Consider the following 72,089-nt stretch of genomic DNA (forward strand, 5'->3'; position numbering starts at 1 on the left):
CACATGAGAATCCTTCTTTTGAGTTTTTGGCCAGGACTATCTGAGAGACTTTTCAAATATACAGACTGTTTCTATTTCTGTGGTTGCCCTATAGAAGTGTGAGGTAAGTTCTCTCTGTAGAAACACTATGAAACAGGGCCCAGAGACCCCTGAGATAGAACTGATGAGAAAGTCCCCTCCCTGAGAACTAGCTTTTAGGGTACCAGAAGGCATCATGTAAACATCCAAAGGAAGGAGACAACCAACAGTCCTACTGAGCTATGATGTATGTGACCACCACTAACTGCCAGCATGGTGTGATAACTCCAAGGGTGTGATAATGGCATGTATAACTTGTTGGTAACATATAGCTCTCTAATGGCTATTGAAGTGTGAGCAGGGCCCTTTGTTCCATCCTGCCCGGCTAACTTAGCCCCCAAAATAAGCACACAAAAATTGTATTAATTAAATTACCACCTGGCCCATTATCTCTAGCCTCTTATTGGCTAACTCTCACATCTTGATTTAACCCATATCCATTAATGCTTAGCGCCACTTGACTGTGGCTTACTGGCATGAGTCTAACCAGTGTCCATCTCGGGCAGGAGAATCATGGTGTCTACCACACTTCCCTTCTTTCCAGCATTCTGTTCTGTCTCCTCCACTCACCTAAGGGCTGTCCTATCAAAAGGTCAAGACAGTCTCTTTATTCAACCAATGAAAGCACAAACAGAAGAACCTCCTGCACCAAATTGCATTTAAGTTCTTTTGAGCAAGAGGTAAATCACGCCTGAGAATGGAAAACTAGGGAGTTATCAGGGTTAGTGAAATCACAGGTCTTGGCGAAGACCTCACATCTACTACTTTAGTAAACTACCGTAATCTCTAACTACATTATATATTTTTTGTCCTTATACTCACAGATAAGTATAGTCTTTACCACTCATCTAGGAAACATCTCTTAGCAACAGACAAAGTCCTCTACAGAAAAGCACAAACAATAAAAATGCACAGTTGTGGGTCCCATTCCCAATGGAGACACCTAGAAAACACCTCCTGTACCTATGACTCAGGGAACACCGTAGAGGAAGGAGTAGAAAGACTATAAGAGCCAGAGCACTAAGGGAGTTTGCTGTGGGAGTCTCTCCTAGTAAGGCCATAAGGTAGATCAGTAAAGCCTTACCAACATGACTGCTTAAACATGAGCTGAACAGGAACAACAATAACAAATGTGCCAAAGTGGATGGGGGAATGCAAAAGAGGCCTGAATCTTACCCAATGAACTACACAAAACTAAGGGTTGCTGAGACTGGGAGAAATAGTCTTCCCTATGGAAGGGCAAGACAATTGGTTATTCAATACCAAGGGGCTAGTTCTGAAAATGTACCTACAAGTAATATTATAAAGGTTGAGAAAGATGTGTGTATATGTGTATGTATATGTGTGTGTAAAAGAATTAATGAAAAAAGAGGCCATGTATTTGAAAGCAAACAAGGAGGGTTATGTGGGAGAGTTTGGAGAAAGAAATAAGATGGGAGAAATGTAATAATATTAATAATCTCAAAAATAAAAGGAATAATGTTTTCAAAGATGTAGGTTTGCTAAATCCATTAAAAATGTTGAGGTAGTACTTTGAAAGAGGAGTTGGGCCCCAGAGACTTCTCACTGCTTCTGTAGGGCACTGACATGGAGTGCTTTTCTAAAGCCTTGAAGGTCCTGGCCTTTACTGTTCCATTCTTCAAGGGTTTCAATTTGTAGCCTGTGACATTACCCTACCCGAGGCAAGACTGTTCCGTCCTCAAAAGCGGCGACATCTGACACCGACTCATCCTATTATGAATGGCAATGCTTCTGGTCGTCCATTTTCAGAAGAGATTTTATCTGTGCTGGAGAGGAATTGACAAGCAAATGTTCTCCATAAGCAGCTTATCTGGAAGCTCTTCAGCCATCCCGAGTAGGACCCATGCACCCCCATTTCACTTTTAGATTATGAGACTAGCTAATAAGTCTTATAAGTCGCTCACACTGGCCAGAGCTGGGAGCAATTTGACAGTTTAGTTAGGAGAGTCTTTTCATCCAAGTCTCATCACAAGCTGTTTGCTTTGACCATGACTGTAGCAGTGCTGAGAGAGGCACACCTGTGTTTAGCTTTCCGTCCAGGTCATTAGAAGTTTCTCCATATTTGATACAAGGCCCTCTTGCAATTTTGACCTGTCTTGTTGCTTTCCATAAAGCAGATCCTTCAAATCTTCTGCCGCTTTATTCTTGTTCTTAGAAGCTGTAGTTGTGGCAGAATGAAAGATGACTAAGCAGTGAGCTGTGGCCATCACTGACTTTCTACTTTCAGAGTCATAAATCACTGAGTTTTGTTTCCAGGTCAGTCACTCAATGTGGCATCTAATTGGCAACATTAGAAGTAGATTTTGTATATATCAGTGCCACAATGAACAAGGTAGTATGAGATTAATTCAGTTCCAAGTGAGAGCGATCCATGTAAGAGACCCAGAAAACACAAAATATGTAAGACTTTTTTTTTACAGTAAAGTTTTCATAAGTAGAGAAAATTCACTAAAGGTATAAAGTATAATATTATAAACACATTAAAAACGTGGCCATACATATTTAATTCTAGCATTCTTAAGCCTTTGCAGAAGAATCACAAGTTTGAGACTAGCCTGGGCTGCATAGCAAAATGTTTTTTCAAAAAGCAAAACCAGCCAACCAACCAGCCAAACAACTAATCAACCAACCAACCAACCAACCAACCAACCAACCAACCAACCAACCAACCAACCAACCAGTCAATAATGGGATAGAAAAAATCAAATCAACAACTACACCAAACAACCCCTAATTCATAGGTACTTATTACCAAATATTCTGACTTTATGTAATAGTGTGTCTATCATAACTTTGTTCTGAAGTACAGCAGGTTTATTTACAACTGGGTCACCCAAACATGAGTGTTATGGTATTAAAAAGCCTACAATATCACTAGTGATTTGAATTTTTCATCTTTGTAGTCTGATGGACCGCTCTCACTTGCTCACTCTGAATGCAAACATATTTATGTTTCACATGACTGTAAAAGACAGAATTTAGAGATAAGCAACTGACTAATGCCTAACAGATGGCGAGAGGATCTTGCTGTTTGTGGGTGTATGTTCAGGGTGGGTGGCAGTTTCATAAAACAAAATGGAGATTTTATTTGAGCTCTGACTATACAGAGAAGACGGCACTGTGGTGTCTAGTTGGTCTGGGTCACTAGATGATCACAGGTTCTTGCAAAGCTACTCACGTGAGTCTTGCTGATTTGTCTTCTTCAGGTAGCCCATGTAGATGGGCGGTGAGCAGTAGCTGGGTGACTCTTTCGCCATTGTCTTATTATCACCAAAACTCCACAAAGGACTCTCTCATAGCAAAAGAACTTTAAGGACATGTGCGTATGTATTAATGGACTTCTATAGTATTGATGAGATTTAGGAAAAAGCCTGTGAGACTGTGATGTCCAGGTAAAACCTTAACCTAGAAAAGTCATTTGGAGAGGGCAGAACAGTATTCAAGTGGCAGGCCTGTTCAAGATCTAGAAGCAGCTGGGTCTTCTTGGGGACTCAGCTAGAACCCCATTTTTCTTGGACTGTTTCCAGAAGCATTTGTCAAGGTATCTAGGAATCATACTCATTTGTACCTCAAGTGACAGGTCCACCAACTTTGGTCCCATCTATATCCCCTGAAATGGTTCTGTAATTTGGTACAAGGGTCTCTTAGCTACTGTCTTAAAGCAGCCCTGTTGACCCAGAGACTCAGAGGGAGCCACCTGTCCATGTCCTTGTCAACCCTTGCATCACAGCAGATGCTGAGATAGCACTGTATTTCAACTCCAGCCCTTCTCAGCTGCAGTCTGGGAGCAGCTGTGTCCCCCATAGACCTGGAGGGAGACACAGCCCTTCATGTCTCCTAATGTAGGCCTGTAGACCCTGGTTTCAGTTTTGGATGCCAAAACAATATTTCTGTAATGCTAGCCTTCTCAAATGAGTTTGGAAGTATTTCTTTATGTTCATTATTTTTATTGGAATAGCTAAAAAAGGATTGGTGTTAAATCTTTAAATATTTTGTTGACTGCATCAAGGAAGCTAACAGATCCCGGGCTTGTTTTCATAGAGAGGCTTCTTTTACTGATTCAACATTCTTATTCATGATTGTTCTTTTCAGATTGCCTGTGTCCTCATGACTCACTCTTGGCAGGCTGCATGTTTCTTGGACTTTCTCCATTTTTCTAGATTATTCGATTTTGCGGATATAATTGGCCACAGCAGCCCTTTGTCATCCTTTGTGTTTGTGCTATCAGTCGTAATGCCTTCACTTTCTTTTATAATTTTATTGAATTCTGTTCTTTTCCTATAATTTAGATAAAATTTGTTTATATTTCTTAAGAAACTTGGTTTTATGGAATTTATTTATTTTTAGTCCTTATGTCAGAATAATTATATTAGAATGAAAGCAGAGTAGTGCATTCAACTGTAGACCAAACTTTAGTGCAACTTATATTGGGAACAAAGAAGTTAAAAATCAAAACTTAACTTCCCATTTGGCTTATATGGAATTAGAATCAAGTAAAAAAAAGCATATCTCTGCTCCCCAGCAATAATTTATTGTTTGAAAATGTTATCTTTTCCTTGCTTTTTAAAAACTTATGCAATTTGGAAAATTCAAAAAGCCAAGTGATTACTACATTCAGTTCAGGTATCTGTCCCCTCCCACATTTTTTTTTTTTTTGGTATATTCCCTAGTTGTCTGAAACCTACTCTGCAATTTCTAATACATAATCCATCATGATGTCTGGAGATATCGACTCTGTAGGCTACATGTCTATTTATGACGCACAAGCGCAACTTTGGATTTTTTTGACTTACAGCTGTGAACCGTCCCTACCCCTCTGCAGTGATTTCACTCGAATCTTTTCCTATGCAAGTGACTTTTAAAGCTTTTACACTAAGAATATCATAAAACCATACCATAAAAATATTTTTCTTTATATGTGTGACTTATTTCATGTGACATTATATCCTCCAGGATGTTCTATATTGTTGTAGATGCTGTTTGTGTTGCACGTACACACACACACACACACACACACACACACACACACAATCCAGAATAATGAGCTATATATATGTGAATGTGTGTGTGTGGTGTGTGGTGTGTGTGTGTGTGTGTGTGTGTATCACAGTTTCTTTTTCCACTTATGAAGCCATGGTTTCCACACGTTTCTCCTTGTAAATAATGCTTCGGTAGTTATGGAAACAGAGATGTCTTCAAGTGCTCATTTTATGATTATTTCCCAGTAGGTCTTTACCAAGGACTGCAGTGCCACATGGTAGCTCAAGCTTTAATTTGTTGATGAATCACCACACTGTTGCTTATAGTGACTCCGCCAATTTACATTTCTGATGGTAGCATACAAAAATTACACTTTTGTATATGGTAACCAACAGCTGTGGTGTTGTGTCTCTTTAGTGGCAACTGTTCCGACAGATGTGAGCTGATGCCTCGCTGTCTTTATGATCCTCAAAATATATGCATTCGTGTACCCTGTTTGTAAGTGTCTATTGACTGACCAAGATACTGTGCTACTGAATCGTTTTAGTTCCATATGTGTTTGGGCTGTTAACCCTTTATTACATATGGCTTGCAACACTTCCTCCAATGCACAGGTTTTTGTCTCGTTTTATTATTTATTCTGCTGTGTGGAAGACTTCCTTTCCTCTGCTCTTCCCTTCACTCTTCTTCCCCCTCCTCATTTCCCTCTCCCTCCTTTTCTCTTTCTGTCTTTGAGATTTTGGTGTGGTTTACAGCACTGACAGTTGATGTTGCTAAACTTTCTGTTATATTTTCTTCTAGGCATTTTACAGAGTTATGGCTTAACTTGAGGTATGTAATCTATTTTGAGCTGACTTTTACAACTGGCCGACGTAGAAGTTTGAAGGAGAAGTGTCCTGATAGGATCCAGCACTTGTGCAATGGGTTGACGGTGCTGTTATGGAAGGTCCGGGAGAGTAGTTCTCAACTGTCCTAATGCTGTGATCGATCCTTTACTACAGATCGTCAAGTTCTGCTGACCTCCAACCATAAAATTATTTTTGTTGCTACTTCATAACTGTCATTTTACTTCTGTTATGGATTGTAATGTAAATATCTGCTTTCTGGTGGTTGTGGGTCATTTGACACCCAAAGGGGTTGCATCCCACAGGTTGGGAACCGCTAGTCTAGGATGTAAGGCATTACTACAGGAAGTATTTCTCTAAAAAAGTCCATGGAGCAAGGGATTCAGTAACACGTTCTTCCACGAGATCATCTGCCTTGCAGTAAATAACTTCCTCTGAACACTATAATGGTTCCTCAGGGACAGGAAGGTCAAAGGACTGGACAGCAGGCACCTATGAACTGGCACCAGGATCCTTTAATTCAAAGCAGTGATTTTGAAGTAAACTTTTCTGCATCTCATCTGATATTCTGCTCTTGACAGCATTAGCTGAGCTGAAATAGTGACTGACCCCCAGAAGCTGACAAGGGAACAAGCCAGAGAGGGAAAACTAATTTATTCTGACTGCTTGTCAAGCATGGCCCTAACTAGCTTCATCTTCTTGCCCTAAAAGGTGTAAGATTCTAACCTTTGCTTCCATAGCATCTGTGTTAAATAACAAAATGGGAAAGCACTGCTATCCATGAAGGGTGTGCATTAGAGGCACCACTAATAGCTGAGTGTGCTTAAAAAAACAGTGATCTTCTGCGATGGGGGCCAGGGATCAAATACGTTGACCTTCATTTCTCTCCCATTAGAAAAAAAAATCTTTTTTTAATTTAAGATTATTTACTAGGGAAGTGACTGAATTCTCCAAACTTTTCTGTGTGGTACAGAGTTCTTAATGAGCCTCTATTGAGGCAGATATAGCAGAAATAATGTACTGGTCCACAAGTTCTTTTTAATTTTTTTCACACAGGCATAGTGATGAATATTTGATGTGGGCATAGGACTGGAGACTTAGGAAGTTCTCTGTCACTGTTAGGGGAATTCTTGAGTCAGTATCTTTTTTTAAAATTTCCATTTTCTTGTTTTTAATTCTTTCTGAAGTTCACTATTACTGTATTCCAAAGGCTGACTCACTCAGTCATCCAAGTGACTGACTTTGTGACCTTGGGTTGGAGGGCACAGGATGCAATAGAAGTTTAAATGACCCTGTCTCCCTAAGAAAAACAAACAACTTAAATAAACAAACACGTGTAGACTGGGTCTACTGCTCTAGATCAGGTGGTGCAGGAGGACATTGCTATCGTTATCTATAGACACATTCCCTGCTTCTTATTGCTTCTCTACCTTCATGGGCATCTCTCCTTCTTGCTGTCTCTCAAATCAAGCTCTCTCTAATCTGGGAGCATTTTCTCCTGCTATCCTTTCTCCTTGGAATACTTGCTTCTTACTCTTGGATTCCACCAATGGGCTCCCCTTTACTACTGAGACTCAGCTCAAGCATCCCCCCCTGCTCAAGTCTTTCTTCATTTCCAGCTACTGCTGAGCTCCAGTCCAATGTTGCCCCTTCTTGCCTCAGTCACTTAATTCACACCATTCTCACGAGCTTCCTCAGTGGAACTTATTACTATCAGAAATCCTCTAAGATAAAGGTTTGAATTTTATCAGTTTTCTGTAGGTAACCCTAGATGTACAGGTATAGAATTCAGGGAAAGCAGCAGAAGCCAGTGCAGAGGAGCCACTATGGAGAGGTTGGTGTCCATTGCCACTAGGAACTCTGAGGGATGGCATGCAGGACTTTGCTTTAAAACTGCCCCACTTGGAAGGTAAGGACATTGGACTGCTTACATGTTCACTCACCAATGCTATCATCCTTGAGAGCTATTGTTGGAGCTGCCGAATGTTCTGTACTTAGCTTCTTCTACATGAGGGCAGGATACAACAGAGAACATAACACATAGAAAGTCAAAGACACTGGATGAAGAAGCTGTTGAATTGGCATTGATGGCAATGGGGTGTGCTGAGAGCACGTGAGCTTAGCAGAGACAGTCTACAGCTTCTTTGTGTCATTTATATGCATTGTGGTTTATTGAATGCTCACCTCCCCTAAAGTCTTATCTCCATAACAGAGGGGGGTGCTGGCTGGCTGTTTCATGGTGTTAGCATGGTGGTGCCTATGTCAGGGCCCACAGATGTGAGTACTGTTCCATTTGACTAAAGGTCAGAGAGTGTGAGCTTACTCTTGCTCTCTCAGTTGTTGACAACAGGTGTGGCTACACACAAGAGATCCTGACCCAGGGTGTGGTTAATTAGTATTTTGAGTACAGAGGTGGATCCGCTCCACCTTGACCAAAGTCAGAGAATTCAAGTCCATTCCTGCTCCTTCAAAGGAGATTGACATGAGGTTCCAGGGAACCTGGCTGCCTGTAGGATACTTGGCCTATCCATCAGGTCTTGCTAATGAAGTCTGGTGTCTCCCCTCTCCCCTTTAGGAGTGAGGTATATAAGCGTGTGGAAAGTAAACGTGGGCCATTTCAGTATTCACTCAATTTCTCTCTCTGTGCTATGTTTCTGTCTTTTAATTCTCTCATATCTCTGTTCCTTTTGCTGATTTAATCCCAATCCTCACGCTCCTACCCCGAAAAGTGCGAATCCCATCATGACTGGACCCTAACATGCCTAGACAGAATGTCTACTCAATAATTAGGGGTTGAGTGAATGAAGAGACCAGGATTATTACATTTATTCTAAGGTAGGTAACTCTGTGTAACAGATCCAGAAAAAAGGAGAGGGGCTGAAGAGGTCTGGATATGGTGGTGACATTGAGGATGTTTGGGTGGAGAGGGAAGGATTCAGAAGACAGTGAGGGCTCAATACATGCAAGGTGTGTTGGGGGAGATTATACAGTTTTAGTCTAGACTAAGATTCAGCCTTGGTAGTCACACCACCCTTGCAAAGGTGGCTTGCTCGAATCTTTTAGCTTCTCTGCTGTCCTGTTCCTTATGTTTTACCTGCTTTACAGAGATGTTAAGGGAGTCAAAGGCGATAATATACCAGAAAGCACTTTTGAGAAGAACTCTTATGGAGAAAGCTCCTATTTAACTGTTGAGAATATGTTCTGTTCAAGTTAAAACTGTTCAGAAGCGCTTAGTCTCTTTAAAAAGTGATTGCTACTGGCAGTAGCCATTTTGATGGGCAGTTATTGCCTCCCAGCTGAAGTGAGTAGAATAATCAATTTTCATGGTGTGTCCATGACCTATGGCTGAAAAGAGAGGCTCAGGGGTGAGCGGGTGACTCTTATCTCATATAAAGCTGGCAGCCCAGGGACCTGGGAACCCATGAGAGATGAGCTTGGGTAACAACAGGAATCCGTACCTCTGCCTAATCTGGAAATCCATTTTAATAAAGATAATAAGCAGGGGAAGCAGGGAAAGTGGATCTGTAGAGGAAAAATAGCTTCCTGGTGAAGGCATGCCAGGCAGAGGTTTTGTTGGCAAGAGTATTTTGCTGCTCCAGTTTCTTGTTTGAAGGGCTTTGATTTTAAGGGCCTGGAAAGTTACAGGCCGGGGCTGGAGCCCTGGCTCATGGTTCATCCTCTATAGCTCAACCTGTGTCTAAAGCCCCTTCAGTCAACCATGTTTGTGCTCCCTCTGCTGCCCTTGGCAACAGTGTAGAAGCCTAAGGCTGACTCCCTTTTGCAAATAACCACTCTCTTGGCTATCTTGGCCCAGAGGTTTGTTCACTCACATGTTGGCTGCATTGGGAGGACAGACCAGCTTGGACTGTGCACACCCTGAGGATGGCAGTTTCCCTGGTTGGGAAGAAAGTTCCTACGGGATTGGGATGTGTCTAGAAGTAGGGAGCAGGCCTGGAATGCAAAACCTTGGGGATCTCTTGGGGGAGAGGCACAATCAGAAAAAAGCCAGGATAGAGAAAGATTTTTTTTTTTTTTACAGTATAAATTTTAAAAAACTGCAAGATAGGGTAGAAGAGATGGCTCAGTGCTTAGGAGTTATTACTGTTTGTTGTGGGTGATTTTGAATGAGAATGTCCCCCAAAGGCTCATATACTTAAACAAATTGTCTCCAGTTGGTGGTGTGATGGTCAGGGAGGTTTGGGATGTGTGCCTTGTTGAAGTCAGTAGTAATTTCCCGGAGAAAGGCTCGGAAAGGGTAAAGTCCCATTTCCAGGTGCTCTCTGTGCTCCGTTCCTGCAGTTCAAGATGTGAGCTCTCGGTCTGAGTCTCCAGCTACTGTGTCTGTGACCATCCTTGCTGCCATGCCTTCAGCTTTCCTGTCTCATGGACTTCTAACCCTCTGGAGCTATAAGCCCAAGAAAACTCTCTCTTCTATACATTGCTGTTTTTTTTCAGTTCCTAGCACCCGACATGGGATATTCACAACCTCTCTGTAACTCTAGTTCAGTGGCATCCAATATCCTCTTCTGGTCCTCCCAGGCAAATGGCACACACATGACAGATATCCACATGGATATATGCATATGAATAATAACAAAAATAAATCTAAGAAGAGCAAGTTAATGAAGTTAAATGCAAAAGGCCCTATTCAACCCAGTGAGGGACAGTAATGGCATCTCTAGAAAACTGTATAAGGAATAAAAGGCCAGCAAAGGCAAGCTGTGATGTATCTGGCTTCAGAGAAAAACATACTACAGGGGATCTACCGGGAATGTGTGTGATCTGGTCAGCCCTCCAGGCTCATGACCCTCATCTACCTTTCTTATGCATCTCTTGCAGATTTGTTCTCCAACCACATTTGTCTCCATGATGTCTTTCAAAGATCTGGTCACACATGTATTGGATGTTCTCCTGAATGGAACACTCTCTATAACAGGTTCGTGGATGCTTGCATAGATGGCCATCTTCTCTGCCATCTGAATGGCTTAAGATCTGAGTCTAGCACTCCTATCCTTCCATTATTTCACCCTGCTTCCACAGTCTACTCCCAATACCTGGTTGTCTTCTATATAACCAATACTGTGCTCACTGGATTTTCTTGTCTGTTTGCTGCTCTTGGGAATGTAAACAGGCACCAGGTGTTTGTAGTGTCTTCTAAATGACTGTAGCCTCTTCAGTTAAGGTACGTAGTAAGCAATGATAAGAATTCTTAAAAACAACCATCAGAGTTTCCTACATACTATCTTGGATTTATAATTCCATGCTTCCAGATACAGAGAGTAGCACCTAGGTGTTTAAGGAAAGGCTTTTCTTTTTCACCCTTTTTTTTCTGGTTTCATGGCTCTATTTGTTGAGCTGGCAGCCTTCACTGCCTCTGAGAGCACAGTCATTTCCAATGTAAGTAGCCAAAGAATTTTAGTGAAGGTGTCTCGAGAATCAATAATCTAAGCCACCTGAGGACAGAAACTAGGAACGTGGAGCGTTGACTCTGCAATTCCATCTTTATCCTTAGAATCATTTTCTTTTTTCATTTTTGCTTTCTATGCTCTTTCTTTTCCTCTTTTCTTTCAAACTTTAGAGCAAGGTGCTATGTCAGGACGTCAAGGGCACAGAGGAATTTTTAGTTGACAGTTGGTTGAGGGGATTTCTATAGTGGGACATGTCAACATTATGTAGACAGCTTGCCATAGAAGGCAGGCCAAAAGATTCTGTGACCAAAGATCTTTAAAGGTGACCAGTTGCAGGGCTTCCCGAGCAGCCCTGGAGCCCGTGGTGAGATTTCTGCACACTAGAGCATCGTAGAAGTGGTGATGGCTTAGAATTCTAAATGATTTAGGTCTCACACAATCTTTGATTATTCCTGAGATATTTTTATCTCGAAAGCCTCCATTTTCTACATGTTTTATATCAATTTTTCCATTCTATATAGTTATACCAAAGCATAAACTGTACCATTGTAATAATTATAGCAAGTTCCCTGTCAAGAACAGGACCAAACATTAGTCCTGAATTATCTTATTTACTCCCAGTAACTTTATTTTTACAGTTGAAACAAACCAATGTGCCATAGATGGCATCATTATTTAACAGATATTTATTGTCCATGCATTCTTCCTATAGCTCCAATATGTGTCATAAATAAATAGATGAGGGAAAGACATATAAATCAAGATACGTTAGTATAAATGTGCAATTAGCAAGCAGGACAAAATCCCAACAGTGGGGGTCTTGGTGACTGCTGCTTGCAAGTTAATGCCACTTGGTGATGTCCCTTATGTTCCTTGTCAAGTTGAAATAATGGTGTTCAACCTCCTCACTGTAGAATAGTTAAAAGAAAGGATTAATGTTTAATGGGTTTAGAGGATTTAGGGTTTATAGAGCTAAAGATATGTTGACTTGCTGTGCTTTCTCTGTCGATGTAGTGGAATTTCCTTGTGATATTTTGCCAATGACATTAAATTCAGTTTGAGAGTAGACCAGATTTTCCATTGTTATATCTTATTCCCACTGAACTGTTGTTGTGATCAAGTGCTTTTCTGTCATTCCAACTGTATTCTGTGTTCCCTATAAAAGTTCTAAGACATCCCACACTTGTTTCTGTTCACAGTTCCTCCAAACGCCTTATAGTCCAATTAATGCTTTTGCTTCCCTAGATTTTTAGTCAATCATGGTATCCTAGGCCATTGTAGATGGTTTCCGTTATCTCCAGGGATGAGAACAATTTAAAAATCTTTCTAATAAATGCACTACAATTTGTTTAATTTTATAACAAATTATAACCTGGCATCCGTGCGTGTGGTTTATCCATAGAAAGTTGACAAGGTATTGAGTTAGCTTATTTTGTTTTTGCTGTTTTAATCACTGAATAACTTTGACTGGCCCACAAAGTGCCCACTGCACTTACACACCAATGTAAATCTTCAGGTCAGGCAACACAGCCAGTCAAAATCTGGTATCTTAGAGAACCTGACAATACTGCCTGCATTCAATGAGATGAATTGTCTTGTGTTTGTTATTGTATATCTGTAATAGGTATAGAGTAGCTCACTAATCACATGATATTACTCATTGATGAAATCAAACATTCCTTATTTTATTTCATTTAGTTCTGTCGTCAGTTCTGGTTTGACCCACTTAGACAGCGTGGAAGTAACCAGAGTTCTTATGCCCACAAGTTTCACCTAAAACTGTTGATATGCTCACGAAGGAACATGAGATAAATTGACAAGATTAAGTATCGCCCAATGGGCTTTATCCTGGAAAAACCAAGAGTTTTCCGAGTCACTCTTTAGTCTCTCAAGAGCACATCTAGAAATGCACTATTGGGCACATTACTGTTTTAGTCACAATTAGATGCCCAATTTGTCATGCATATTTAGAATACAAAACACTCAGAATATCTGAATGACTCACTTATGTGACTGCTATATAGCATGATGTTGAACATGTGACAGATCTTTAGTTACTAAAAATAGATTCAGAAAGAATCATGGGAAAAGAACCCATTATAATTTATATGCCTTTCTAAGGCATTAGTATGGGTGGGGCTGTTAGTGTGGGTGACTTGGGTTATGTGGGAGATTTGACTTATGATTTTCTTTCTCTCCTCTGCATTTGCTCGTCAATTGTCTTCTTCTGACAGAGCTGGCTAATCTGGAATTCTGGGTGACTCAGCCACCATAGGAAAATCTTTCCAAGGTGCTTTGTAAGTAAAACTCTGAACTACCTTCCAGAGTGTACTTGAAATTTACGTCTAACTTGCTATGGAGAGATACTCTAATTCTGGACACTGCCTAGTGCCTGAAATTTGTGAGTTCTAAAAATACACACACCTCTATCAACAACATTTGCCATGGGAACTTTCAATTCTTGCTTAGAGGTTGGAGAGATTTGGCTGGATTGGCAAAAGCAAATTTATTTAAATACCATTTTTACATTAGTTCAGAATAGTAACATTTTATCTTTTCTACTTTATAATGATTTATAGGCATTGAGCAGGACAGGGGAAGTCAGGGGAAAAAAGCAATTAATGAATAAAGGGTCCAAGGACCAACAGTGAAGGGGGAAAAATCTTTGGAAAGCTAAAGAAGAGAGAATAATTGATGGTTCCATTTGGCTTAATGTTATTTCTGGATCTCTTTTATAATGTGTTATTTACTGCAATGCTTTATGGCTGACAGAAAATAAACAGCATTTGCAATATAATGTCTTTAGCTCTGCCGTGCACTTGCTCATCCCCCTTGCCTGTCAAGTTAGAACTTCAGCCAACATCTGTCAAAGTCTCCTGTGATGGCGTCTGTTTTTTAATAAGCCTGGCACTATAATTACCTTATTGCAAAGTTAAAGCCAAATGACACTTATGATGAAGGTTTCATGGCTAAACAGTAAAGCCAGTGAAGCATGTGCAAACCAACTGTCAGACAAGAAGGAACTGTTCCAGGATTTGTTTCTTTACTGGTGACGGGGTCACTTCATTTATGTTGGGGACCATGTCACAGTTAAAGCAAGAAGCAGAGGAGGACTGGGAAAGAGAGCCTCACTGATACAGGTTTGAGAAGGTTAATGGTCAAGAACATCTCTTCACTAACACCTATTTTATGTGCTCTCACAAATATTTTCTAACCTTAAATTTCTAAGAATTAAAAATTTGTCTACTAATTTTATAAGTGAGGAAACTGAGGCAGTGAGGATTTTTAAGGTACGTGCTCAAGACCACCCAAGTGGCAAGTGGCGAAACTAGACCGTGAACCTAGTCTAGACTATTCCAAGTCTGGTGAGGGTCTCTCCTAAGCCATAGCTGCTGTATATTTGTGAAGGATTTCCCTAAACATGGCTGAGGCTGTGGTTGGCATGGAAACCAACGTACAGTTTCCCCTGGCCCCACAATGAGTAGAACCACAGGATACATTAGTATATGTGGTTATCCTTTGGACTTCATGGCCAAGATCCTTCTCTGTTTTACATTGCCTGAAGTTCTCTGTTTTCGTGACAAGCATAATAAATCATGGATTGCAATATCACTCACCATCACAGCACACATCACAGCAGGCCAAGGAAACTCTGAAAATAAATGGATGCTGCCTCTCGTCTTTGCACGTGTGGATGATGTGACGGTGACAGAATGGCATTGTGTCTAAAAGGCTGAGTGTGTTTTTCACTTACTGTGCGATACAAAGTGAGTTATTGAATTGCTTGCCCTCTCTGGAGCCACGGAATACTAAATTTTGGGTATTTTTCTCTCCTACTATTTCAAGGCAAATGGATAGTAAGAGGACCAGATTCTTTTTCCCGACTTCACAAACAGCTCACACTGTATTAGTTTCAAGAAGTACCCGGCTGGTGTGTCTCAGAAGAGCCATGTCCCATCGCTGAAGTAATAATCAGACTTCGTAGCATGGGCTTCAAATTAATTTACCAAGTGCATAGGGTATTTTTTATTCTTAAGACAACTGTCAAGAGAGAGTTCTAAACTAATGAAACGATGGAAACTAAAAAATAGCTGTTAAGCATTAGACTCACAGTCGCAGGGGGTGTTGAAGTTGGTGTAGAAGATAATGGTATCTCTGATTGCAGGAGCTATCAGCTGGTGGCACGATGCTTCGCTGGCAATGATAGAGACTGCTGCAAGGGAGCTAGTGGCATGTGGGTCACATCTCATCATCATCAAGCCTCATGCTGTGTACTAAGGGAACCTAGGAATCGGCTAACGGGTAGGTGTTGGAAAGAAAGCTGGTCCTTCTTCATTAGGCTCACCATCCCCATCTGTCTTTCTCCTTGTTGCCTTCAAGGTTGGTGGAGGGAGAGACCGTGGTACTGGAATGATCCATGAGGATGGTATAGGACTGATTTTTACTTCATCATAGTAAGTTATGGAGGTGTCTAAGCCTTGATTTTCTGCAGTTGGTATTAGAAGGTGAAGTTTTTAGTATCTCTGTCATCATTTTGACCTTGTGAAGCAACAGATTAGATTCTCCATGATCTGTTTGTTATATCTACATATCCTACTCAGAAATGCTGAGGCTTCCTTGTATCCACTTTCTTTTTTTATTGATTTTATTGAGCTATACATTTTTCTCTCTTCTGCTTCAACCCTCCCCCATGGTCCCCATATTCCCAATTTACTCAGGAGATCTTGTCTTTTTCTACTTCCCATGTAGATCAGATCCATGTATGTCTCTCTTAGAGTCCTTATTGTTGTCTAGGTTCTCTGAGATTGTGATTTGTAGGCTGGTTTTCTTTGCTATGTGTTTAAAAACCACTTATGAGTGAGTACATATGATGATTGTCTTTCTGGGTCTGGGTTACCTCACTCAATATAATGTTTTCTAGCTCAATCTATTTGCCTGCAAATTTCAAGATGTCATTTTTTCTGCTGTGTTGTACTCCATTGTGTAACTGTACCACATTTTCCTTATCCATTCTTTGGTCGAAGGCATTTAGGTTGTTTCCAGGTTCTGGCTATGACAAACAATGCTACTATGAACATAGCTGAGCACATGTCCTTGTGGCATGATTGAGCATCATTTGGATATATACCCAAAAGAGGTATTACTGGGTCTTGAGGAAGGTTATTTTCTAATTTTCTGAGAAATCATCACACTGACATCCAGAGGGGCTGTACCGGCTTGCATTTCTACCAGCAATGCAGAAGTGTTCCCTTTCCCCCACAACCTCTCCAGTGTAAGTTGTCATCAGTGTTTTTGATCTTGGCCACTCCTACAGGTGTAAGATGGAATCTCAGAGTTGTTTTAATTTGCATTTCTCTGATGACTAAGGATGTTGAACATTTCCTTAAGTGTCTTTCAGACATTTTAGATTCCTCTGTTGAGAATTCTTTGTTTAGGGCTGTACTTCATTTTTTTATTGGATTATTTGTTCTTTTGATGACCAATTTCTTGAGTTCTTTGTATATTTTGGAGATTAGACCTCTGTCTGATGTGGGGTTAGTGAAGCTCTTTTCCCATTCTGTAGGCTGTCTTTTTATCTTGTTGACAGTGTCCTTTGCTTTACATAAGCTTTTCAGTTTCAGGAGGTCCCATTTATTGTTTCTCTCAGTGTCTGTGCTGCTGGGGTGTAACAGGAGGAGTGGGCTGCTTGTCGTCCCAGCCACTCGGCTAGCTTACACCCGAAACAATCACACAGAAACTACATTCATTTAAACACTGCCTGACCCAATATCTCTAACTTCTTATTGGCTGATTCTTACATCTTAATTTAACCCATTTCTATTAGTCTGTGTATTGCTACATGACTGTTGCTTACTGGCAAGATTGTAACCAGTGTCTGTCCCAGGCAGGAGATCCATGGCGTCTGCCACTCTGCCCTTCTCCCCAGCATTCAGTTCTGTCTACTCTGCCTACCTAAGTTCTGTCCTACCAACTAGGCCAAGGCAGTTTCTTTATTCATTAGCCAATGAGAGCAACACACAAACAGAAGGAACTCCTACACCACTGGGGTTATGTTTAGGAAGTGGTCTCCTGTACCAATGCGTTCAAGTGTACGTTCCACTTTCTCTTCTATAAGGTTCAATGTGCATGACTTTATGTTGAGGTCTTTGATCCATTTGGACTTGAGTTTTATGCATGGTGATAGATATGGATCTATTTTCATTCTTCTGCATGTTGATAGCCAGTTATGCCAGCACCATTTGTTAAATATGCTTTCTTTTGTTCCATTTGATATTTTTTGCTTCTTTGTCAAAAATCAGGTGTCCATAGGTATGCGGATTAATATCTATGTCTTTGATTTGGTTCCATTGATCCTCCTGTCTGTTCTTATGCCAATACCAGGCTGTTTTTAGTACTGTAGCTCTGTAGAAGAGTTTGAAGTCAGGGATGTGATGCCTTCAGAAGTTCTTTTATTGTACAGGATTGTTTTGGCTGTTCTGGGTTTTTTCTTTTCCATATGAAGTTGAGTACTGTTCTTTCAAGGTCTGTGAAGAAGTTTTCTGGGATTTTGATGGACATTGCATTGAATCTGTAGATTGCTTTTGTTAAGATTACCATTTTTACTCTTAATTCTACCTACGCAAGAGCATGGGAGATCTTTCTACTTTTTGGTGTCTTCAATTTCTTTCTTCAAAAATTTAAAGTTCTTGTCATACAAGTCTTCCACTTGTTTGGTTAGAGTTACTCTGAGATATTTTATGCTATTTGTGGCTATTGTGAAGGGTGTTGATTCTCTGATTTCTTCCCCAGCCCTTTTATCATCTGTGGACAGGAGGGCTACTGATTTTTTTTGAGTTAATCTTGTATTCTGCTACATTACTGAAAGTGTTTATGAGTTGTAGAAGTTCCTTGGTAGAATTTTTGTGATTGCTTATGTGAACTATCATATTATCAGCAAACAGTGAGAGTTTGACTTCTTCTTTTCTGATTTGTAATCTCTTGATCTTTTATTGTCTTATTGCTCTAGCTAGGACCTCAAGAACTATATTTAATAGATACGGAGAGAGTGGACAACCTTGTCTTGTTCCTGATTTCAATGGGATTGCTGTGAGTTTCTCTCCATTTAGTTTGATGTTGGCTGTTGGCTTGCCGTATATTGCCTTTATTATGTTTTGGGAGTTTCTTGTATCCCTGCTCTCTCCAAGACCTTTATCATGAAGGGATGATAAATAATATTGTATTTTCTTGAAAGCTTTTTCAGCATCTAATGAGATGATCATATGGTTTTTATTTTTCAGTTTTTTTATATGGTGAATTACATTGACAGATTTTTGTATGTTGAACCATCCCTGCATCTCTGGGATGAAGCCGACTTGATCATGGTAGATGATGGTTCTAATGTGTTCTTGGATACAGTTTGCCAGTATTTTATTTTTGCATCAATGTTCACGAGTGAGATTGGTCTGTACTTTTGTTTCTTGGTAATGTCTTTATGTGGTTTGGGCATCAGGGTAATTGTAGCCTCATTAAAAGAGTTTGGCAATGTTCCTTCTGTTTCTATTGTGGTATCAACTGTCTTTAGATCTGGGCATTTCTCATGTTCCCATTTACCTCTAGTGACATATGACTCTTTTATAGTTGTAGCCATGCTCATATCCAGAACAAATATACAATTGATGTGTGCAAGGTCAATTTAGTTTAGAAGGAGACACTGGGTGTGTGCTCTGCCCAGTGCCAGTACAGTGGAATCATTTGCTCTATGTCGAGTATTACCTAGATCCTAAAAGAACATAATAATGTTCCTTATGTAATTTCAAACGTTTATCCTGACTGTAATGAGAAGCCAGTGATAGTGGCATTTATGCAGAAGTAGTGTGGGCAATAATCCATTTAAGTATTCTAGAGACAGGATTAAAAAAAACTGAATTTGGATCATTTTAGCAAAGCTTCTTGGAGCAGTGAAGGTCAGTGCCATAGGCTGCAGAATGGCACAAGTGGCTGGATCTTCTTAGTCATGGTGAGGGAATGCATGAGCAAAATGGTGGCCTCCTACTGAAGCTCAGTTTTCAAACTGTAATCATGCTGAGTCTGTAAATGCTACTGATTAGATCACGGGGAACACTTATTACCTCCAGACCAAGGCAAACTTCAAATACATGGATACCATTTTTAGTGCTGTGTTGTTAAATGGTCAGTGTACACAATGATGGGTTTATTGTGATATTTTTATCTATGTGTATCAAATACTTTGTTCCTCTTCACTCCCCATTTATCTATGTTATTTTCTTCCCTCTCCTGTTCTTCTTCCTCATCTCAAAGAGCTTCTTCTCTACTTTTGTATGCTTATTATACAACTAGATTTGAAGGGTTTGCATATATAATTGCAAAATATATAAATATATACTTAAAATAATATACATATTATATATTAATATTTCTGATTCATGTTAACATATGTGTGTATACATATATTAAATCTAGACCCAACATATAAGAGAACACATGTGACCTTTGTCTTTTTGAACCTATCTTATTTTTCTTACCATGATGTTCTTCAGTTCCATCCATGTCCCTGCAAATGACATAATTTTTATTCTTTATGTCCTAAGAAAACTTCTTGTGGATATACATACACGCCATGTTTTCTCTATGCATTCTACTGTTTATGGGCATTTAGGCTAATTCCATAAGCTGAACGTTGTGACTAACATCACGGTAAACATGAGTGTGTACAGGCATAGATTCTTTTGGGTGTATAAACAGAGGTAGTATTACTGCATCATATGTTATTGTTTTTTAGTTTCTTGATGAAACTCCATACTGATTTTCACTGAGCCTCCTCTAATTTGCATATCACCAGTAGTGTATAAGTGTATGTATAAATGCCCTAGCATCCTTGGCAGTATTTGTTTTTGTTTTGACATCTGTTTTTCAAAATATGCCCTTGGATATAACCATATTAGAATCATGTGGGACACTTGAAAGTACCCATTTCTGGATCCTCTCCTTGTCTCTTTTGGATATGAATCCCTAAGAGTACGGCCTAGGAATATGCATTTTAAATGCTCTTCCTATGGGATTCTTATACTCATTGAAATGTGAGAATTGGCAGTATAAAACAAGCTAGAAGTTTATACATACCTGTGATACAAATCCCCTACAGAAATGTTTTCATTTAAAGATGGTTGTTTTGGGGAAATAGATTTTCTTGCACTTATGAATTGTCAATAAAAGATAGCAAGTAGCTATTTCAGTCAGAGCCACATGGAATGAGGTTCATGGTTTAGACCATAGCTTTGCACATACAGCTATTAAACTGGACATATTCACTTCTAAAGAACCTGGATCACGCTAATAATGTTACAAGAGTAACACATAAATTTGACCACTGCTTATTAGCTCTGGGTAGAGGTTGTGTCTTATTGAAGAGTCAGGACCACTATATTGCAGAGTTCACAGGAACAAGGGTGAGTGACTCAGTTAATAAAGAGTTATCGAACTAGTCTGCGATTGTATTTTGGCTTATTTTTCTCACTAGAGTGAACACTGAGCATTTTGTTCCCGGCGTCTCCCTCATGACCATAGTTTCCACTGTAAAGTCAGCACTTGCTACATAACTCGTAAACGAACAGGTGAATCATTGGTTCGGAACCGCGAACGTCTGAAGATCTTGAGGTGTATTTACGCTGACGACGCCAGTGTGACAGATCACTCTTACTCGTACCCAAGATCTCTGTGCTTATTTAAAGAGTACCCTTTCCTGGGCATTTGTAAAAATGGTGATACATTCTTATGTAAAGATCTTCTCTCTCTTCTCTATGGTGCTTAGTCTTTTTGATTTTCCTGCTTCAAGTTTGAGGATCATCTTACAATGTCAAAATGCAGTGCGAATAGCTAACCCTTCACTGACTTGCTCCATCGGTGGCATTTTCATTGATCTCTAGTGTTAACCCTGACTGTCTGACTCCAGTTGAGGACTTTTGAAATATAATGCAAATAAACATACCTTTGAGGGTGGATTTTTCTTTTTTCACCCCAGAGAATGGAAACTTTCTGGCCTCTCTGACATTCTAGGGTATTTCTTCTACATCAAGCTGTAAAATTTTGTCTGTGTTATGTTTTTAATGGGAAACTATTTGTATATTGCTTTGGTAATGGGATTCACTAATGTTAGGCCTATAGGCATAGTGTTTACAGTTATGTTAACGTAAGCCAAGACTTGAATTGTACAAATTAAAACATATATTTTATATCAAACATACACATGCATTTTTATTATATACATGGAGATGTTTCCCTAGTATGAAATAGTCTGCGAAACACCCTTAAAATGATGGGTTATCTCATTTGCTTCTGTGGAACAAAGGTATCTATCCATATAATTAAATTGATTTCACGATGTTTCCATTTACTAGAACTCTTAGGTCCCCCTCACCTTCAGTAAACACGGCGTGATCTTTTACTTCCTTCCTGAATGCAAACTTCTCTTTTGAACCACCTCATTAACATTTTATATTGAAAACACAGGCGCTATTATCTGACTTCACCACTTGCCTCTTCTTAGTCTAAGTCTCTAAAGGGACTTGAAAAAAAAAAAAAACCAAAAACCAAACAAACAAAAAAAATTGGAAGAGGAACTTCTAAGAAAGGATAACTTTAATGAAAACTTTAATGGATGAGAAAGGGATAACCATTAAGCATGTCAGATTCAGAAGAAAATTTAAAAAAAATAGTGAATTTCTACATCCCCTTTTCCTCTTTGACTAGCAGAATCTTCCTTTGCTCCCTTTAATAATAACAGTGTCGCATCAGCTTATGATTCCCAGTTGTTTGAGCTACAGGACAGGAAACTTGTGTTTAAATATAATTATTTTAGGTTAAGGCATAGATGCTCTCTAAGGCTGTTTAATATAAAGTGGTAAAATATCTTGTCAGAGTGAAAATAGAGCCAGATTAAATCCACTTTCTCGTTGGCAAAAGGGTTAGCTTCAGAGACCAGCACAGGTAGCTTTTTATCAAAATAATGTGTGAAAAAGTAAATGGCTTCTCAATACCCTTAATCTATTTCATAATAAATGAAAAAGAAGCTTTTTGTAGATTTCTGTTGGAATTTTTTTTCCCTTGCTTATTGTTTCTTCCTTTGACTGTAACTCAGCTAATCCAAATCATAAAAGTCCAAGTTTAAAATTTAGGTATACATAATATGCCAGGCTGGAAGTGATGGATGAATTTGCAAAAAGGAAAATTTGTCTCTACAACAGAATCAATGGCATTTACCTTCCCCAGTTTTTTCTTATTATTAGATTTTCCTTTCTAGATGTTATACAGCAAATTGTTATGTGCTGTTGTCAGTGGGTGACTGTTTCATATATTTGCACTGAAAATATACCAAGTAACATGTCAGGAAACATTGATTAAAAGGCCATCCACAACTATTAGTGACTCTTTTTGGTGGTGGGGGGAGAGGAGAGTGTGAAGACATTGTCAGGTGTATTAAGACTCATGTGTGTGCGTGTGTGTGTGTGTGTGTGTGTGTGTGTGTGTGTGTGTGTGTGAGACTATTTATTTCTTGGTAGGTGATTGTAATTACAGGGAACATAGAAATACCTTCATGAACGTCTCAGCTGACTAAGCAGCGGCTATTTCTCAGGCTCTGGAGGCTTACCCTAGTATAAAACTTCATGTGTGTGGTGTAGAGCTACCAAGGAGTACTTAGGCTGAAGTGAATAAAAAGGGTTGAAACCCAGCTGTGCCCACTCAGAAATGCTCTCAAAGTTTGGGAGATGAGACAATAAGAGTCTTGGTGCTTTCCTGAAAAAAAAAAAACAAACAAAAACAACCTTGCTATACAGTACATCCCCAGAAAAAAAAATTATTAAAATTTTTATTAGTTTTTTAAGAGTTTTGATCATGTTCATTCCCCTTCTAACTCTTCCTAGATCCACCCCTATTGCCTACCCACCCCAATTTGTGTCTTCTTTTATTTTTTTTAACCTAACAAGATCAATTCATGCTATCCAAATATTCCTGGATGTATGGCCTGCTGGGGAGTGATTGGCTTCCTTAGGACTACATCTTAGAGAAATCTGTCTCTCGGTCTTCCAGAAGCAGCTAATCATTTCCAAAACTTCACAGCCAGAGGTGGAATTGTGTGCCCCACTTCCAGCTCCTTGTGGGGTCTGGCTTGGTCTTGTCCAGGGTGCGTATATGCTGTCCAAAGCACTGTGAGCTCATATGTGTAGCTTCCTTGCTGTATGCAAAAGACACTGATTCCTGATAGTTTCTCACTGCCTTTGACTTGTGTTCTTTATCCCTCTCTTCTGCAATGATCTCAGAGCCTTAGGAGCAGGGGCTGAGGCGTATTTGTTTCATTTAGGACCAAACACAAACTTATTCTGTACATCCTGGCACATTGTGAGTCTCTGTATTAACCACTGTATATTACAACAGAAGTTGCTCAGGTGAGGGTTGATAGATGAAATTATCCATAGGTAGAATAAGTTGTTAGGAGTCAATTGAATGCTATGCTCATTTATTATTTATCATTTATTAGTAATAAGTTCTCCCTTAGGGCTTATGTCTAAAAATGGAGAAAAGTCAATGTAGAACCCTGGGAACTACAGTAATGACTGACCTGGCCAGACATGCTTCCTGATGCAGTAATGGCATGAACAATGGGGAGTAACCAACCACTTTGTGAGCAGATCCAAGTCCCATCCCACAAGATGAAACTTATCCCTGGCAGTGTTACCAGGTCAAAACCTGTAGCTAGATAGGTCATGGGTCCTAGACAATGTTTCTGATCATCTCTGTGAAAGGATCTTTTCTTTAATGGGATTATTGCAAAAGAAACGAAAAAAGCATCACGTAATGAGAAAAATCTGGAGTTGGACTTTAACTTTATCTTGACGGAACACATCTTGTTATTTGGGAAAATTGTTCAATTTGCTAAATGCCAGTGCTCATTCACTTGACAGAAAAGTGATTAATGATTAATGCTAAGGCTAGGTCAGTACTTACATCTAAATAAAGTTGACTTTTCTTGAGACTGCTTTTAAATCTATATTTCTGAATAGCTAAAAAGGCGAGTTCTTGCCCCAGTTATAAAAAATTAATGGGGCCCATACAGTTAATTTTTGATTGTGTGGCCCATAAGTGAAATTGCTTGACATTTCTGTCATGGAAATTCAGAGAAAGGAGCAGTTAAATACTCTTTGAACAATCTCAGAGACTTAATGAGATAGATAGGTGGGGCCTCCAAATCTGGACACTCTTCTGGGGAACTGAGAGGACACAGCTGTAGCTGGGAAAGAGAACAGTAAAGGAAAAGCGTGGAGCTGGACCACGTGTGAGTTGTTCCACACAAGTTGGTAAATAGCTTTGTGGAAGGAGGGGTTCCAGCAAGTGCAAAGACTGAAGGATTCCGAAGCCTTACCAGACACTTTGTATACAGAAGAGAGAAAAAGAGAGAGACAGAGAGAAAGAGAGAGACAAAGAGAGACAGACAGACAGAGACAGAAAGAGAGAGGGAAGGATGGAGGGAGAGAAACAGAGACAGTGAGAGAGAGAGAGGAGGGAGGGAGGGAGGGAGGAAGGGAGGGGGAGAGAGATAAGTCACATTGTAAATGTTGAGTACAGGAGGGCCATGATGAGTGTCCTGGTATGATGCTGGAGCAGATGGAGAGAGGTAGAAATCAGTTTTATTATAGGAATAAATAACTAATTAATGACCCTGCTGGACATCTGTGCAGCTTTAGTTCTATTGTTTTTCACACATGGGAGCTCTTGACCCCTTTGCATCTACCTTGATCTCACTCCTCCCTTGTAGGAGAACCTCTGGAATGTGCCTGTGGATAACCCCTAGTGCAAACCCAAACCCTGACAGCCATCTCTACACTACCCCAAAACAGATGTACTATGGTCATGAGCTAGAATTATGTATAGGGTCAGTATTACTGTCATTGAAATAGATCTAGGAAAATTTGGACAAGAGGGTTAATGTCTAGATGGAAAGACACATTCTGTGGGGGTCACCGTCTAAGGCTCATGACCTGCTTATCCTATGGGAGAGCCTTGGCAGCTATGGAGCCAGATCAGGATCTTCTAAGATAGGGACCTAAGATAAACACTCAAGGTAACTGGCTATGGATGCGGTACTACTTACTAGCAATCTTAAGGCATGGAGGCTTCACAGATTATACACAGGTGTCTTGACCTGCTTTGTTCCCCTCATGATTAACTTCACACAATTTCGGAACATCTTTTTAGAAATACTTTGGAGGAGCGCTTGAGTGAGTAGAACCTTATTTTACTAAGCTTTCCACATACTTCCTTCTGATTTCCTTAAGGAGGAAGTAAGAGACGGAGTCAGATTCTGCCAGTTTCCCATCTATGGCTTTAATAATTTTCATTCATTTATTCAGGAGTATATTAGACCTATTTTCTAGGCATGAAGAGGAGATCCTACAACTTTACTCTGAAAGTTTATTCATTATTATTGTGTTTTATTGTGTGTGTGTGTCTAAGTGTGTTTGTGATGTGAGTATGCATGAGTGTGGGTATGCATGCAGATGTCAGAGGCTAAATTTTGGAATCTAATGAGTATAAATGAGTGCATATCCAGCAGGCAGTGAATGTAGATCAGGTAGAGACCTTGGGAGCCCTTTGGAGGTCTTTATTACCATGCCATAGCAACCCTGGAAAAGCTGATGCAAAGATGTCAGGGTTGCACAGTCTACTTTGCATATTTAAAGGACTTCTTTCTTTGTGGAGAACATCTTAGAAGGGGACAAAACACATGGGGAAACTAGCTGAAGTCATTATAGGGAGGATGGAGATTGCTTGGCGAGAGGCGATGCCATCTGAGATCGGAAGCGGATTAATTTGTAAACCAGAGGCAAAGTACTCAGATCTGAAGGTGGAGAGTCCCGAGATGATTCTCAAAGTTCATTCCCAGGATCTCATTGCCAGCACTTAATGGTTGGTAGACCAGAATTAATCGACAGATTATTAAAGAGAAGCAATTGTAGGGGGAAAACACAAAAATACCTTGGAATGTATGATCCAGAGGCCAGGAAAACTTAAAGAATAATATGGGGATAGGCAGGATGTCTCAGCAGGTAAAGGTTCTCACTGTCAAGACTGACATTCCATCCTTGGGACCTATGTGGTAGAAGGAGAGAACAAACTCCTTCAAATTGTCCTCTGAAGTCAGCACACATCCTGTGGCACATGCCACATAAAGACAGAAAATCCCTGTGCTCGCTTCAGCAGCACAGATACTAAAATTGGAACGATACAGAGAAGATTAGCATGGCCCCTGCACAAGGATAACACACAAATTCGTGAAGCATTAAAAAAGAAGGATAGGAAAGTCCTTTGCATTTATCATTGATATTATTGATAATCTTAGCAAATGTTGTTTGAAGAAAGCAATGGAAGAAGGACCTGAAATTACCTAATGAAGAAAAAAGAAAGAAAGGCTGATACACAGCTCAGTAGTAGAGAACCCATTAAAGCACGAGACATCCTGGATTCTATTCTCAGTACTATGTGTATATAAATAACTCTAGAAATTTGGTTAGGAAATAGAAATCAAGATGAAGATCTACATATGTGTCTTTTTATAAAAAATGGGAGTGATTTCAGAATCTCTATGGAGAAAGTCTTAGGAGGGAAGGAAAAGTTGATTATATTTTGAGGGAAACCTTCCCTTCTTTCAGCTTTTGCCCACAGTCACTGTTTCACAAAAAGTTTCTGTTCTCTGGGAAATTTGGGGGCAAGAACTTGAAAACTCTGCAGCAAAAGCAACTGGGATTTTGCAGGGACAGAAAAAAAAAAAAAAACCTGCCAAGGAGAGGAGTGACAGCTCCCGTAATTGAAGGGCTGATTTAAGATTCAAGCATTTCATTGTTTGCAACCGCAGCAGAGCTTGCGATTATGCTGAGTGGGGATGTGACTTATAGAGACCAATTTCATCAAGTCTTTCATTCCTTGGGGTCCCTGGAACAGTGTTACTCTGAGTATCCGTGCTGGTTTCCGAAGCTTGACTTACCCCATTGAAACCACAGGAAGAATGCTATTTGATTTATGAAAGGAGTTACCCAGCCGTTCACCTAATTTTGAAACGGTGACAGGAATTGGAGGAAAGAAAAAGGATATTGAACCAGAACTGTACAACTTGCAAGTTATCAAGATGCCTAAGGAAGACAAAGATTTTTTAATATTCTCAGCCATAATTCATTCAAATGAAGTTAAGAAGTCAGTTTTCCAGACAATGCAAACTTGCTAATGTAGATAAACTTTAAGGGCTGGATAGCTTTTTAAAAGTTTGGAGTGTAGTGTACAAGGGAAGCCAGGGTAACTGTTTGAAGTAGTTAAAAAGGATGGGTTTCTCTTAAATACGTGAATTTACTCTATTAAAGAAAAACATTAGCACATCCATTTAGTAAACTGGAATCCAGTTATTATTTGCACAGAAGAAGACAATTATGAAGAGCTCAATCCCTTACACATTTGAGCTTTTTCAAGTCAATTTAACATGTATCTTACCCCATGGTCAATTTACATAATAAGATTTAATAATACTAAAAAGTGGACTTTACCGAAGAATGAAGCACCATAGCCAGAAGAAACTAAACACTGCTTTAAGAAGACATATATAATATCCCAGAGTATGAGAACAAAAACTAAGTTATGTTCTTGACCTTCATTTTGAAAGAGCAAGATGTGCTCCTCATAAAGTTCATACTTTTGTATAATTTTGTGTCATGTGATTATCAATATGTTATGTTTTTATTTTTGTGGAAGTTTGAATGTAATTGGTCCCTATAAGCTCATAGGAATTGGTACTATTAGGAGGTGTGGCCTTGTTGGAGTAGGTGTAGCCTTGTTGGAGGAAATGTGTTATTGTAGAGGAGGACTTTGAGATCTCATGTATGCTCAAGTCATGCCCAGTATCTCAGACCACTTCCTGTTGTCATCTGATTAGGATACAGCCAGTGCCATATCCGCCTATATGTCAGTATGTCCTGCCGTGATCATAATGGGCTAAGCCTCTGAAAATGTAAGCTATTTCAATTAAATGTTTTTCCTTTATAAGAGTTGCCATGGCCATGATATCTCTTCACAGCATTAGAAACCCTAACTAAGATAGTTACTCATATTCAAAGAATTCAAAAGGGACATGACAACTTTTCAATATTGTAGGTGAATATACAGAGTTATACCTGTGAATAATATTGATAAACTGAAAACAGGAGTTCTGATAGGTTTGCGATGAATTATGTAGGCCCTGAGCTAGATAGTCTGTGATACAAATTATTGGCTCATATGTTCTACATGCATATAATATTTACCTTGGATAAAATGCTCACAATTGGCCATCTACTCTCTCTGATCCTTCCTTGTCAAAAGTTTTATTATCTATCATTTAGTACAATTGTGCTAACTTTATTCTAAAAACTATTAGTTTGAAAAATTTTTTTACAAAATGAGCTCCCATATTGGTTATCCAATATCAAGTGGTCATACCTGAAAGCAGATTCACGTAAGTAACTCCACATGGGTGGAGCAGGTTGCATTTATATATTTAACAACAATTTTAAAGATAGAGACTGTCTTAGTAACTTTTCTATTGCTTTGATAAGACACAACAACCAAGGCAGTTTATAAGCGAAAGTTTTTAATTGGGCTTATGATTTCAGAGGGCTTGAGTCCATGATGGAGGAGGAAAGGCATGGCTGCGGGAACAGCTCAGAGCTCACAGCTTCATCCAGCTATTCCTGCAAGTTTCTTTGCTTTCTAGTCAAGGAAGTTCTACTTGGTGTTCTGCTACTTTTTGATGGAGAATTTCAATTGGGCGAAAATCCTTAAGTGGCACAAGATATCCTTCATGTCTAACTGTTGTCTCGACTCTGTAGGATTCTCATATTTTTCTCAAGGGTAGCTAAGTTTGTTTTTCCCAATTCATGTGACTCATGCCACAGAAATCCCACCCCCCCCATACATACACAGTTGGAGGCCTTTCCTTCTTAGGGTGGATGCAGCATATGAGGAAGACACAGAACACAGGCTTGGCTTTGGGAAAGCACAGGCATTAGTCAGTATTCTTGACTTTCTGTGGGACCTGGGCCATTGCCCTCTTTTCTGTACCTGTACAGTGAAACAGGTAACAACCTCATGAGACTGGAAAGACATAATTTATTACTGATACAAGACCCTCTACTTAATAAAGCCAGGCTCCCTGACATTCTAGGTCAGAGGAGGAATCCCTGAGTGAAGGTGTATTGTTTGACATAGTCATGGCCATATTGAAGATCTTGGTGCCTTAGACTCATAATAGCAAAATCTTCCCTGGGCTCAGGGAAATGGTAAAGCTGCCCCTTCTGATCTGAGTGCCAATGTTGATAGTTTGTGCGGAAAATATGCACTATAGCTTTCTCCCCACAGAAATTTACAGCCTGGAGCTTGCTCTCCTAGAGAGACTGCTTGCTCCTACCAAGATTAGCTAAATCTGCCACCTTGATTCATCTGTGTACCATAAAGCCTGTCCCGTTGATGTAGTTGTATGCGATAACACTGCTTTCCTGTTCAGCTGTGTGAAGCTGTGACGGTAAAGCCTACTATGGATGCCAAAGCCGCTGCTATCATCTTAAAGGAAATAAGAAATAGTTCTTTCTGGATCTATTTTGTGTGATTATGGCCTAGGAACACAGACTTAGGTTACCCCAAATTCTGTGTCCCGACATGGAAGCTGTATCATGACGTTTTATAGTTTTATAGAGCAAGTATAGTCAAATAAATCATGGCATGTTAAAGTACATTGGCTGGTACATCAGAGAGGCAGTTACAGCGAGATGGAAGATTTTTCTCTAGGCCCAAGATGATCTGGTGATACTTCGCATATGGTTAGTAAAAGCTAGTGTCTGTGTTCTATGCACCACCATACAGTTCGTGAACCAAGCAAGGGGCTGGAGATTGAAGCACACAAAGACTCACAGACAGAGAGAGACACAGGTCATTCTTATAACAGGAATGCCCCCTGTATCGTGTACCAGAGCCGCTTATATAAGGATCCTTAACTGATAGCCATGCCCCAGCCAAATGCACCAGAAACTACTCCCCTGCCATCAGGAACTCCTAAGGGTCTTGTGCTCAGAGCAGCTGCAAGCATTACAAGTTGTTTACCAGAAATTCAGGATCTGGGGGGTTCACAGCTCCCAACACTAGTGGTCTGCTAAGTTAATAGATTCTGAAAGGTTCCCACCTATTAATCATAAGATGTTAGTTCAGACACAAAGGTGAGCAAGGAATGGCTATTCTAGGGGACCAAAACCAGCTCACAATAAGGTAATTAGCTTTTGGACCTACTACATTCTAATATCTGCACAGTCCTGAAAATCTGATCAGTCAACCATTCAATGCAGACACAGCTTCTTTCCAAGAGGTTTTGTTCGCACTAGGTTGCAGCAGGCTCCAGAGTGCTGAGACTGTCAGGACCAAGGGGCTTCTGCAGAGAAAACCTGCATATAAGGAGTGGAGGTCACCCAGAGAGAGACTCTATGTGCTTTAGGCAGTAGAGCTAGAGGCAAGGGGCCAGTTAAGTCTTAAGGAGCTTAGCTGATTCCATCTCAAGCTCCTGATGCTGGACATGGAGCTGCCGAGTTGAATGTTTTCTGTATTGAGTTTTGCTCTTGATCTCGTCCGGTCTTTCCTCACTATGCCCTCATTCCTCCATTTTGCAGGAGTGTCTTATTGTATGTTGGAAATATGTACTTTGTTTTGTGATGTTACAGGACTCACAGGTAAGAGGCTGCCTAAGTCCCAGAAGAGACACTTGCATTTTTGATCAGTGTGGCTATAAAAGGGTATGGAGACTTCTCAAGTTGGACCGAATGTATTTTGCATTATGAGTTGGTCAATGAAAGGGGACAGTGAGTGGAAGGTTTTGCCTTTAAAGTGATGTTTAGGGGTCAAAGTAACCACAGGTAGAGTTAGCATGGATAATATTGACAGGATCTGCAGGTGGGCAAAAGACACTCATGTAGCAGCCTGTGTCTCCACAGTTCAGCCTGACTGAAGCATCCACATTACTGTCTAGGGCCTTGTGGCACCATGTGGTCAGGTGTCAATATCATGAGCAAGTGAGTAGTGGTGAAATGAGAGAGAAAGAGGGGTTCATGTGCTGTGCTGAGAGGCCGTTCTGAGGAAATGAGGGCTGTGATGAATGGGCTGATGTTGGTGGCCTCCTTGCCACTCAGTACCAGGGTGATATCCAAGCCTGGGCTGCTGCCTTTGGCTATATTTGGGTCAGTATCAGCCGGGGTCTATGTTGATGTCCATGACCCAAGTTGACATCAAAGCCATGGAAATGGCTGGGGTGTGGGTCACCATCTGTAGCCATTTCGGAATCTAAGGGCTGTGCTACCACTGAGGCTATTTTTATCTGAGGGGCCTATATTGCCATTGGGGGACTTGATGGTACCCGGGCCTTGCACTACTGCAGGTGGCCCTGTCTGAGTCCATGGTTCTGCAACATCCAGGGTCTGTGTTGATGTCCAGGGCTTCAGAAATCACTGAAGGTTATGTGGATGACTGGGAACTGGTCAGATCCTCGAGTCCATGTTGGTCTCCATGAGCCGTGCTACCATCAGGGTCATGCTAATTTGTATGGCCTATGCTGCCTCCTGGGGCCGTGATGTCACCTGAGCCTGGGTTGCAGCAAGGAACATGTCTGGGTCCATGGTCCTACTGTAGCCAGGGTCTGCGTTAATAACTGTGACTCCTAACCCCACTGAAGGTCATGCAAATACCCAGGGTCGGGGTCATCACCTGAGGCCAGATGGGAATCTGAGGGTCAAGCTGCAGCTGGACCATATAGATCTGAGGGACCTGCATGTCACAAGGTACCATGGTGATGTCCGAGCCTGAGTTACACCTAAGAGCCATGTCTTGGTCTATGGTCCTGCTGCAGCCAGGGTCTGTTGTCCATGATAAAATCAAAGGCTATGTGGATACCAGTGGTCTGGGCTGCTACCTGAAGCCATGCTGATGTCTGGGTGCCACACTGTCATTGTCTTACTGATTAGAGTGGCCTGTGCTGCCACTTGGGGCCAAGGTAATATCCAAACCCAGGCTATGTTGGTGCCCAAGGGCCATACCACCACGAGGGCCATGCCAATCTGAGTGGCCTGTGCTGCCACCTGGGGCCACGGTGTTCTCTGGACAAGGGTTGCTGCCAAAGCCCATGTCTGGGTCTATGACCCCACCACAGCCAGGGTCTGAGTTAGTCTCCGTGCTCCTGATACTACCAAAGGCCATTTTCAGGAGTCTGGGCTGCTTTCAACCTGGGGGTCATGTTGGCATCTGAGGCCACACTGCTCCAGGGAACATGTCAATCTGTGTAGCTGTGCCTCCCCCTGGGGCCGTGGCAACATCCAAGCCTGGGATGCTGCTCAGGACTATGTCTGGGTCTGTGGTCCTATCACAGTCAGGGTCTGTGATATCTGTGGCCCATGGTACCACCAAAGGCTACATGATACCTGGGGTGTAGGCTGCATCCTGTGACATTGTTGGTGTCTGAGGACCGTGATCCCACTGGGGCCATGGTGCTATCTGAGCTAGGGTTGCTGCCAGAACCTGTCTGGGTTCACGGCTCTACACAACTAAGGTCTGTGTTGATGACTGTGGATCCTGATACCATCAAGGGCAATGCTGATGTCAGGGGTCTGGGATGCCACCTGTGGCTATGTTGGTGTCCAAGGGCCTTTCTGCCATGGGGGTCATGAACTCTTAGCATTCTAGGGTCTGTAATGATGATTTTTTTTTCTTTTGGTTTTCCAAGGCAGGTTTTTCTGTGTAGCTTTGGAGCCTCTCTTGGACTCTCTCTGTAGACCAGGTTGATCTTGAACTCAAGAGATCCACCTGCCTCTGCCTCCCGAGTGCTAGGATTAAAGGCATGTACCACTACTACTACATGCTCTAATGGTGATTGTCATGTTCACTTTTCCACTGAAGAAATGGTCTTAATGTTCTAATAAAAGGGTCTATCATTTTTACCAACACACTTTCACATTTGTCAGTAGAAAACTACAGTGAAACAGATACCTAGGAAAGAGAAAAGATTCTTCATTTGGAATACAGTTTCTAGGCCAATTGTGTTGACAGAACCTTGGGTGGAATACTGTTTAGCCATTCTGGGGGCAGAACAGGAAGTCTGAAGCACAGAAACATCCTCACATCTTGCTAAGTCCATCTTGAATACTTGATTCCTTTTTTTTTTTTTTTAAATCTACTTTCTGCTTGGATTACCTATATCCACTCATACTATTTAAATTTTCCAGTGAGAGGAATGTTCCTCCTAGAACTGCACGAAACAGACAGGCTCACACCATTGCCACACCATCTGCCTTTGTTTGAGCACCAGCAGCAAGGTTGCTCTACTTTTATTAAAAAGACTTATCTTTATGTCCTTAAATTTTATGAGAAACTAATCCAAACATTTTCCCTTCTCCTCAGATTTTCATTATTCTCAAATATCTACATGGAATAGCAAGAATATGATTTTATTTCATGATTAATACTGCTTTAATTTAAAAGAATTTCCTCAACTCAATTCTAGTTATTCTAGAACCAGTGAGAATACCTGGGTGGAATAATCCCTCATTTTTTTGGTACTGTAACTCCCCCCTTTACAACTGAAAGCCTTATTTTGACATATTTAAGGAAAAAAAATTAAACCTAATAAATGGTACGTTGTTTTTTTTGTCATCTTGAAATAAAAACAGCCCAGCCTTTTACTCTTTCTGTCATTTAGTTTATTTTTATTTCCTTTCTAAATTTAGCTTCTCATTGGGAAATCTTTCACCAAAATAGCTTGGAATGCCCCCAGCAGGAAGCACTCCAGTATTGTAGTTGGAGAGTTCTTTTTCTCTGACTTGGAAGACAGAACAGTAGAAAATAGTGTTACTTTTTGACTTTGGAAGCCCATGTATCTGCCTTAGTTGCATGTTCTGAGTTTCTTTGTATATGCCGTGTGGTCAGATAGTTAATTGGAAGGCTTGCTCCTCATATCTGCTTCCGTTATGAAACGGGAGGGTTTACAGCCACCCAGAAGTGGGATTTATGATTCCCCCTTGTTGAGATCCTGCCCCTTTTATGCACTGTGTGATTTATCCTTTTATCCTCTGGTGGAAAAAAAAATGTGTCCATGTCATAAAGTAGAAGTTGTAATCTTTAGAAAATTGAAAGGAAACTGGGTAGCTGGATTATAGAAAATCCGTTTCTGTGCCAGGCTGTTTGGCTTCAACAGAAGTAATGTGTTTGGAGGTATTAATAAATGGTAGTCTGGCAGGGTTTAGCACCACCATGTATTGTATGGTTTTAGATTATCTTAATGATTGCTTGACCTGTGCTCTCTGCTCTAGAATCTGAACACTATGGCTGCTGTAAGAATGTGCACATATCCAGAAAACCCAAATGTAAACTGACTTTACATTCATGATGAGTGCTTGACAGTGAACATCCGTGTGTTCCCATTGCTCCTATTTTTGGATAAATAAAGCAGTTATTTCTAGGGCTGGCATTTAAGAATGTGGTATTCATGCGCTGGGAACTGTGGAGGAGACAACCGACTTGGCTTGCCCTTTTTATGCAGCAAATTTGTCTAGGAAAAGTTTATTCTGATTAGTGGGATAGCGTGGTTTTTATCTTTATGCCCTTGTTGTTTCTAGCATAAATTCTAGGTCAAGGTAACACTCAGGCTGCTAAATGAGCATTTTCCAGTGGAGTCTTGTAAGCTGGGGACAGAGCTCTTAAATCTTTCTGGCTGGCTTGTCGTCCATTGAGTCACTGGCTGAGATAGGATCGAAGTCATTTTTTACACCCAAAAAGCCAAGTTTTTACTTTTTGTTTTTCTAAAAAAAAAACGACAGTTTAGAGAGAATATCTGGAGCTGCTGAAAGGGGAGGCCATGGCATATCTCTCCTAAGTTATTTGCTTAAGCCTCACAGGAGTCTTAGGGGAGAAGAAATTCACATTTCTTACCATGAAAATTAGAGCTTCTGCTAAAATCTTCTCATGATTTGGGTTTAAAATTAGTTTATTGTTATTGTGGTTAAGCTACATACTCTGTGAGAGGAGTAGGTTTAAATTATTGACACTGTTTCATGGACACAGTGCAGTAAGTGTGGTCACTGATGGCCACACAAAGTCCGCATTATGCAGGGGATTAGGAGTTGATGCTCGTGTGGTGTGTTCAGGCCACAGTGCCTTCGTTAAACTTGGAACAGATCACACTGACTGTGTGCCCTTCGTTCATATTTGGAAAATAAGCACCGACATCTGGCGACTCTCTTCCCCCGCCACTCTTTAATAATCCTTCTGAACCACAGAAGATAAACTATTGTCATTGCTGGAAGACTAAACTTCTCTTAATCCTTTGCAAAATATACTTGTGTCATGAAGGTAATTAATTTTTACTTTTGTATTAATGTTAAGGGTCTCAGTCAGGTCTAAAAATTAAATTAAAATTTAATGCATGGTCTGTGCATTTTGACGAATACATATTAGTTGTGGGTGCTCATGGAATTGAGTGTATTACTTACATACATGCATCCAACATGCATCGACTATGTCCAGACAGTCTTCTTCCACTCTGTCTTCCCACCCCGCTTGCCATCACTCTCAGCTTTAGCTCGATTTTGGTTTCCTGATATTGACAGAATGTGAGAAACTTTCTTTCTCTGTGTCTCCTATTTTGCTTAGCATAATACTCTCTAGTTCTATATTTTGCTCCAAACAGTATTTCCTTCCTTTTTACAGCTAAGTAATAGTCCATTATGTACAAATATAAATTAGTTATACCTAACTAATTTAAATCTGATTATGTATATATGATTATACATATTTTGATTTATATTTATGATTATATGTAGAGCTAATTCCATACAGTAGTTGTTGTCAATAGTCTTTCAATAAACATCAACATGGCAGGTATCTCTTTTTTTATATTGATTTCATTTTTTGGATGTATGCCCAGAAGGGGGTAGATAGGTTACATAATAGTTGATTTTTAAATGTTTAAGGAAACAAACTTCAGCTCAAGCCATGTACATGTGGCCAACACCATAGAGACAGTACTTAAATTATCAGGTAGCTGAAGTAGCATAGGCTTCCAAGACAGAGAAATAATATTTTAGCTTGAAAATTCATTGTTGTTATGGTTTCTTAGCCATCCATGGACTTTTCATACAGATTAATGTGTTTTTATACAATGCATAATTCCTATTTAAGTATTTCATCTTATTTCATGTGCCCTCGGGTACTTGTTTAAATTTTCTAAATATGGGCACTTGCATATCTTAGGAAAGTTTCTTAAAGGTACACCCAAAATAGCCAAGAAATGAATCAAAATGTTGACTCCCAGGTTGGACGTTATAGTAGTAGGAGGGATCCATAGTAAACACTGAATCAGAATAGGGAACAATTCTAGATGTAGCCAATTCCTTCCACCTCCCTTCTCCTTGAGTGTGAGACACAGTGAAGTTAGAACAAGAGGAGTGGGAACCTGTGAATCCAACTCAAGACTCCCACCCCCACCCCCGGCCCTAGCCTCATCAGAGCAAAGGAACTTGAGTGGCTGTTCTTAAGTCAGAAATGAAACAGCAGCTTGCGATAGCCATCATCAGGTTGAGGGATTTGTAAACGCATAAGAGAGTGCCTCATTAATTCAGTAGGTGTGGGCTACAGGGTGGAGTGCAGAATGTAGGAGTGATGGGATTATTGAGTCGATGTGTGGTCAGCTTGGCAAAGGCTCAGTGGATAGAACCAAATTAATGGGACTATCGTACAGCTGTGATTTAGCTATTAAGAGTTCCTGCAAAGGGCTTATGTATTGAAGATATGCTTCCTATCAGAGAGGGCTATTTAGGGATGATTGGGTCATTAGGTTCTAATTCAATCAGTGAGTTAAAAGATTGATGACTTTATGATTCTGTGGTATTTTAGGGGGTGGGAACAACATGGCAGAAGTAAGTTACTGGGTTTTGTGCCTTTGAAGGCACTGGCCTCTTTCTGTCTTTCTCTTTGGTTCCTGGCCACTGCCAGTGGTATGGCTTTGCAGCCTTCTTCTGTGATATACTGTCTTGCCATAGAGTCAGCTGACTGTAGATGGAGACCTCTGACACCATGAGTCACAAGAAATTTTCCTTGTTATTATCAGGTATTTTTGTAAAAGTGTGTGTGTGTGTGTGTGTGTGTGTGTGTGTGTGTGAGAGAGAGAGAGAGAGAGAGAGAGAGAGAGAGAGAGAGAGAGAGAGAGAGAGAGAGAGAGAGAAAGAGAGAGAGAGAGAGGAGGCACTATACACCTAACTTTGGTCTTCCTAATTCCTCATCTTGTTAGGCATTTGGGGGAGGACTGTCACTTATGATGACATTTTTTATTCCTCTGACCCTCCCTGGTGTGAGCCTGCATGTAGAGATTCCTGCATAGAGAGTGCCTTAACTCTGCCAGTATAACCAGGCTAATTTATTTGACTTATATTTTGATTGCCTCGTGGCCCAAGCAGAATTTTTCTACCATATCACACTCCCTTCCAGTGATTAGGTCTCTCTTGATTTGACCCATGGCTCAAAACAGGGTCTCAAGATGGTCTTTACAATCAAAGAGGTGACCTATTGCAGTGTATCTGAAGTTACCTACAGCATACCAAAAACTTAGAAGAGGATCATAGCCGTACTTCTCTACTAGGGTCAGAGTAACCTGGCATAATGCCTGCCTTTGTCTGATGGTTGTGCCTTGCAGAAATGCATGGACAGAAGGCCTTTAATGGGGTGGTTTCTTTAGGTCTGACACCGGGGATTCAGCAATAACAGTGAGTGAGAAGCTGGGGCAGCTCATTACTGCTGCCCACCGAAGATAATGAGATGCAAGCTGGAGGAAGGTAATTCAGTCATTTGTGTATTTCTGTCAGGGACAGATATTCCTCGAGGCCTTCTGGCTTTTATAAGTTAAATTTCACAGGAGAGATCATCTGTCTCCTCGTCACTGATTGAGCTCTTGGTTGCAATGTTACTACTAGCTGCTAACATTTAGAAAGCACTTGCTCTCACGCAGAGTTCCATGCTAAGTGCTTTTCCCGAATCTGTGCACCCTGTGAAGCAGATATAGTTCATTATCTCCATGCTTTGAAGTGAGAGCACTGAGAATGGGAGGGCAGTGGTTTTCTTGTGGTCATATAGGTGGTTGTTTAGTGAGTATGCCTCAAGCTGACCTTGCCACATTCCCAGTACAGCCCTTTACTCTGAATGTTATACTGTGTTAGGAGAGGTCGGGATTAATCAGTGTTTGAGTGATTGGTCAAATGATCATTTTCTATTCTACAGGTAGACTCTATGTGCAACTTGAATGTAACTTAGTTGATCCCTGAGATAGGTTGTTTTGTTCTCTTTTTAATTAAAAAAATACTGTACACATGGAAGCAGAAAACATCTTTCATGTTTATTGGGGACAAGAGCTGAGTATCACTTTAGATACACTGGCTTCAGTTCTATATGGGATTATCAGTTGGTTTTGGAGTGGGAGGTTCATGCACTCATAAGTAAGAGGTACAGAGGTTAGAAGAGGAGGTGAGAAATCAGTTAGGTGCTGGTGTCTGAAGTGCTCAGGGAAGAGCTCAAAGCCTACCCCAGAAGCAGGAGCTTGTGCTCCTGTAAGCAAACTTTCCCCCATGAAATCCCTGTTCAGTTAGCCCTGCTTGAAGCACACATTCAATCAGTCAGAAGGAAACAAAGAATTCCTGTATTCTTTGGGGGTTTATTGGTCTCTGAAGTTCTAAGAACCCATAAGCAACATTTCAAACATTAACTGTTAGTGGGATGGAGACAGGAATCCAGGAGGTTAGCGATGTGTTAGTAGCTAGGCAGTTTTAACTACTTGACAAAATACAGAGGAAAAACAACTTAAGGAATGAAGGGTGTCTTAGGGTTTTTGTTGCTGTGAAGAGACACCATGACCACAGCAACTCTTATAAAGGAAAACATTTTATCCATGACTGGTTTATAGTTCAGAGGTTTAGTCCATTATCATAATGGTGGGAAGAATGGTGTTATTCAAGCAGACATGGTATTGGAGAAGTAGCTGAGAGTTCTACATCTTGATCTGAAGGCAGCAGGAAGAGAGAGCCACTGGGCCCGACTGGAGCATCTAAAACCTCACAGCTTTGCCCCAGTGACACGCTTCCTCCAATAAGGTCACACTTCCTAATAGTGCCACTCTGTATGGGCTTATGTGGACCATTTTTATTCAAAGCAGCACATTCCACCCTTGGCCACCATAGTCTGGTAGCCATATCATAATACAGAGCCATATCATAATACAGAGACATTCAGTCCAACTTCAAAACTTCCCATAGTCCATCTGTTGGGGCCCACACGTTTGGATCCTTTCCATCTTGACTAAAGGTCAGAGAATTCAAACCTATTCTTGCTCTTCAAGGACAAATAACAGGATGTTTGACCAAAGGTGTGGCTACTGGATGCCTTGCTACTCAAATACCAGACAACAGGCTGTTTGACTTAGGGCATGGTTACTAGGTGTTTTTGAGACGTAAGGAGATAATTACGCTTGCTTATTCTTTGTATCACGGAAGTGTTGTTCTCTCCCTGTTTGGTTGGGGTATATAAGGATTGGGAGTGATAAACTCAGGACTTTTGTTAGAGTATTCAGCTCTATCTTCTGTCTCTTGCCTATTACTTTCCTCAAACCACACTGCTCTTATCAGGAACATACGGACAAGTTGGCCCAGTCCAAACATCTATCACAGACTCAACAATGGTTAAAAGTTCAAAGTCTTTTCTGAGTTTCATGTAATTTCTTAACTCTAATCCCCTGATGTCAAAGGGCTCTTCAGATCTTCAACTCCTTTCAGCTTTTTTGGCTGCAAACACCCTTCTCTCTCTTAGGCTGGTTCCACTCCTTGTTAGCAGTTTTCCTCAGCAGGTATCCTACAACTTCAGGCATCTCCAACATCTTGGGGTCTCCAAGGGAATCCAGGTTTCATCTTCACAGCTTCACACAATGGCCTCCATGCCTCCACACAGGGACACCCTGACACCTGCCTGGTTACAGTGGCTTTCCTTAGCCATGGAAAGAGATCACATGGGGCTTTTTTTTTTTTTTTTTTTTTTTTTTTGTATTCTTGACTCTAAAGCCAGAACCATGTGATTGAAGCTGCCAAGTTCTGCTCCTTGCTGGGGCTGGAACATGGCCCCTTGTTCAGTTACATCTTCACCAGCTTTCTGTTTTCTATGATTTCCTTTGCTACCTAAGTTTGGCTGTCCTGGATCTTGCTCTGTATACCAGGCTGGCCTTGAACTCAGAGATCCATCAGTCTCTGCCTTCTGTGTACTAGGATTAAATTGCATAGCACCAGGCATATCACTGGCCTGAATATTTTCTTTCATTCCTTTTCAGAAGTTGGAAGCTTAGCTGTGGGATCTTGCTGAGGTCACCACTCCTTATTCCACTTAGCATCGGGCTCTTCTTTAATTTGTTCACACTTCCTAATGCTCCTTTTCTCCTCTAACTGTACATTTTATATTTTTTCTTGCTCAGTTTGCTTCTTTTCATTATAGATGTGCATAAGGCTGGCCACTAATAACCATACAACAGAGCCAATGTTGGTTGGTTGGAACTATCTTCTGCCAAAACTATTAATCCATTACTTTTCAATTTAGTTTCAGACATAATTTTTTGGATAAGGGCAGAAAACAGACACAATTTTTACCAAAATATCACAAGAATGATCTTCAGGCAGATCATAAAATTCTTCTTTGGAACCTCTGGAGCCCGGTCCCCATGGTTCAAATCACCCTAGCACCATTGTCTTTCATGTTCCTACTGGTAAGGTCTAGTAAGCAGTGCTTAAACCATTCCACTGCTTTCCTAACCCAAACTGCCAAGGTCCAAATTCCTCAAAACAAAAACATGGCCAGGCCTATCACAAAAATACCCCAGACCCTGATACCAACTTCTGTCTTAGATAGGGTTTTTATTTCTCTGAAGAGACACTATGACCATGGCAACTCTTAAAAAGGAAAATATTTAATCAGAGGCTGGTTTACAGTTCAGAAGTTTAGTTCATTGTCATCATGGCAGGAAGCATGGCAGCATGCAGGCCAACATGATGTTGGAGAAGTAGCCGAGAGTTCTCTATCTGGATCCAAAGATAAGAGGAAGAGAGAGTGACACTGGGCCTGGCTTGAGCATCTGAAACCTCAAAGTCTGCTCCCACTGACACATGTCCTCCAACAAGATCACACCTACTCTAATAAGGTCATATCTCCTAATAGTGCAACTCCCTCTGAGCCTATAGGAGGCCATTTTCATTTAAATCATCACAAAGGGTTTATTTCAGCTCACAGTTTGAAGACACAATCCACAACCACAGAAAAGTCATAACTTCAGTGCCTTGTAGAGGCAGCTGGGTACATTGCGACCACAATGAAGAATCAAAGAGAGATGAAAACTGGTGTTGGCTAGCTTTGTTCTTTTAAGGCAGCCTGGGGTCCCAGCCCATGGAATGACAATACCCACATTTAGAATGTGTAATCTCATTTTAAGGTAATCTAGATCACCAGTCACAGACAAGCCTAGAGGCTTGTTTTCATGGTGATTCTAGAACCTGTTAAATTGACAATATTAGCCGTGGTGGTGGCTCTGCCAATGTTGCACCTTTATTAGATTACATGTATGGATTTTGTCTTTTGATAATTGAGGGCCACTTACCTTTTTGTCATGACAAACCCTGAGGGTGCAGGAAGATAATCTTACATTATAATCTTTTTTTTTTTCTGTTTTAGGGAGAGTGTTATTTTGGGCACACTATCTTGCTAGCCTTAAAAATACATATTCTCTGAAGCAAGTAGATAAATAAAAGAAATTTAGCTGCTTAATAAGGGAAAGTGAATTCTACTTCAGTACACCTGGCATTAATAAAAACCAAAGTATGTTGTTAAAAATGTTACTGCATCAGTATTGTTTATTTGCCCATTTTAAGTGGTATTGTAAAGTCATTTTGATATACATGTGTGGTTTTTTTCTTAAGGGCTAATACATTAAATCTACTACTTGATAGGGTTTAAGGGTGGAGTACAGTGCTTTGGATTTTTATCATCAGAAAAATATAGTTTGGAGTCTGCAGGTAGATATTCTGATAATGACAGCCCACACCTTTTGAGCTATGAGGGGACTATACATTGGCTGGAATTCTTTGAGATGATGGCGGTTTAACTCCCACTATTAAGTTTATGATGTCGTTCAGGGTTAGATCTCACTCATAATGGTGGCAGTAGCTCACATTTACAAGGTACTTTCATCCTGAAGGATCCTAGAGTGCCCTAACCACATGCCTTTAGGAATGGCTATGCTCTGTGATGCAGACATTTCTTAGAAAAGTGACACTACCTCCCAAAAGGTCAAGGTGGTTTGGTAGCCACTAAGTCAGGGTGATAAGAATAATCGATCAGGACAAATAGAATGTACTTAGCCAAGTTGACTAGCATACCCATGTTAACATTCTTCAGAAAGTTTTCACAAGCTTGCGATGGTCATGAAATCAGGGCTTGACTTTTAAATGCCCCTTGATAAACATTACTATTACCTCATAAAATTGGGTTAACCTAGTACGTTTATTTTCTGAGTTAATAGTTATATTCTGATTTAATTTAAAAAATGGTGTGTATGCTACCTCCAGTACTCAAAAGTTTATTATAAATATCTAATTTCTGGTGGGGGGGCAGGCATGTGTTTATGTATGTGTTTATGTGTATATGTGTGTGTGCATGAATGCATGTGTTCATGCATGTGAATGTGTGTGTGTGTGCATGTATGCTTATGTGTTTATGTGTATGCATGCACGTGCACATGTGTGATCATTAGGAAATAATTAATATTCAGGGCATGATACCAGAGTGATTTTGAAATTCCTCCCAAATTTCTTCCTTTGTACAGACAAATGCAAATTAGAACTAAGAAGCTTGATTCTCTCTGATGAAAATAAAGGGAAGAGGCCCTCCTTTTCCCTTTCTTAGAGGACTGGCCTTAGCAAACATGCAATCTTAAGTTTTTTCTCTGTCACTCTGAAATGCACCTAAATCTTTTAGAAATTAGATTAACCTTTAATACTTTTATGATTCAACAATGTCTTTTCAAGGACCTTGGAACCATTTCTTTGAAAAAATAATTACCAAGAAGGACAGTTGTCCCCCTAGTGTCTGTGTATGATAGAAATATGACTTCAGATGGTGCCTGGCTCCAAAGCTCCTTCTTGTCACACAGATGAAAGACATTTATTTTTCCTTTGGGCAAAGCCAACTGTGTTATACAAATGGTCGCCCCAATTATCAAGTGGTCTTGAGATGAACTTGTATGACAACTGGCGCTGTCAAGCTTTCTGACTCGCTGACTGCTTATTGTACACCTTGAGAACATGTATGGGATTGGTTGTGTCTGCTCGTCTGTGCCGTGGGAGCTTATCTTCTGTCCTTGTAATCTCTGAGGAGACTGTTTATGATGCATGCCACATTCTGGGTCAATACCTATTCAATAATTAAACTTTTCTCCCTTACCTTTGTGGAGAAGGTTTCTGGGTAGGCAGGAGGTTTTATTTTGAAAGTTATTTCCTCAAAACTTTTTTTTTGTATCAAGAAATGACTGTTCATGTCTGTAATCCCAGGATTTAAGAGTTGGTGGCTAGGAGATTTAGGGTTCAAGGCCAGTTTTGGCTACACAATGAGTCTGAGGTGAGCCTGGATGGTCTTTATTGATCTTGTGGGAGACTGTCTCAGAAGGACAGCATAAACGTGGGACAGAAGCTGTGTTCCTATACTACCTTATGCAACTTAAGGTATGTGTATCATAAGTAAATCTCAAGGTACCAAGGAGAGATTCTTATTGGTATTGTGTTTCAAACATTTGGTGACAATAAATATGCTTATTTTATTTAAAATGATTCTGCCATATTATTACTTGAGTTTTAGAGTGGTAGGTTCACTTCAGCAGCCCCCCCCCCCCAGTTTTAGGGAAACAGCTTAGTTCCAGTAGCCCCAAGAGGCTAGGCTTGGTCATGGTCCCAATACAGCAATTGGGAAATATGTGACAGTGAAGGACTGAGAGTTGATTGGATCCACAGTGTACAAGAGGAGCAGATAAAGGGCTTCAGTGATCATAAGCCCATCTTTAGGGTGCTACTGTGAGCTCAGGTTTAAACAAAGGAAGAACTGGGTCAAAGGAGAAGAGGCATCCATAGTGAAGTCCTGGTCAGGGTGATTCCATTGACCATTAACTCAGCTGTATCCTGCGAGGTTAGTGAAGGAGTTGTGGTGTTCTAACTCAAGGGAACACTAAGATTCCTACAAGATGATTGGCTTCAGGGTGTAGCTTTGCCCTGTAAGTAATTATCTTCATCTGGGAGGGGAGGGACTGACTAGATTGTACCAGAACGTTCCTACAGTTTTAAGTCATGACTCTTTATGCCTCCAGTCTTGAAGGTGGAGGAGACAAGTTAGGTAGCCAGAGCGTTCTTCAGCAACTCATATGTGTATATAGAGGCAAACCAGTGTCTGACTCAAAGTAGATCAGGCGGGCACAAAAAGAGGGCAGGGATGCCAAGCTTTGAGGCTGTTTTTTGTTGCTTTGTGGGCTCAATTGAGAAGTCAAAGTATTCTAAATGTTTGTTATAACATTAGGTTATTATAAATCCATTCCCGGTGATATTTAGGCTCCTTGTGTTATTAGTATTTACTGAAATTGAATACAATAATCTGTAGAATATATTCAGTGTACCATGTAGGAGGAGGCTCAGTAAAGAAGCCATGGTGCTCGGCTGTGAGGATGAGAAGGCTTGCCCTGACCGTGAGTTCAGTTCCCACTACTAATCACTTTACGTGAGCTTGACAAATACCCATGAGCCTAGTCTACTCTAGATCCTTTTGTTTTGGTGAAATGGGGTTTAGGTGATACAGTAATAGCCTAAAACTGTTTTTTAAGGAAATGCCAACAAGTGGAAATGGAGGAGTTTGGAAGCCTTAAGGAGACTGGTGTGCTTCCCTCTGTGGTGTCTGTCTGTAGTAAGTTCCTGGTCCAGAAAGTACATGATGGAAGCTTTATCCATTATCAGATCTACAAACACATTCATCATTTGCTATAACCACAGCACGGGGCCCTGTCTCAGTCACTGTCCAGAGTTGTATTTCTTCTGCATTGTCTGGGAGAAGCTATCAGGTCAAAGGAATTAGAATCATCATCAGCGGGACTTGGATTTTTCCACCGATAGAAATATGCGTACATGATTCTCTTGCACATTTCACCCACACATACTTTGAAAGATTTTCTTAAAAGGAATGTTACTAAGTGAGTCAGACATTCATGGCTAGCGAGCCAGCTGTCCATGGCTGGCTGTCAATCCCAGTTTTCTTTTGCTAAACAACATACCATTTCTTGCAGCTAGTAGGCGTTTGTATTTGAAAAACAAAAACCATGTGAATGATGGGCCCTGAAGATACCTCCTTCTATAAAGTGTTTGCTTTTGGGAGCAGGAGGCCTGAGTTCTGTCATTAGAATTCATGTTGAGAAGCAATCCAGGTGTGGTGGTACGTGCTTATAACCCCATTGTTGGGGAGGTGGAGATAGATCCCTGGGGCTCACTGGGCAGCCTGACTAACACACCTGGTGAAACCAGCGCAAGACCTTTTCTCAACAAACCGAATGTGGATGGTGCCTGAGAAATGACACCCAGACTGACCCCGGGTCGCGACATCCATATTTGCCCCTCAAACAAGAACACATCCACATCCACATAGACCTGCAAGATTAAATACACGCGGACGAATTCTAAAGTCAGCTCAAGGTAGTTAAGTGACTGCACTGTCAAAACCTGTACAGCGCTCCATGCTCCTGCTGGGACTCTGTGCTCCTGTGCAATTCCTTGTGTTCGCCAGGAGCCCTGAGCACTGCTCATCCGCATCTCTGTCTCGTTTTTCTCTAGGGAGGGCTAGGTGACATCCTTTCAGCTCCAGTGTTGACAGTCTGACTACAAGGAGGTAGGGTTAGGGCACTGGAGACAGTCACTGATGTGATCTCCCTGACCTCTTATGTCTCTTCTCCACCTGCTTTACTTTGTTTCAGGCGAGGGACAGGAGACCCACACCCTGAACATGTGTCACTGGCTTTGAAGGGAGAGCAATAGCAGAAGGCTAAATGTTAAGAAAGGGATTTTCTTGGCGAACTGAGGAGAGAAATTTTATTTGTCACTTACCTCTACTGCTGCAGTGTCTCCCGATCTCCATGTATTTTTTTTTTTTAAAAAAAACACAGTAAGTGGAGATTGAGATGCGTGTGAGGCGTGGATGCTATGGTTCAATACATTGAGCAGAAGCGAGAGATTTCATTTTCCAAATAGCTGCAGCAAACAGCCCCGACCAAACAGCCACACTTATTTTGAAGGACGAGGAAGGGAAGGCAGCCTAGCTGCAGAGATGGCTCTCACAGAGGGAGTCCTTGGAGATGCGGGCCGGGGTTTGCGTACATTCTAACATGCTGAGAAGACATTAGTCGACGAAGTAAGCTTGCATTCAGCATCGACCGAGATGGTCCAGGATCATCCACTATTTCCTGCCTGAAGACACACAAGTACCAGTGGCGTAATGAGACTAAGTTCCCTCTTCTGAGCGGTTGATGAGGAATTACAGGATGGAGTTTAGAGGTGATGCAGGCTGTACCCCTCTCAAGCTCTTGCTGTTGAGGTGAGATACGATAAGGAAAGTGAGATGCTTAGCACAGGCCTGGCTCAAAGGGCTCGATAGAGTCAGTTATCTGTGATTCTGTCGTAGATGGTTCGAGAGGCAGCTTGGGTTAACACAAGTGGCAAGATCTAGCTCTGACCCTGGGTTAGAGCCTGGCTTTTCAGTCAGGAGCAGGTAAATGTCTCTGGGCCTCAGTTTCCTGACTGTGAAGTGAGAATGATAATATATATCCTCTGTACCGTGAGATAGAAGGATGAAATGTTAAAGCACAGCTGGAGTGCTTGCCGTTTTAGACTGCTTGTGTATTCTACAGCTGATCTTTGTAAACTCTGGGCGCGTTTCACAGACCAGGCTGAGGGGACATTCTCAGACCCAGGGCCCAAAAGTGGTAGAGCCACAGCTTGAACTGGGACATTCCTACTTTCAAAATTATACATTTCCCCATAAGCAGGGATGCCATTCAGCAAGCGCAAGGTGTTTGTTCCTGAATTCTGAGTTTTCCCTTTCCCCCACATTTGGGGCTTTGATTTATTCCCCTAGTAACTTTCCGCTTTATTTTAGTAGGAACTTTGGCTCATAAGAATTTTATTATTCATCATAGGATTTGCTTGGGACTTGGCCCAGAGTTTTGTTATTATTGTGGTTATTGTATTTAGAACTTGTTTGTACAGGCTTCCTCAGATAAAAGTTAGAAATTTCATTACTGAACAGTACATCATTTTGAAGAGGAAGACGGAAGTGTGTCTTCCTTGCTTCTGTCATTTACCTACACATATTCTTCAGATGAAGATCTATGATATAGTCCAGGCTGGCCTCAAACTCAAGACACTCCTGAAGGCAGGTGTTACAGATAGGTGTCACTCTGCTCATCTCTGGCTTTACTCTTTACGTTTTATGACAGCAGTGTATTATTTAAAACCTTGTACTTCTATGGCAGAATTCCAGAGGAGAGCTGAGAGCAAAGATGTCCTTCTTCTGTCAGTGTCTGTTTGATGAAGAGATTGATGAGGAGGCATTCATAGCATTGAGCACAAGTTAAGTTATAATGAACTTCATGACCAATGAGAAACTAGGAGAGTAATTCATCCACATGTCAAAGATTATGGTACCCTCAACACAGGTGCTAAAATGATCCACGACTCATGCTTGGGCTTCAGGTAAACCGAGGGACATGAAGATATGGGTTGGAATTTTTCGTACTACCTGGTAGGTGGAAGTCTTGTGAAAGTTGGCAGATTCAAAATGGAGTTCCCATGTCAGAGTGTGTCAAAAACGGAGCTGCAGAAGAACACAGAGAGAAGGCTTTCAGGTGTTATTTCCCCAATCACAGGAATTACCTCAAGAAAGTTTTCTGAGCTGCAGTTTCCTATATGAGTCACCCAAACCGAGAGCCACTCACCCAGGGCATTGACTGGCACCCAATCTCCCAACTGCATCCCACAAAGCAGCCTGCTATGATGGACAGCTTACAACTGGTAAACTGTAGCTACCTTCAAATCAGTGCTTTTCAGTTCTTGGATAATGCTGTGGGTGCCAATAAGATTTTTTTTTAAAACTATACATAGATTTTCTTTTTCCAAGAAAATCCCAATCTTCTCTTTGTTCCTTGGAAATACCATGGGGTTTTGAATATGACTCTTGGATTTCAATGCTGTTCTTCATTCATTCTCAAGTGAAACACTTTTTTGTATGATGTATTGGTTGACTTTGATAGGCTACTTATTCAGAGGTTACCCTCATCCTGCTACACACCTAAAATGAGGCCGTCAAAGGTACAGTTTCTTTCAACATTCAAGTGGATGTTTCTTCATATTTATGTGAATTCTAAAATGACCAACAGAATAGAAGACAGGACCCTAACCTTCCTCCCTGCAGGCTGTTGGCCCACCCCTAGCCCCACTTTAGGAAGTTCCTCAGTCACCCCTGCCTTTTACACTGAGATTCCCACTGGTGTAGAAATCCAATTTCTGAAGGGCTCTAGACTGGGTCTCAGTTGCTTAAGACATCATCGTCTGGTCTTTTATGGTATTTTCTTCCCCCTCCCTGAAACAAAGCCTTCTGACTATTATAACTCTTGATCTTGATAAAAGGTTTCTTACAGGGATTGGAAATTCATCATAAACACAATGAGAATTTCAGGTAAGAGCAGTGAGGGTTGTATGGAGCGCCCTAGAAGTCAGAGGACAGAGACCAAACATTAACGAGCGTGTACATACATGTACAATTACTCATGAATGTGTATCTTGTGCAATATTAGCTTAAGATGTGTTACAGTCATTTGTGCTGTGGAACATTTGTTTAACGATGCAAAGATGTGTTGCCTTCTTTTATGTTAAATTCATTTAACTCTGTAAAGCTGTGTTACTATGCCCGTCTAAAATACCTGATTAGTCTAATAAAGAGTTGAACAACCAATAGCTAGGCAGGAAAAAGGGTAGGTGGGGCTGGCAGCCAAAGAGGATAAATAAGAGAAGAAATCTAGGCTCCAGAGAGAGGAGGAGTTAAAAAAGGAGCAGAAGTTCAGCCACCCAGCAATACAACCAGCCATAGAGTAAGAAGGGAAGAAAGACTTATAGAATGAAGAGAGATAAGTACAGAGGAAAAATGTAGATGAAGAGAAATGGATTAATTTCTGCTAGAAAAGCTGACTAGAGACAAGCCAAGCTAAGTCTGGGCAATTCATAAGTAAGAATAAGTCTCTGTGCATTATTTGGGAGCTGGGTGGAGGACCCCAGAAGAGTTAAAAAAAACCAACTGCATGCATATTTGGGTTTTTATGTGCATGTTGGGACAATCAATTAATAAATCAATCTCTGAATAAGAGTCACAGTTTATAAAGAAGACACATTCCGATGATGTGGGGTAGTTTTGCTTTATATGGCATTTTCTTTGTTCTTTGCAAGCTAAGTCCCTTTGCTTCTGGTCACTCTGTGACGGCAGGCATTGATGACTTTGCAGCAGCTGCAGCATTGCTGTTTGTCAGAGTGTCCTTGGGTCTTTTCTGGCTTTGTTCCTGTTCTGGGGATCCTTGCAATAGAGTTATGTTCACGGAATGGATTGTGCTGTGCCTTTGCTCCATCACAGGTCAATTAAAAAGCTGCATTGATCAATTAAAAAGCTGCTGTAAATGTTGCTTTAGTCTTTTTACATAACAAATTGGGTAGATTCACAATTCATAGGTTACTTAACTTTGATTCTCTGCTTTCCATCATTTTCTTTATCTCCCTCATGCCCATCCATGGTTCTATGTTCGTCCTTCTAACTTAAATTCATTCGTATGCTATTTTATTTTCAGAGTAAGACACAAGATATCCACACCTTTTATCTCCACCTCCAATTCGTCTTTGAACCTAAAAGTCAACCTCATTTATCACTTACGAAGGTGTTTGAATAAAAAGCACACATAGTATAGATGTCAACAAGATGTCGTTTTGCCACATCTGTAATTGAGCTTTTGTTAATGGCTCTATAGCTATATATTTAAAACAAAAATGCAGAAGAATTTACTGGAAGTCATCTGTGGTGTTCTTCTCTCAGCATTCACACATCATAAAACATCATAGAGAGATGGTACAGCTCGGAGCAGAGTGAAACATCCGTGATGGATGCTGTATTAATGGATGTAAGGACAACGAAAATGATGTGTCTGAATGAGAAATAAATTGGTTCACTTTGGTGGTGCATAAATTCTATCAAGCCATTTGGACACAGTTTAATAAATTTTGTTTCATTGCATGAAATGGTTTCCCATTAGCTGAAAAGAATGGAGGCACGTGAGAGGGGAAAGGCAGCGCAGAAGGAAGCCACAACGGTGTTGCTTAGACTAACAAGCACGGGGCAGGAAAACTCTGACAAAGAGGAAATGGGGTAGAAGACAGTGAGTTGCTATGTGTTTCCTACTGTGCAGGTTTGGCCTTCTCTGAAACCCAAAGTCTGGCTTTCTCCAAGTGTAGACACTGTTTTACTCTTGTACTGCTGCATAACACATTACTGCAAGCAGGTTCCTTCTGTAAACAAGACCCAGCTGGGTATTGCCAGGGCAGTGGGTCTGCTTCAAGCCTACTCACGGCACTGTGATATTTCTTGTCGTTGTAGCCAGGAGACTGAAGGCCCTCACATTGTGCAGACCTTTGATCAGAGGCTCATCACAAATTCTAGAGGCTGTAACCTTACAAGGACATTCCTTGTAACCACGTCCTCATTGTAGGGCCTGTTATCACATGGCCATGGACATCTGTAAGGAAGGAGCATATCAGAGCCTACGGCAAATCTATTAGCAAGGGAGAACTGGGCTCAGCATCATTTACGTGATGTTCCATGACCTTGCCATCTTCTGTGATTAAGACACAAGTTACAGGGCATGCCTCCAGTCAAGGGCAGAAGAATCTTAAATGAACGAGGATATCATCTGTCCTCCTCATTTGAGCAGGACATTTGGGTCATGTGGGGTAATGGAAATCAGCTCCATCTTGGGTAAGAAAGTGTTGTCAGATGTATGTGTCTCTCTGCAGCCTGCGAGGCAGGAGAAGAGGTCACATCTTTCAGGCATTTTGCTGTCATATCTGACTTTCTCCGTGTCAATTGATGTGTTTATCTTCAGAGGTTTGCTGGGTGAGAAAATCATAATGAACTAAAATCTGCCTTGGATTGCTTCCATCTGTTTGAGATTTTCTTAACGGAAGGATAATAGGTGTTCTTTTGAATTATATCAAAGTGACACTGGTGTGCCAGCTTGAGGCACAATTCTTCCTCAGTATCTACAGAGATTTCTTCAGATGTATCCATTGCTGCGCCAGCTAACGTCTCTTGAAAAATCATATATACATACATATTAAGAGTAGAGGTAATTAGTTTTAATCAAAGACACTAAACTCACTGACCCCCGGAACGAGGAGGCTTTTACTGAAAGCTGTTTAGAGATGTTGATGATTCATAGACGAGATGATGATCACTTCTCTACTTAAGGAACTGAGTGGCTTATGGTCCTTTGAGGGGCTGGCTCTAGAATGTCACCATTAGCTTTGTTTTTGATGGTTTTTCCTTTCATAATAATTAATCTAATTTCTCTCTCCATTCTTAGTTGCCCCATCCCTGGTCATTTATTCTCCAAATTGCTTTTGGGCACTCCTTAATGCTTGCATTACCACATCTACAGACCTAATATGAATGGCATGTTCAGCCTTGAAAGCGAGCACTAATTGAATTTGCTTGCATCCAGTGATTTTAATGGGACTCTGGAGTGTTGTTCAGTGACAACTTTTATATGGAAGACACTGAAAAAATTAACATGTTACATTTAGTAAATTAGCAATTACTTAGCTCCATTATATCAAGCCAGTCATGTACACTTATTAGTACTATACCCACAAAACACGGCTTTCATATAGGTCTTGGTACTTTGTCTTATCATACGATACTGTTTACAATCAACTCCTTGTTTTCCCCTAACGTAAAATTCAAATATGTAAAACCAATATTAAATTTAAAAGGTAATGACTGATTCTTAGGTGACCACAGCTGTCTAAGATAAGCCACTACTTTTACTCATCTTCGTTTTCACGGACCTCTTGGTTTTATGTCTCGGGAAAAGTTGGTCTGTCACTGCCTCCAGCTGTCTTCTCACCTTCCGGTCAGCCATCTTTTCCTCAGCACTCATGAGGAGTGAAGGAGAGTGAGATGTGTGAAGCCTACGGGTGGACTTCAGAAAACTAAAATGAAACCTGTGTATTTACAAGTAACGTTATATGGACTGAGCAGGTTATAGTTAGGAATATATGTATCCATATACATATATGTGCATGTATACTGTCTATGTGTATATGCATATACATATATGCATGTGATAATAAAGAATGAAAAAAAGTGCCATAAGTCTGAAGGAAAGTGGGAAGGGGTACATGGGAGGGCTTGGAGGGAGGAAAGGGAAGGGAGAGATGTTATAATTACATTATACTCTCAAAAAATTTGATGTGTTCAGACTTGGTCTCTGTTCTAAAGAGGCATAGAGGAAGCGGCCTTTGCGTTTAAAGTGAAGTCTGTATGTGGTAACTGGAACTCAATAGCCATCCTGACGCCACTAGGGGAATTCTCATTCTGAACAAGACAGAGTGGAAAGACAACAGGAAGTCAAGTCTGTGTTGTGAACTCCTGGATCCTCCTCCCCTGGGGATGGCCTACCTTAGTACACCTTAATACCTAGGAAGAAGACATTGCCATTTATTTTAGCTCAGACATCCCTTCCTCTCCTTCCTCTACCTCTTCCACTCCCTCCAAGGGTGTGGCTTCATCCACAAAAGTCCCTGGGACCAGATTACAGCAAACTGCTGCCCAGAAACTGGTTGGAGGCCCTCAGTCATTGTTTTCTTTTAAGTCAGTTGTTGATGCCCCTACAGACTCTCAACATATGAAAATCATTAAGGGGTGGTGAATAAATTAATCCCCTGCCTGTATCTATCTACCGAGCAGTCACTTGCCCGCTGTCTGTATTTAGTAACCTGGTCTTTATTTAAAGAGTTATATGAGGGTTTTCAGTTCTGACCTAGACTTTCTTAGTTCTTGGTACCCTATCTGGAACTAAAAGGTCTGTGTTTAGACCCAGCTTGCTTCTGTTTACGGATTCTAGGTAAATCATTTGCCAAACTCTGAACTTTGCATTTTTAGGTGGCAGAGAGAATGTTAGGCAGTTTCCATACTTCCTGATGAGAAAAACTTATTTTTATTATAGGGCAGTGATGGAAACATGAATAGGCTCCCTACTTAAAAACTGTGTGACTCTAGGTATATTAACTAACCTCTCTGAACTTTGGAGTCCTTGCTTATAAAAGTAGAAATAATGCCTCATAGGATAATGGCAAACATAAAATAGGATATATATATATATAAATATATATATATATATATATATATGTTTAAATGCTATTTGTCAACAACAAAGTGTTCTATAAATACAGGGTGAAAGTATATTTTTTAACTAAAATCATAGCTTGTCATTTATAGTCCATTGTGAAGTCTGTATATTTTTTTAGCTTTAAAGGCTAATAATATTCTTGGTCTATGCTATTAATATCCCAATAAGCTTTCTGAGGGCCTGCTAGGTCAAAATTCTTTTTATAATAATACCAACATTTTATTTTACATGTCACTCGTTTTCACAAAACAGGAGTTTTCTAGAAGCTCCATGGACTGTGTTATTATAATGCATTGCATGCAGGCAGATGTGAGGTTTCCCACAAGTCTCCATTAAAGTCACTCACCTCGTATATCTTTCAGGAGGACAATGACCACGATGAAAATCTCTCACGGAGCTGAGGAGATGATCAGTGAATAAAGCCCTTGTGGCAGGAGCCCAGTACCCTGAGTTCAGATCCCCAGAACACATAGCAAATCCGGACACGGTAGCACGCGTGTCTGCATTCCCATGATCTGTGGGGAGACAGTAGGTGGAGACAGGAAAATCCCTGGAAGTTCATGGGAACCTGAACTTCCTAGCTAGTGTGCTGTAAGCAGAGGTAAGGAAGAGAGATATTGTCTCCAAAAATGATGTGAGAGGCGGAACAATACCCGCGGTTGTCTTCTGGCCTTTACATGTGTGCTGTGGCTGGTGTATGCTTTACATGTGTGCTGTGGCTGGTGTGTGCTTTACATGTGTGCTGTGGCTGGTGTGTGCTTTTACTCATGTGTATGAGTGAAAACATAAACACACACAGCATCATGTATACACAACACAACACACATAGGCAGAATTGGAAAAATCTGTTCTTCACCTTAGAATGCAGTGAGTTTCTTTGAAATGAATTATTATAATTTAATCTTTCAGTTTAATTTCCAATATGGTGGGAATCTATACATATAAGTCACCTAATTCAAAGATATTCGAAATAGTCACCGTTTCTTAAGATTATAAAGACCTACTGACCAAAATGTCGGCCATCCTCTAGTGGAGATAGGGCTCCTTGCCTCTGATCCTGGGCCATCTTCTGCTGCTTTCCAAGTTGGCTGGCTGCTTGCTGCCCTGGTGACTCTTTGCTAAGTGCTGGCCTCTAACATCTCTCTCACTCGTCTGTGCTTCAGGCCTGAGCTCCCAGGATGCAGGTAGATCTTGCTTTTCTAATCTCACTCATTCTTGGTTTTCTTCCTTGGTGTTCTACAACCCAGGAAACTCTCTTCCAGGCAACTTAACAAGGTAGACTTCTACTTGGTTTGGCTTTGTGTTTTCCTACTCTATATTCCAAAGGCTCTTCCTGATTTGGAAGCTCTCCATAGTTCTGAACTTTGCTGAGAGGACAGAGCCCTGTTTAGGAACTGAAGGCTGCCATTGCTGTCTTGCTCTACTGGGTTAGAAGAACATGGTATTATAGTAGAGACTGGACCAGATGGAATGAAGGTCCACCTGTGTGTGTGTGTGTGTGTGTGTGTGTGTGTGTGTACATCTGTTAGTCTCTGTCTTGGGTGTATCTCCTTTCTGCTTGCTCTGTTTTATATGCCCCAGCTTCCAAGTATACAAGCTGTGTGATTTCTTTTCAGATCATTCCTTTTCTGCCTAAGTTAGCCAGATGCCATTTCTAATGCTTACAGTAAGTAACAGACAACACTTGGATGAGCTTCTGCACACCCCTCGATCATGTCCTAAGCACTCGCTAGACACAGGCTCACTTAGTAAGCACAACAGTGCTGAAAGAAAGATACCACTGCCAGTTTGTTGTTTTCTCTGTATAGCACAGGCTGATTTTTAAACTCAAGATCCTCCTGTCTCAGCTGTCTGAACTCTGGGATTACAGGTGTGTACCACTGTCTAATTTATAATCTTATGTAATATGCATCAAATCACATGGTAAGTGTCTTCACCAGGATGTCAGCCCTTGCAGACTGGTTATCAGCCCAGTCTTTTCTCTCTACTTAGCCTCTGGCATGCAAACTTAGATGATTGACTCAGAGATCTAAGTTGCTTGTTGGCAAGCGCAGAGACTGGTACCAAGAGAAGTTGAAGTATTGTACTGATTCTTACAATTATGATCCTTTTAGTGTGTAAAAACATATCTTAGCTTGAATATGAAGTATGAGACTAACAGAGTAATTAACGACTGTCTATTATAGCTTTTCCTAAATTATAAAAAGCATGTCTAGTGGACTTTTACATGGATGACGAGAGTGTAGGTAGAACCTGACAAAGATGGTAACAGCTACTGTATCTATCTATCTATCTATCTATCTATCTATCTATCTATCTATCATCTATCTTCTATCTATCTATCTATCTATCTATCTTCTATCTTCTATCTTCTATCTTCTATCTATCTATCTTCTATCTATCTATCATCTATCTATCTATCTATCTATCTATCTATCTATCTATCTATCTTCTATCTATCTATCTATCTATCTATCTATCTATCTTCTATCTATCTATCTATCTATCTATCTATCTATCTATCTATCTATCTTCTATCTATCTATCTATCTATCTATCTATCTATCTATCTATCTATCTATCTTCTATCTATCTATCTTCTATCTATCTTCTGTCTGTCTGTCTGTCTGTCTATTATCTATCTGTCTGTCATCTATCATCTATCTATCTAGCTGTCATCTATTATCTATCTCTATCTATCTATCTATCTATCTATCTATCTATCTATCTATCTATCTATCTATATGTCTGTCTGTCTATTATCTATCTATCTATCTATCTATCTATCTATCTATCTATCTATCTATCTATCTATCTATCTATCTATCTATCTATCATCTATCTATTATATATCTATCATTTATCTGTCTGTCAACCTATCATTTTTATGTCTGTCTGTCTATCTATCTATCATCTGTCTGTCTGTCTATCATCTATATATCTATCTACACATATTCAGCACAGTTCACTGGTAGTTGAACTTAGTTTTGCAACTGGTTCACCAACAGTAGGGATGCAGAACGAAAAAAGCTCAGTGTGATAGACCTTTGCTGTGCTTTCTGTTATAATTCAGAATAATAAAATCAATTGTATCTTTATTACCTGAATTCCTGTACTCTTTCACTTACCAGATGCTTAGCAGGAGCCTACATATGATATTGGCTATTGTATTTAAACTAAAACTGAAATAAGGCAGTGGAATTAATAAAAAGGAAGAAAATAATCAAACAAGAAATAGATTGAGGCCATTAGCTCAGTCCTATGCACTGTATTGTGTAATTACCAACCCCATGACTTCCTGGCAATTACATCATCACACACAGTGAAATTACATTGTGATGATAATCCTAAAACCACAGTGGTGGTAATATAATATTAATAACTCTGAATGTGGTTACAGAAAGCTAATGTCTATGGTTCAGCAAATACTACGACTTGTACTTGGAGTTAAAGTTTCATTTACTGTAGATTTATTTAAGATGCTTGTTAACATACTCCTCCAAAAACCTCATGATCCAGTCAAATAAAGACAAAATGTAGTGTCGCATACTCCTGACATATTAGATGTCCTAATTCTGAGAGCAACAGAAGTATGTTCAAGATCCTGCTCTGCAGGCTTTTAGGGTGACAGCTATGTAATAGTGCCATATTGGAAGTTCAGGTAAATTCATGAGGAGGGGGCAGAAACAGAACTGAATTCTGAGATGATGCAATGAGCTTGCTTGAATATGGGTAGAATACTGGATGGCAGGCAATTCTTTTCCACACGAAGATGACAGCACATCATATTTTCTTTGGAAAGATAGAGGAACAGGACTTCTGTGCATTTCAGTTTTTATTATTCATCCCCAAATTATCAGAAGCTATTTGACAGCCTAAGACTCATCATCTGAACCTGAGGAATGGCCAAAGGAAGGGCTTGGGGCAAAATATTCCTCCAGAGAAATTGAACCATGGGAGGGTTGAGTTTAGGCTTTTGTGTCTGGTCCAGTTTTACTAGGGGGTCAATCTTTGATCACAACTGTGGTTAAGGCTGCATAATTCAGAGTCTTTCCTGAGGTACATGTGTAATGCTCCCACTCTGCTAAGAAAATTGGGTCAAACATGCAAAGAAAGGATTTCATAGAGGCGCTTTTTCTTTGTCATAATGAAGGAAAATTGAGGGAAATGCATGTAACAATACAGCTTCTTACTGCACCTTGTGAAGTAATATAAAATAGCCATATTTCTCTGCTAGCTGCAGGCATAATGTAGACCTTATATATACAGCCAGGTAGCCCCACTGTCGTCTGTCACTGCCTTCCTCATTGTGGTTGACCACTGCTCCCCACAATGTACATCCATATATTGACCTCATTGAGGTCTTTCTCTTCATAGTCCTGTTTTTTTTTTATATCATACTTCAACTGGCATTAGGTACATCTCCAGAATTAAGATATACAGAGAATTTTTTTCTGTCCACTTCATCTTGTTTCCTTCCATCGTGCTTTGTAAAGCACCTCTGAAGGTTTGTGGGTCTTTCACAAGTATTTCTCTTGTTGACTAGAACCTGGGCCACTGGGATGTGACAGTATAGCTAAGAGGACATTGAGTTGGTTCCCTGGAGTAAAGAATCAGGCTGAAAATGGGACTATCAACACCCACAGAGCTGGGAATTGCTTTCGATTTGTCTTACGTAGCTTGTTTACCTGTGTGTACCTTTGTACCAATAGCATGCTTTGGAACAAGTACCCATATGAGGCAAACTGGTGTGAAGATATAGAAAGACCTCTGACTAAATCCAAACATTTTGAAATGGAGTTACTCTTAGCCCCAGAAGATCAATAGTAATAAAGGTATAAAATAAGAAAAAAATTGTGTCATGTTTTTAATACTATCGATACCTTAATTATAAGTCTCCATGGACCTTGAAAAAGTCACTCAACCAATGGGTCATGAGCAAGGACTATGGCTTGATTGATAGGCCAGGGTAAAGACATCAGCAAAATCTTGTAGTATTTGAGAAGAAAAAGTAAAACTAAAACAGTAGAATAGTTGTGGTGGTTTGAGTAACCATGGCCCCCATAGGCTCATATATTTGAATACTTAGGGGGCTGTACTGTGTGAAAGGATCAGGAGATGTGACCTTGTTGGAGTAGATGTGACCTTGCTGGAGTAGGTGTGGCTTTGTTGGAAGTGTGTCAATGGGGTGGACTTTGGAGTTTCAGAAGCCCAAGCCAGGACTAGTGACTATTGTTGGCTTTCAAAAGAGTTTCACAATAGCCCAAAATGGAGTATAACAAAGGTTTATTTATTTTGGGATAGTCACAGAAAGGTTAGCGAGCACAATCCTCTGTGTGTGCTGGGAACTGGAATCCAATCCAGCAGCTAAGAAGCCTGCACATGCTTGTCTATAGAACATGAGACCACACCCAAAGTGGGTCTGTATCTTAAAGGCTATTGGCTGAAGGAGTTCCCACAATAAGGCTCTTCCTGCCTGTGAATCCAGATATAGAACTCTCAACTTCTCCAGCACCATGTCTACCTGTATGCCATAATGTTCTCTTCCATGCTGATAATGAACTAAACTTCTGATACTGTGAGCAAGTCCAAATTAAATGCTGTCCTTTATAAGAGTTGCCATTGTCATGGCAACTGTCTCTTCATGGCAACAGAACACTGACTAAGACATCAATTCATCATGGCATACTTTGACAGGAATTGCTATTTGCTGTGTTGGTAGGAACTGTCCGAATGATGGAAAATGAATGTTTTGGGGGAATTGTCAGTTTGCCTACCTGTCTCGATACCAAACACAAAGTAAGAAGTACTTGGAAGTAGAGATCAAAAGGGAATAATCCCAAGAAGTTAGGCCTGGTGGACATCAGTGGGAGCTGTCAAAGACATTGCCATTCATTAATTTCACAAATGCTGTTCTAGTCTATTTTCTGTTGTTGTAACCGAATATCACAGATGGGCTCTTTGTACAGAACAGAGAGCTATTTACCTTGCAGCTCTGGTGGTGAGGTGCCAATGTTGAGGTGCATCATCTGATCAAATAAGTGGCTTCCCACTGCATCATTGCATTGCAGCTGGCAATACATGGTAAGCAGAAGAAGCTGAGTCTTCTTTATCTCAGAGAGTCACTAATATGATTCTGGAGACGACATTCTCATGGCCTCATATAATTTTAATTATCCCACTTTGTGGGATTTGAATCCACCCCCGGATCCAAATACATTTGGGGATTAGGTTTCTAACACATGATGTTACTATTTAGCTATGACATGCCCAACACTTCTAGATGCCAAGGACATAGCATCCAAAGGGAACAGTAAAAAGGTCCACTGTCCTCTTCTCAGATGCTACAAGGTTTTACTGCATTCCTTTACCTTGGACTGTCACTCAAGACATTGTCACTGCTCATGACCCATTGGGTTGCATGTCTTTATCAAGGACCTTGGGGTTTGATGGCTAAGACATCAATTCTCTTAAGTCCATGACACATGCCTTTTCTTGTTTTATAGTTTTTATTACTATGGGCCTTCAGGGTACCATTAGTTCCATTCCAAATGCTTAGACTTAGCCTGGTTGCTTCTCTCTGTATCTCCAATAGTGTATTGGTAAACAAAACAAATAAATGGCCAACAAATTAGAGGGTAAGTACTAAGGAAAAATACAGCAAGATAGGAAAAAATACAAAACAGCATATTGAGCAGTGGTTATAAATAGGATGCCTGCAAAACCTTCCTAACTTAGAGGAGCAAATCATTAGCTGAGCTTATCACATTATATGTGCTTTTTCATTTTTCTAGATGGAATAGAACATGAACCATTTATACTCATAAATGAATTCTTTACTGCCGGCTCATTATCTTTAAGGAAAATGATAACCAAGGAAATCATGAGAAAAGGAGGCAGGAAATGAAGGGTTCCAAGGCTGGAGAGGGGCGTGAATAGCAGGGATGAAGAAAGGGAAAATCAGTCCCACAGTACCAAGCACAGCTGATATTTTCCAAGGGTGGAGCAATCAGATTCTTCAGGAGAAGAAGCAGGTTTGGACATTGGACCTAACTTGTACTAGAAGATGCCTCCTCTTCTGGACATGTTCCCAGTGTGCAAGACAGTTCAAACCTGGAGGCAGATCAAAAAGGTAATCTGTGCATTTCTTCTCATATTAGTCCCATTTCGTTGGAAAATGCTTTATCCCATGCCAGGTGTCACATTTAAGGAGATGGTGGAAAACTGGTGGGCTTTCAGAAAAGCTGATCAATATGGTTAAAAGGACAGAGTCAAGTCCACACGAGCGGAACTCGTTTAATTAAGTGAAAGAATTGCAGAGTTTTAAACTGTTCAAGTGTCACAGGCCTATCTTTTGGCTGTTTGTAGATATTTCAGAATTGCTATGTGGAAGATGGTTTCAGTTTGTTTTTATGGGGCTTCAGAGAATTGCCAGGGAGGAGAGGGAGGAAAGATTTATGGTTTATAGACCTTAACCTGTACACCTGCACACAGTCTAGCCAGTAGTTTCTAAAGATTGGCATGAAGGGTCCTCGGAGACAAGCTATCACCAGAGGGAACTTGTCAGTGGCAGAATGAACATTAGGAGGGCAATTCCCAAGGCAATGGAAGCCTACGGTGCAGGGTTTGGGTGGAGTGCAATGTTTGACCTTGCTAAAGCGCTTTTCAGAATAGATATTTTCGACCCAGCAGTGCATGAAAATCACCAAGTCCTATCCCTGAGGATTCTGATGCTGACGCTCTGGATGGAGCCTGGGTGGGAGTTTCCAAGAAGCTCCCCAGATGATTCTCCCATGCAGGCATAGTTGAGAACACTGATTAGAAAAGCCAGGTATGGTAGCTTTTGCTTGCAACTCCATTTCTCACAAGACTGAGGCAAGAAGTCTGCCGTGAACTTGAGGCAAGCTTGGGCTACAGAGTAAGACCTCGTCTCAAAGAACAGGAGGAAGAGGAGGAGGAGGTCGAGGCCAACACTTCCATAGCTGCCTTGTTATTTTAATCTCCTACCATTCCACGAGGAATCGCTGGGCTGTAACCAGTTCCACCTGGGTACAATTTCTCATACCTCTGATGGTTTTGTGTGCCTGTATCATGATGCTCTTACGTCTTCATCAGTGTTACAGGGATTAGTAGCCTTGGAGACTCTTGAGGATCGACTCCTCCCTCATAGCTTTGGAATCTACCTTTCATTTCCCTGGTAACACTAGAAAGGTAAACATCGGTTTCACTACTCCTTAGGCCTCCCACCAGAAGAATGGAATATCTTTGACCCTGGGTGGAGACGTGACATTCTGGTGTTCTCCAAAGGTAAGAACATCATATATTATTGTCTCCTCCTTTAAGAGTTAGTCCAGCTGGGTTTGTCAGTCGCCTGGGTAAGAGTCCATCCCCCAGGAAATCTGAGTTACCAAAGACATGCTAAGGAGAGAGGACGGATAGTTTTCTCCTTAGTGAGATAATGTACTTATCTTCTCAGAAGCCCTTCCTCTAGTGCTGTGGCTAATGGAGCTTCCAGTATGCGGCACTGTGAAGCCTCCATGGCGTACTCAGAAAAGCATGGCTTTCCTTTTGTCTTCTTCTTTCCTTTCTCTTCTTCTTTTGGGTACTGGCCAAAGCTAAGCATGCTTTTCTTGACAATCTGGACTTTCTCATTCTTTCTCTGAATATGTAGTACATACTTGTTTGTTGACTTCCATTGCTGTACATGCTGGCTTTCTTGGTCCCTTGGTTAAAAGATATAGCCTCTTTTGATATTAATTATTGTTTCAAATAAAAATAAGTAAATACATTTGTAAATATATACATGCAACCTGCTCAGTCTGTATGATATTTATTTTATATATTTTCAGGGATGACCACTTGGTATTAACCAACTGCTATACTCTGAATTTGAAAGAGAGCAAAAAGGGGTATATTGAAGGGTTTGGAGGGAGGAAAAGTAAAGGGAAACAAGCTGTCTGTGACCCACATCCACTACCAGCAAGACACGATAGATAACCCTAGAGGCATGCTCACCTTGGCTGTAACCAACAGATACCTAATTGGTATAAAAGATGAGGACCACACCTGGTACTGGAAACCAAACTACTCAGTGCTAGCGAAGTCATGGATATTGGAAGTGAACCTCCAATCACTACTTTACTAAATCAGCATAAACCCTAACAACAACTTAAACCTGTGTCCTGATACACATTGATAAGTGTAGTCATCACTCCTCATCAAGAAAACTTCTCTTTGCAACAGTTGGAGACCACTACAGTAAACCACAATCAATCAATCAAGATGTAGGGCTGTGGAGCCCTGTTCCAATTAATACATTAAAAAAAAAAAAAACAACCCTGCACTTAAGACTTAGGGAACATTGTGGAAGAAAGTGGGAAGATTGTAAGAGCCAGAAGACTAGGGAGTTTGCTGTGAGGTTGTGTCTCCTAGTGATGTCAGAAGCTTTATCCATAAAGTCCCCAAATATGCGTTGAACAAGGACAGCACTGATAGACGTGCCAAAGTGGGCGTGGGAAACCCTCAGTTGTAGGCAAAGAACTACAGACAACTAAGAAATACTGAGAGTGGAGAAAATCTTCCCCAGGGAAGAGTACACCTCTTGGTTCTTTAATACCAAATCATCAGTCCTGAAAATATATACATGAGTCACATTATACAGATATATCAGGTTCTATTTAGGAGTATATTTGTGTATTCTTATACATATATGCTCACAACAACAATTAATGAAAAAAAAAAGAGGTCATGAATTTGAAAAAGAGCATGGAGCAGTATATGGGAGGGTTTAAATGGAGGAAAGGGAAGGGAGAAATGTAATTATAATCTCAAAAAAAGTAAAAACCAAAAGAACGTGTCATTAAAAAAATGTAAACTTTTTTCTTTATCTTCATTGAAAAGAATTGAGGGTTGTATGTTGGCACTTTAACTTTTTTATTTTTATTCAAAGGAAGTCTTGCTTTAACTGATTATAGGCAAATTAGCAGATGGGGTTCTACACTTGTGCATCTTTAGGAACTGCTCCACGGAAAGAGGCAGGTTCTTTTTCAGCACCAGGTTTATTGCTTTTTAAATGTAAGTTTATTAAGTGGTAATGGGCCTATAGATGGGCTTAGCTGCTGATTCTTATTGAGTTCATAAAACAAGCTCACAGGCTTCTCGAGCACAAATGGTGTCCGTTGCTTCTGTACTTGGCTCAGCTGGGGCAATGTTTAATGCTGCCAGGATTTCAAGGCTCAGAAATGATGAGCTCATATTAAACTCTGATAGAAGAGTTTAAAAGAGAGGTTGTGAAGTTTGGGTAGGTTCTTTGTTGTGTCCTTTACTCAATTTTTAAATAAAATCCAAACTTCCACTTCCATCTGGAAAGGAACTGTACTTTTTCAGTGTGAGATAGTTTCCTGGAATTTGGCTGGCAGGAGACCAGTGCTGCCGGCATCCTCTGGGCACGAGTTGGGCACTCCTGCTCCCATCTTGTGGAATTGGGCTGCTTAAACTAAAGGAACGGGGTTTGTGGGATTTTGCCACAGCAGATGGGGTTTTATACTTGATGCTGATTGGGAGATAACAGTGGAGTCTCTCCTAGGTGATTTTGGGATTTTATATAAAAGCCATCTTAAGGAATTTTAGGGCTAAAGAACAGATGGAAATGAGAGGCCAGTGGGTAAGGATAGGGAGACTTAGTGTAAAAGCTAGGTGACATTTGCAATCTCTAAGAAGAATTTTTTAGAAACCGTAGAGGTGTTTAGGTATTTTAACAACCTCAAACGCAGTAGTTCCTAGTGCAGTTATTTTGGCAAGAAAGCAGAATCTGAAAGCTTCAGATATTAAGATTTCTAATATAATGGAAGTTTATTTTCTCTTTCTTTACTTTCCTTAATTTTTCTTCTTTATATATATATTTGATTCACTTGAGGAAATGATCTTATTTTGTGTATTTCGTGTGTGTTGGTTGCTTTGCAAAGTAATGGGAGTGTGATGCCATGGCGTTCCTCCTCTGCCTGGCAAGCTGGCGAGCTGCTGCATCGCGAGAGTGCCGGAGTGTGTCGATTTTGTAGTTGGCAGAGGAAAAGGGCTTATGCCAAAATGTTTTTGCTGGACCAAGACTGACATGAGAACACCTGTCGTAGTCACTGGATCTTTCACGTATTTTCCGGCAAGGTCATTGCAAAAGTAGAGTGGCTCTAAGGGGACAATTCTGAGTGATTCTTTTTTAACTTTTATAATTTCAACTGGAGAGCACAAAATATTTTTCTGTGATAAATATCAAGGGACAAGTACCTTTAGGGAATCTCTTTCAACCATTTCCATATTTAGAAGCTGTAAAACCATTCTTAGACTTGAATAGTCACTAGGGGTTGAGAGATCCTTTATATCAAACTTACGATTCTTTTCTGTTTTAACAGTGAAAGGACTCAGGTCAATATCAGCAATGGGAGAACATGCATGTCCAAAACTAAGCCAGTGTGGGCTTGCAGGTTTCCATCTCAATGGAGTTGCACAGAAACTGCCCAAGTTTTTCCTAACAATGTAACTATTTGTGTAAAGTATAACAACCAGAGAATCTCACTAGAGCCTTGATGGCCAGGATTAGAGCAAGCCACATAGTTTTGAGGTGCCTATGGGATTGATTGTAGCTACTTGAAATATCTAAGTATCGCCCCAGCCTCCTTTCAGCAGGAGGCCAAAGCAACACAGACAGCCCTGAAAAATTAGATTTCACCGTGAGTCGCACCTGTTGCATAAGCTATCTGGTTAAACTGCTACAGGGTGGCATAAGTACTCAGGAATACAGACACTGCTACCAGGCAAGATATTCCAAGGGATCAGAGCTTTGTTTATTCCTGTCAAGAACCAGTTCTTCCAAAACAGACTATTCTTAGAATGTTCAGGGTCCCAGAAAACATAGCCTGACAACACCTTATTGTGCAATATCCAGCCTAAAACTTCTGAGAAGCTAGTATCTCATACTAACCCAAAACCAAACAAGGTAGGATGGAACTTCAAGAAAGATTAAGGTTAGGGTTAGGACCAGTGTCTAATTATCCCCCGTCTTCTTCATACCCCACAATCTTTCCTTCTCATCTTTCAAACTTCCTTCTTATCAAACTCACTTTTCTTTCCTGTTTTCTCTGAAACACTGAAATAACGGTTGCTTTATTTTAATTATAACCCACAAGAAGAGACAGGAATATTTGTGTATTTTTCTATCATTGGGATATGGTAAATATAATGTAAACTATGCAGCCCAAAACTCATTCTCTGCACAGAAAGGTGATAGATGTCCCTAAGAAAAGAATGCGATTGCAGGGCATATAGTTAAAGATTTCTGAATGTTTAGATAGTTTCCCCCTTCCTTTCCCTAGATAGTATTTTTTTTAGCAGCTCCCAATGTGACAATACATAATGAAAGTTTTCACTTATTGTCCAAGAGGAAAATTGCAGCTCTGCCAAGCAGTTCTCCTAAATGAAGCAACTCAACAAGTTAGAGTAGCAATAAGCTGGAGGCATAAAGACAGCTCTCTGCTTCCAAGTCTGGAAACAAGGTGGAGTGTGTTTTCTGTGTTTGTGTAGCAGACATTGTTCATTGGAATGAGAAGAGGTGCTATTAACTCACTGGCAAAACAGGTGCTTTACAAGCCAAATGCTGGAGATCATTCCAGACAGCGTAGCTTAGAAAAGAAAACAAACACAAGCAGAATTGTGTCTATTTTACAGAAATGGAAATCAGGTTATTTGGAAAGGGGTGTTATTTACAGACAAACCCTGACTAAAGTCATATTGGCCTTCAATTTGGGGAACTGTTTGGTTACCATTGCCTTGGCTATTGTGGAGACCTAGCTCTCAAACTAAAATCTAGACGCCATTTACCAGGAGCAAGGTCAATTTAACTAAACAATTCCCAGCTGATTTAAAAGACTATCGCCTCAAGTACTCAGGAGATTTTAGATCTTAGCATCCCTTTATAGTTTTTATCACCAGTATGAAAATCATGTAATTCTTAGAATAATGTGAAGAACCATGATGAGGGAGAGAGGAAGGAGAATGAGGGAGATGAGAAAAAAAGAAGTTGATATCGAGGTGCTATTCTTTGATTCTAGAGTCTGTAGCTTAGTTATTCTAGGGTGGAGGTAACAAAATGGCATTGTGGGATTGGTAAAGGCTTAGGTGAGGACTCAACTAGAGATACATTAGTAGTTACATGTGTCTCAAGGAGACTTTACTGAAAGAAACCAGCCCTAGCATATGGCATAGGATTGCCTAAGCCCTGGAAGCCATTGCAACAAGTGTGGCCCCAAAAGTTTTCTATATATAATAGGGGACTTCTCCTTCATGATCTTAGTAACTTCTGTGGAAGTCCATGGACATCACAGTTCCTGTAGGTGAGTACCGTGGGATGGCCCATTGTTGAAAGTGTGACTTCACCTGTGAGGCAATGGGCCCTTACTGTATGCCTGTATGTATTATGTGTTAAGTGAATACCTTTATATACCAAATAAAATAATTTCATATTTTTGTAAATGGATTGCAATATGTTTGGAGGTTAAATGTGATATAGTGTCCGTCTTTTGGCTTTTGTTTCTCTAAATCCATTTTAGTCTTTCTCTAGAAAGATGCTGTCCCCGTGTGGATGTGGCAGATACTGTTTGGATGGATAAGTCTACATGAGTAGACAATGTTGCTCCCAGAGTCAAAGGTTACTAATTGAAAGTTCCCATTCCATGTGTGAGATAGATCTCTTTCAATTGTTGGTCAGAGAAGACCTAGGGATTCCAAAAACAATATAGGGTATCGCCATTGCTTGTATTCTCCCACAAGAACTAGATGGTGAGCTCCTGTTGCTGAAGAAACCACATATTTTGGTTGCAGGACACAGAAAACAAGCTAGAATTGAGCTTTCAACTACCCCCTCTGCAGGTTATGTTCATAGTGCTGGAAGATGCTATACAGGCATTTGTGAGAAAAAAATCAACCAATGGTCTTACCCAGCTGTGGATTTTGTGTGTTATATCTGACATAGAAGGCAGAATATGCTCAATGGTGCAGTAGTGGCATGACAGTTAGATGGTGGTGGTGTAACCAACTGTCTTCAGATTGTGTGTGAGGCTGTTTCCACAGGAAAGAATCCATGTCTATTATAGTAAACATGATAAAAAAAACCTGTGACCTTGGAGGTCAAAGGCCCTAGGAAAGACTGTATTATTGATGCTTTGTTAAATGGACATGTGGCAAACTGCCCAACTGCCTTCTAAATACTTCTTGTTTCTACTCATAGACTAGTGTTTCTCTCAGCCTTGATCGGAGACTTCTTTCTATTTTTTTGATAGTATGTAGCAGTTAAGGCAGACTCTTAATTGGCCAAACAGCTGAGAATAAGTGACTGTTGAGTGCTTACCTCTACGTATATCATTCTATATCACCCCTTCCAAGTTCCAGGGAATTCCGTAGAAGGGGTTGGAGAAATAGTGTAGGACCTAGAGGAGAGAAGGAGTACTTTGTAATGTCGTCTCCTGGATGTGTCATGGTTGTTGCAATCATGAGTACATAGACAACAGCTGTGACTATATGCACATTACCCACAGAAGGGAATGAGTGACATCCTTAGTGAGTGAGAACACTAGCACATCACATCAAAGATCTCAATACCTCATCCCCCTAGAGTGGCAAAGCTTTCTTTAATGAGTCTCAGGGTTTGGAGAAAGCTTTCCTTGGGTCTGAGTGCAAATGCTGACTGTGTGTGTAGAAAACATTCACAGTAGCTGAATAGTCCTCCCCTACAGAGACTGCGTCTTCTGAGATTGGCTAAATTTGTCTTCCTTGTTCAGCTGTATATAATAACACTGCCTTCTCGCTTATCTGTATTTAATAACCCCACCTTTTTATTCATCTGTATATAATAAACATGCTGAGCTTTTGGGGGTGGGGTGGTCAGATGGGAGATGAGGAGGGTAGGAATGTGACTTCTCCATCAGAGAGCTGAGATCACCCAATTCCAGATTTCCTGTGTCAGTATGTGTGTTCTTCATTCCTTGTAATTCCATAGTCAGGGTTCTGGGACCCAAGTTGTGTAAGTATGTGGCAACCCCTCCCCCTCAGAAAAATTTAAATGTGAAAGTAAGAGGCACACTAGTTAGGCAGAAGATGGGTATCAGTGAGAGGGGGAGGGGACAAGAGGATGTTTGACATGAATATGTCACAATACTCTCTATACATTCTTCAAGTTGCCAAAAAGTGACCTAAAATAAAAACTGATGATGGATTCACAACCCTATGAATATGCTTCACTAAAACCACTGAGTTGTGTGAATAGGGAAATTGATATGCAATGTGAATTATTTATCAATAAAGATTTTATTTAATAAAAGATTATGCCTACATTGGACAGTAAAATAGAGAAATGGAATGAATATTATTATTTCTTAACTTACATTTTTTAGACTGTCAGAAGCCAGCCAAGATAGTTCTATAGCATTAAGGGCCATTTCACAGCCTCAATAAAATCTCCCAAGATTCCTATAAATGGACAAGGCTTAGCTAAAGTTGCCATATAATTAAAAATGCCATAATGGGATCTTGAAACCAATAATAATAATAATGGTCTGATTTTACTAGTCGTCCCTCTCCCTTGAATCCAAACTTTTACTGCAATGGCCAGTATGTTGTAGCTTCCAAGTGTTAGCTATGCTGTGTTTGTTTCTGTGTGTATGTGTGTTGCGTGGAATTAAAATTAGTTTACCATTTAAATAGAATATTGTGTAGGGGGAAAACGTAAAAAGAGTTATAGTAACATTATTTGATATTAGGCAATCCAACAGAAATTATTCCTTTGTAAGGGTCTAAACAGATGTTAGCAGAAGTCTAGTAAATTTTAGTGGGAATTAAGGAAAGATGCTACTTGGCTCTGATGTGAAAGGCAGAGCCAGGATTTAACCTGGGGAATCAAGACATATAGTGGTGGTTATGTGTGACAGAAAAGAGGACATAGGAATTTTGAGCAACTTCACATTTTTTCAGGGCATGTGACATTCGCTGGACGCTCACTCTGACACACAGGAATCTTACGTGTGGTACCCTGGAGAGCCAAGCAGGAAGCAGTGCCAGACCGCTAGGTCAGTGCCCATGATGCCCAGTTGTGCTATCATGGGAGTCAGCTGGCAGAGTGCAATTTTTAGAGAAATTTCCCATTTTTAAAGTGGACTTACCCTAAATACCAGCTGTGACCTCATATTTCATCTTTCCTGATGTCTATTTGAGAGATGGATACTTGACTTGACTCAAAGGTGCCTCTTTTGGCTGAACTTTTGGAGGTGTTTGAAAAGTACCAACTTGGGTGCCCTGGATTTCCTGAGAGAAAGGCGACATTTTCTGTCCTTTGTGGTCCAATAGGTTCTGGGCCAAAGGAAGTTTCTCTGTGTTAACATATGGCTTGAGCTTGATCACTCTTGTCCTTACCGTGCTAGCAGGGAGGAGAAACTGACACGAGGACCATAGGATCCCATTAAGCAGATGAAGCAGGAAAGCCACATGCCTCTTCTGCTCACATCTGCTTGATGGGGGAGGATTGTTACACTGACTGTCTGCCTGGCAAGAGAGTAAACAAAATTCATTCCCCGGGTTGGACAGATGGCTCATTGGTAAAGTGTGCTTACTGTTCTTGCAGAGGAACCAAGTCTGGCTCCCAGTACCCATATTGGGTAGCTCACAAATGTCTCTAACTACAGCTTCAGGCTTCTCTTCTGGCCTCCACAGGCTCTTGCACTCACAAGCACCCCCCCCCACATATTCCCACACATATACATACTCTATTAAAATAAGGTTTTCAAAAACACATTCCCTAATTGTAGCTCAGTTAGCATTCCATCACTGCAGAAGAAAAGGATCAGGTATTGATGGAAACCTAACAGTTTATGCAACAGATGCTCCTATAGTCTTTGAATTCGTGAAAGAATTAGAACGTACAAACTCCTTCGAAGCTAAATTTAGTGTCCTCTCCTAGTAACTCATTTTCGGTCTTTACATGTTTATTCATTACCATGGGCTTTCTTTGTGAGCTCCATTTAGACTTCTAGTAGTCTATCGCATTTTAATATTTTAAGCCATCCTAAATCCTTTCAGGAAATAGCTGAGATATAAATAATAAGTTGAATAACAAAATGCAGTATGCCTGCTCAAAGGACAGCTAGTGTAAGAAGACTAAAAATTTAACCGTGTTTGGTAAATTCGAACGGGAAAGCTGTAAGACGTGTGTGTAGAGTTTCTTTGGAGGGCCCTGTGGGACTGCCTGTACCCATGGATCAGGCAAATGACAGTGTCAAGCAGTTCAGGCAACACAGTGGCATGGAATGGTCTGTCTCTGCCTCTGAAAGGCAAAGCTGTCTACCCATATAGAGTAATCTTTTCTCTTAACTACAAGTATTCTGCCATATCTTTGTGCTACTAAATAGTGTTCTTTAGGGTATAGGTGTAAGTCTGTCATATGTTAGCAATCACCATTACTATATAAAAAGAACTATGAAATTTGAGTATGGCGTATCTCTTCAGCACCCTGCTACTCTCCATGGGAGCAATAGTCCTTTTTGTCCTTATAGCCTTGTAGTCTTAGAATCCTCAGAGCCACAGTATACTATATCATAAAGCATTTCTTCATTTGCTCAGTGCTCGGCATAGAAGGGTCCTTACTGAAAGAATAATAATGGCATGTCATAATATGGAATCGAAATTTGTAACAGACGTTAGAAGTCCTAGGAATATGCAGAGTTTTCTTTGATGCTTTTATTCCTTATTTGCGTTAGGAAAAGTGAAAACTTCATCACTAATTTAACAAAAAGATCGATAGTAAACTTGTCTATTTCATTCTTTTGAAATGGCAATAGTAATTGCACGTATTTATGGGCTTCAGTGTCATAATTCAATAAATGAATATAATGTACCAAATCAGGACATAACATGTAGCTCTCCTTAAGCACCCAGTTTTTTTTGTGTAAAACCGTTTAGCAGATCTTTCTAGGTCTGTCATTTAATGGTTATTTCAGACTTCAGATAACAAAGGACTAAGCTTAAAAGTATATA

The 72,089-nt window shown here is 40.5% G+C and overlaps 1 non-coding gene across 1 annotated transcript; it reads left to right on the forward strand.

Moving 5' to 3' along the window:
- The first annotated feature begins 26,568 nt into the window (after positions 1 to 26,568).
- On the forward strand, positions 26,569 to 26,675 carry LOC119820050. Its single transcript, XR_005286330.1, has one exon. It is a non-coding gene; the product is annotated as a U6 spliceosomal RNA (small nuclear RNA).
- Positions 26,676 to 72,089: the final 45,414 nt, after the last annotated feature.

This window comes from Arvicola amphibius, chromosome 7 (genome assembly GCF_903992535.2).
Source record: "Arvicola amphibius chromosome 7, mArvAmp1.2, whole genome shotgun sequence".
Classification (NCBI taxonomy): domain Eukaryota; kingdom Metazoa; phylum Chordata; class Mammalia; order Rodentia; family Cricetidae; genus Arvicola; species Arvicola amphibius.